General features: G+C 46.9%; 2 protein-coding genes and 1 long non-coding RNA gene across 8 annotated transcripts; all 3 read right to left on the bottom strand.

Annotated features, from left to right (window-relative positions):
* Positions 1–13,259: 13,259 nt before the first annotated feature.
* LOC131404425 (uncharacterized) lies at positions 13,260–33,355 on the bottom strand. Its single transcript, XR_009219793.1, has 3 exons — positions 33,165–33,355; positions 23,327–23,614; positions 13,260–13,378 (listed from the first exon to the last, which is right to left on the bottom strand). It is a non-coding gene; the product is annotated as an uncharacterized LOC131404425 (long non-coding RNA).
* Positions 33,356–34,569: 1,214 nt separating this feature from the next.
* On the bottom strand, positions 34,570–40,260 carry ECM1 (extracellular matrix protein 1). Its single transcript, XM_058539053.1, is given in 12 exon segments — positions 34,570–34,879; positions 34,882–35,065; positions 35,489–35,576; positions 35,745–35,965; positions 36,454–36,828; positions 37,102–37,424; positions 37,758–37,814; positions 38,073–38,153; positions 38,243–38,323; positions 38,476–38,577; positions 38,658–38,720; positions 39,960–40,260. Coding segments are annotated over 12 exon segments (1,689 nt in total). The 5' UTR covers positions 40,030–40,260; the 3' UTR covers positions 34,570–34,835.
* A 380-nt stretch (positions 40,261–40,640) lies between these two features.
* TARS2 (threonyl-tRNA synthetase 2, mitochondrial) lies at positions 40,641–52,845 on the bottom strand. Of its 6 annotated transcripts, none has more exons than XM_058539049.1 (18): positions 52,737–52,845; positions 52,234–52,430; positions 51,793–51,916; positions 50,516–50,640; positions 48,964–49,081; positions 48,781–48,845; positions 48,434–48,512; positions 47,117–47,263; positions 46,839–46,937; positions 46,318–46,535; positions 45,665–45,827; positions 45,307–45,444; positions 45,046–45,123; positions 43,194–43,294; positions 42,876–42,977; positions 42,628–42,700; positions 41,890–42,004; positions 40,641–41,007 (listed from the first exon to the last, which is right to left on the bottom strand). In XM_058539049.1, exons 1-18 carry the CDS (start codon positions 52,806–52,808, stop codon positions 40,859–40,861), a joined length of 2,163 nt encoding a protein of 720 aa, XP_058395032.1. In that variant the 5' UTR covers positions 52,809–52,845; the 3' UTR covers positions 40,641–40,858. The 6 variants fall into 6 exon arrangements, 5 of the variants coding, with proteins under 5 accessions (XP_058395032.1, XP_058395031.1, XP_058395033.1 ...); XM_058539048.1 differs by having other exon boundaries at positions 52,728–52,823; XR_009219792.1 differs by having other exon boundaries at positions 40,921–41,007; positions 41,890–42,047; positions 52,728–52,823.
* Between the last annotated feature and the right edge of the window lie 724 nt (positions 52,846–53,569).

Below are 53,569 nucleotides of genomic sequence, written 5' to 3'. Positions count from 1 at the left end.
AGAATTTCCTATGCCACAGCAACTTATGAAAGACCAGATTAAATTTGTGGACACTCTCTCAAGGATAAAAAGAAGTTTCTTAAAAGATTATGTAATAAGTAGATGTTGACCCAAAAGTATCTCTAGGGCTAGGACAGATAAAGGACAAAGAGAAAGGACAGATTGAGTGATGGTCTGACTTTGGACTGGACAGAGTGATTTAATAATAATCATGTTGCTAACACGTATACAGCACTGCCTCTGTGCCCGGGGCTGTGATGAGAGCTTCACACATTACCTCAGGCAGTCCTCATCGTCACAGATTTGAAAACAAAGAGAAATTCAGTAATTTGCCCCAAATCTCACAGCTAGAAACTGTTATCTGCATATATCGTGTGCAAGTGAAATTTTTGAGAAATTTAGCTGAGTTCTCTTAATAATTTTTTCTTCTGGTAGTAGATTAAGACAGTTTTATTTGTTTTGAGCTAAATAACATTTTAAGCTAATGTTTCCTGTGAGACATTGTCCCTATTCCAAGATCATGCTGATGCGAATGCCGATGCGTACGGGGCGGGGAGGGGGCCAGAAATTAATGTGTAACTGTCTGTCTTTTGGTTTGTGGTCATAGCAACCATTTTCAGAAAGCCTGATGTTTGCCTTTCTGCCTCTCAGAATCATGGTTTGCTCAACTCCTTTGTTCCAGAAGAGCCACTCTCTTCCCAGTGGCTACACACCAGGCTGGTCTCCAGCCGTTGATTCCCAGTGTCCAGTCATGTCATTTCACACTGTTTTCTTTCACTGATGCCATTCTTCTGACCATTTGGCTTTGCTTTGGCCCGGTTAGCTCACACCCACAACAGTTATGAGAACAGCCTATTGTGACCTGTTCTCTACAAGGAACCTGGAGGGTGGGGACCACCTGGCCATGTTTACCTTTGTATTTACCACCTCGCCTTGCACATAGTAGGCATTTAATAAATGATTGTGGGATGAGCCCATGAATGAGAACTAGTGAGCACTGCCTCAGCTCTGGCCACATTCTAGCACTTCCTGGTTATTGTCTCACTCCATCATGGCTGAGCTGGCTCTGGGGTGATGAAATGATGCAGAAATAGGATGTGACCTGTCTGGTGAGACGAGGACCAAGATGTGGATGGGACATTCTGGTCTCCCAGTCACCGCTCTGGAGATGTTAAATTTCATCAGAAACTCCCAAAGCCAGAATTCTTCTTGGTTTGATTTCCATATTTCAATCTAACATTGCCTCTCGGGCAGGTCCTGGGGTTCTGGGTGACTTTGCCTCAGTATCGCCCTGAGCCATATGTCTGCTCATCAGCATTCGGAAAACAGGAAGTGCTCAGTAAATGTTTATGGAATTGAATGAATTGATCAGACATAACCTTGGCAGCCATTAGGTTTACAGACTCATCAGTACTTTGACAACTATGTCAAGTGGTTTGAACTCATGTGCACATCTTCTTACATAGATGTTTGGGAAACATGGCCGTAAGCTAAAGCTTCCGGATTAGGCCTCCAGAACATTTGAGGATATTCATTGTCTGCTAAGTTGGGAGGATTTCTCAGATGATATTTTTCCTCTATTATAGTCTCAACACAGCTGATTTACAGATTTAATAAAATGATCCCTATCCCAGGGAATGGGGCACAATTAGCCAGGACCCATCCCTCTGACACAAGCCTCCACTCAGCCAGCCCTGTCCTTAAGATCTTAGAGAACATTCCCAAGTAGCCACTCTCCTTCATGGCTACCAGTGCCTGGGGAGCCCACCTCGGTCCATGCTGCTGCTGCTGCTGCAATGTAGCGAGACTCAGCCCTGGGTCCTGAAGAGACTGAGTGTGGAGAACTAGCACTGATCCAGATTCCGGGTCCGGCTTTGCCCTTTGGGAGCTGCGTGAGCTTGGGAGTGCTAAGCTTCAGCTTTCTCATCTCTAAAATTGGAGTAACAATGGTACTCAGCTTATCTACTTCATAGGCTATCGTAAAAACCAAAATAAAGCTGATAGCATGTATGTGACAGCTGTAGAGTCCTATAGGAAGTAAGTCAGTGTTATGATTAACAATGCTGTTCAAATTTTGTTTTGGTTGATGTGCCATGTAGATCAAGACTCTGTGTTGTGTGAAGACTTAAAGCTGCCCTGTCATGGTGCCCCGAGTTCTTTGCTGAAGATGCCCTCTCAGTGCCCAGCAAGACTCATGAGGATTTGCCAGTGACAGAGAGCATGTATGAATGTGTTCTGACAGCAGATTGCCAATAGTGGCCTGGCCTCTGTGCAGGGACTGGGGAAGAACAATTATGTTGCTGTCTGGGCAGAACCTGTCTTCCTCGCTAAGATCTGGCAGATGTGCCACCAGGAATGAGTTCTGTGATGACTCCCTTGCTTGGCAGGCTCCTTTTGCCTTGGGGTTCCCGGACCAGAACGTGAGGTGCTGTGGGCTTGTTACCGGACCAAAGGGGCTTGCCTCCTAGTGAGTTAAATAAGACTCTACACTAGTGGAAGTTGTCTCAAAGTAAAGTGTATTTGCAGCAAATAGGAGGCCATGAGGAATCATTTCCAAAGTCATGGCGTCCCCAAACAAAGGCAAGCAGGAACTTTTATTTGGTTGGGGAATGAATATTCTAAAGGCAGAGGCGGGTATTCGTTTGCATAGGCTCATTTGGAGAACATGCTTCCACTGTAATGAAGCCTAAGCTCCTCCTGGAGAGATCTTTGCATTAAAAATAAGGCAAAGGTCATGGGCATAGCTCTTGTGGCCAGGCTTGGTCAGTTTCAGGATGGCTGGTGGTTACATCTCCTTAACATACAAAAGGAAAATAAATAACTTGGAAAAGCAGTTAATTGCTTCCAAACCCACCTTTGAGTTTCTCGAGGCACCTAGTTGGTGACAGGCTGGCACAGGTTCAGCAGCTGCTGAGGGCAAAGATGCTCTGGGAAGACTGGCCAGGTCAGAGAAGGAAGGGCCACGCTGCCTAGTTGTGGTGGGGACAAGGGTTGAGGACTCCAGGCCTTCCGAGAAAACAGAGCAACCTATTGTTTTGTTCTTGAGTCTGGAATTGCACTTGATGTCCTGGCCACACACAGTACTGTGACCAGTTCCAAGATCAATTGCAGATGTGAATTAAGAGCAGGAAATAGTGCATTTTGTCCCAAGTAATGAAGGTGACAGAAACTCGTCTTCCCTCCCCAAAGAAGCTCGTAGGAGAGACTAAAGGTCCATATGATAATTGGGCCCAGTTTTCAACCCCTTGCCTTATTCCAGAAGTAAATTAAGAATTTTTCCAAGCAGAGCAGAGGTACACAGAGAAGCAGGCTCTGGGTGTGGTGGGCCCCATTCGGGGTTTGAGGAGTGTCTGTCTCAGAGTTACAGGGCAGAGCAGGGAAGATGAGGTGGAGTGCTGGATTCCAGGACCCAGAATCTGGAATTATTTCCAGCAAGTTATTTCCACCACCTGAGGCTCAGGAAGTGGCTTCCTTCTCCACTGGGTTGTCAGTGGAGACAGAGGACTCTACCCTCAGACTGCCTTAAGGATGGGGCTGTGTAATTCTCCCCACGTGAATCTTGCTCTTGTGCCTAAAAGTCTCCCTGCCTTTCTAGAGAAAGCCAATTTGGTGTCAAATTAATCTTGACAGATTGTGCTGAAGGCTGAAGAAAGGCAGACATAAAAGGGTAGGAATAAGGGTACAAAACTGGAAACTACAGCCAGAGAGGTGGGCAGGGCAGCCGAAGGAGAGGCAAGAATTGCAAACATACCAGGGACTTGAAGTCAGAAACAGAAGAGTCAGGGCATGCTGTGAAGGAAACGTGAGCTGAGGCAGGAGGTAGTGCGGGCCTGCCCCTCTGACCATAGGCCCAGGCTCATCTCAGAGACCTCGAGGGCCCTCAGTGGACAAAGAAGGGGGTACGTCTGCCCTTAGTGCTGGAAAGGGTCTCCCTTCTCCCTTCACAGCCTCCTCTGCTACTGGCAGCTTCAGAATCTAGTTCTGGCTCTTAGCTTGGCATTCAAAGCCTTGCCCTCTGGCCACAGCCTGCCTCTCCAGCTTCACCCACTCCAAACAGGCCAAGCCCCGGAGCCAGGGCCTGTGTGCCTCCTTGCCTGGACCACCCTCCCCCTCCCTCTCATCTGAGCTTATAGCATCCATCCTCCCAGCCCCAGCTCAGTATCTCTGAGTGAGCTCCTCACTGCCCTTGACCACCTCTGTCCACCTCTCTCCCAGGCCCAAACCCCTGACAGAGGCAGCTGTCTAGGCCAGGGCGTCTCTCACTTAGGTATGCCTGACAATTGCCCGTGGGGATTACTAAAATACAGGTCCCCAGTCTGGGTGATCTTGTTCCTGAGCTCCACAGGGATTCTAGCACACCCAAGTGTGAGGCCCCCTGGTCGAAACCACTCATCGGGAAGTTTGCCTGTGACCCAGGTACTAATTTGGGTCCTTGGAGCACAGGTATGCAGGAGCACACTTCAATTTATTTCTCAATAACAGACTAATTTTGGTTTCAAGGGCCCCTACACCTGGGGCAATGAAACTTAACCGTCAATTTAGGGGGTTCTCACCCTCCCCTGCGGGCACTCAGCAGAGCTAGCTTGTAGCAAGATCATGCTGGTGATGAGAAGGTGTTTATTCACTGAGGGAGAGGCTCACAAATCTCCTGGAGTAAAGGCCAGTTCCTCTTCCTTGCTCTGTCCTGGGTGCAGCCAGGGTCACGCTCTCCTGGAGAAGGGAAGCAGCGAGGCCCTGGCAAGACGGAGAACAGATCAGCCTGTGGCAGTGGTGACCTAGAACCCAGTGGAAGGAAGGGTCACGAAAGAGTCCACTCAATTTATTTAAAACTAAAGTCTTTTTCCCAAACCTGCTTCCTCTCCTGACTTCTCCCCTCCTGTTGTTGGGACTGTTCTTGAAAATCCTAGAGTTGTCTTTACTCCTTTCTCTGCTTCTTCTAGAATAGTATGGGACTTGAGAGGTCATTTTGCCCAGTCCCTTCATTTTACAGGTGAAGAGATTGTGGCAATTTTTGGCAAACTCAGAATTAGATCCCAGATCACATCCCAGACATGAAGTCCAGTCCTCTTGCCCCAAAGACTCCCTGTCCTTCACATAGTTATGTCTCCTCGTCCATTCTGCAGCCACCTGATTAAGCTCTCCTCAGCTCATATGTGGATGACAGTGACAGTGATCAATGCAAACGTGTGACACTTCGCTCATGGCATCCATGAAAGGCCTTCTCTTCTTCTTCCCATCCCTCACATCCTACTCATCCTTCAAGGTCAGCTCAAATGCCACCTCCTCCAAGAAGCCTATGCTGGCCCGGCATGACCTCCCCTCCAGCTGCACTGGGCGCTCTGGTCCTCATGGCATGTGGGACTGTAGGCAGGCTGCATCTTGATGCTATTACGTTTTCAATAACTAGATTATAAATTCCTAAGAGCAGGACCTTGCCTTACACTTCTCGGTTTCCCCTGCAGGGCCTGGCATTGAGGACTACGTGATAAAATTTCAGTCCCCACTTGTGTGGTAAATGCTAAGAGGGGAACTTTAGCAAAATACTTAGAAATGTCCACTTTGGGGCCGGCCCCGTGGCTCAGCAGTTAAGTGTGCGCACTCTGCTGCTGGTGGCCCGGGTTTGGATCCCGGGTGTGCACAGACACACTGCTTCTCCGGCCATGCTGAGGCCGTGTCCCACATACAGCAACTAGAGGGGTGTGAAGCTATGACATACAACTATCTACTGGGGCTTTGGGGGGAAAAAATAAATAAATAAAATCTTTAAAAAAAAAAAAAAAAGAAAGAAAGAAATGTCCACTTTGGGGGCCGGCCCTGTGGCATAGCAGTTAAGTGCGTGCACTCCACTGCTGGTGGCCCGGGTTCGGACCCTGGGCGTGCACCGATGCACCACTTGTCAGGCCATGCTGTGGCGGCGTCCCATATAAAGTAGAGGAAGATGGGCATGGATGTTAGCCCAGGGCCAGTCTTCCTCAGCAAAAAGAGGAGGATTGGCATGGATGTTAGCTCAGGGCTGATCTTCCTCACCAAAAAAAAAAAAAGAAAAGAAAAAAGAAATGTCCCCTTTGGCCTGAGTGAAATGGGGACACAAACTGAGAAGGAAACATTGAATTTATGGAGCAGCAAGCTGCAAGAGTGGCTGAAGGGGAGGGAGAGAACTGGTGCATCAGCCCAGCAGGCATCTTGCTCCAGAACAAGAGAGAGACACACCGAGGACTGAAGTTGGATACGGGAGGTGGAGGTTTCCTGCGAAGGAGTTGAGACAGGAGGTGACCCAGCTCGCCCTCTGACCACAGGCCCAGGGTCATCCGCTCACAGATGCGTCTGGACTCTGGCTGTCTCCACTGGCCCCAGTGGGATTTCTGGGTCTCTAAGGTGACCACTGCTCTTCCTGGGGCTAAGTGTGTTGATCCCTGCTCAGCAGCCTCGTGTTCAGTCCGGGACTTCAGCCTGACTCCCCGGCTTCCCTGCCTCCTCCACCTGCCACTCCAGCTTGATTCTTTTCATGACCGTGTTCCCAAGTTTGCCCAGACCGGGCGGCAGGGAACTCCGGAACTCAGCAGCAGGGCTTCGACTGGCATTTTGGAGCTCGTGGTTTTCCAGGGTCTGGTACATGGTAGGTGCTGGATTACAAGGTTTAACAAACTCGTCGTCAGTGCTGGGTCAGCTCCCCGAGGCTGGTCCTCTGAAGCCCTGATGAGTCAGCCCGGGGCCTGCGTCAGAAGGAAAACCCCGTTTCTGAGCTCCTCCGTGTCTTCTCGCCCCACCTCAGCCACCCCAAGGCAGTTCAGTCAGCCGTTTCGCTTCCCTCCCACCTCCAGGAAAGGCCTGCTGCCACAGGAGGGCGGCCTGGACTGGTGGTGACTGTTTTGGAAGCGTGAGGAGGGGCTGTTATGCCCAAAACCACCTACCATTCTCTCACTCAGGTCCCGTCCTCACCTCAGAGACTGGGAAACATCGGTAGAAGAGGGTACGAGCGATGCCACGGCCCAGACTTCCCCACTGTGCAGAGCCTCACCGTCTCCAAGGGCTTTTTAGATTCATCAGCTCATTTGGTCTTCCCCCAAAATGTTATACAGTGGGGGTGGGCTGGTGGACATTACTTCCAATCATCGGATGAGAGAAATGAGACAGAAGATGCCAAGCAATTGACTTGGGAAGCAGAAGTAGAGCCAGAACCCAGGTCTCCCGACTCCGAGCTCAGCACCTTCCCAGCACCTTCCTGTGCCCGCTGGGTGGGGAGCAGAGCTGGCGGCTCGGCAAGGTTTCCAGAGAGCCAGCCTCCCAGCAGGAGGGGCTGATACTGTTATCTAAAGTAAGGTGCAGGCTTTTGGAGCTGGAACGACCAAGAAGTCCAGGGCTTCCGCTTATTTTACATAGAAAACGGCCCAGAAGGTTGTGAGCTGCCCTGGGCCACGAGGTCCAGGAGTGCTGGCCTGGGGGAGCCCAGGTCCCCCGACTCCAGGCTGGCAGGTGCCCACACTGTGTGCTCTGAGCCCAGAGCGCAGGACAGTCAGGACCTGCGCTGTGTTCTCTGGTTCCCGAGCTGCAGACTGGATCCCATTTGGGGCAAGATTGTGGGGCCCTTCCGCCAATCACTTTGTCTTTACTGATGAGCAGCTAAAGGCCCGGTGTTCCCAGACTGTCTGGGTTCATATCCCAGCTCCCTGACCAACTGGTTGTGTGAAAGGGGGACATCACCACACCACCGCCTCAGGGTCCTGTGGCGTTTATTTTTTATTTTTTATTTTTTTTTAAAGATTTTATTTATTTATTTTTTCCCCCCAAAGCCCCAGTAGATAGTTGTATGTCATAGCTGCACATCCTTCCAGTTGCTGCATGTGGGACGCGGCCCCAGCATGGCCGGAGAAGCGGTGCGTGCTCGGGATCCGAACCCGGGCTGCCAGCAGCGGAGCGTGTGCACTTAACCACCAAGCCACGGGGCCGGCCCATCCTGTGGGGTTTAAATGAGATGACACACGTGGTCTGTAACTGAACAGTGCCTGGCCCACAGTAGGTCCCCGCAAATATTGGCTGATATTATTATTTAATTTAGAGTTAGAAGACTGGCATTAAAATTCTATTCGTTGGGCCGGCCCCGTGGCTTAGGGGTTAAGTGCGCGCGCTCCGCTGCTGGCGGCCTGGTTCGGATCCCGGGCGCGCACTGACGCACCACTTCTCCAGCCATGCTGAGGCCGCGTCCCACATACAGCAACTAGAAGGATGTGCAACTATGACATACAACTATCTACTGGGGCTTTGGGGAAGAAAAAAAAAGGAGGAGGATTGGCAATAGATGTTAGCTCAGAGCCGGTCTTCCTCAGCAAAAAGAGGAGGATTAGAACGGATGTTAGCTCAGGGCTGATCTTCCTCACCAAAAAAAAAAAAAAATTCTATTCTTCTATGCAAGTATGAGTGGCTGTGCTGACACCCCAAAGGAGGCCCCAGGAGGAAGCTATTGAAAGGTCTGAATTGTTCCACAGCGGGAGAGCTGCTCTGTGGTTTAATTGGCCTGCACAGAGCCATCCTGGTACCTCCCCAAGTGTGACCAGGAGGTCCTTGCCTGCTCTGCACCCTGCCAGGGACCTGTCAGCAGCAGCTTACTCCACTCCCTAACTCACGGCCCTGGATTACTGGGGATCTGAACACCCCGAGGGAGGCTGGTCCTTGCCCACTGGCTGATCGCTGAGAACAGGTGGGTCCTGAAGGCCAGGCCAGAATTTGTGGGGAGGCAAAGCAAATCCAAGCCAAGATTCTGCAGAGAATTAGAGAAAACATCTCCATCTCAGCCTCCATCTGCCCCGCTAGGGCTGGGCAGAGATACCAGGCAGAGCGAGGGGAACTTTTACTCAAAGCAAAATGACCAACCAAGATGTTGGGAATGGACCCTTCACAAAAGCAGCTGAGAGGTGTGCTTAGATCTGAGCCAAAAGCTCCTGGTGGGGTTGGCAGGATGCTATGCTCTGGAGGCCCAGGCTTCTCTCCGGGAAGTGCAGGCTCAGAGGAGCCTGGGGCACGGGCAAAGGACAGTGGCTTCAGTGACCTGAGCAAAGGGCATCTCCAGGGGATCTGTTCCGGCTGCTCCCCCAGAGCAGTGCAGCCGGCACTCCCCGGGCAGCCGAGCCCTCTGCGGGCTCAGGGCGCAGCGCGGCCCTTCTGCTGCACCCGCCTCTCTGGGACAAGCTCTTGGGAGCTGAGGCGTGTGAGCACAGGTCAGGGGTGGGGTGGGGTGGGTTACGTTAGGACCAGCGGGTTGTCACCGCCCCACCCTGTCCCCACCAAGACTTTGCACCTTCCTCCCCACCCCATCCATTCTTCTTCAGTCCTTTACACTGAAGTGGATTTTTAAAAATAGGCAAAGCATGTGGTACACAGTGAAAAGTGTCACCCTCCCCTGCCAGCCACCCTTCCCCCTCCCCTGAGGCAACATCTGTGTGTCCTTACTAACATGGCAGGTGCATATGCAAGCATACAGGTCAATATTCTCCTTTTCTCTCTTCTTTTAGTCACAGAGACTCCTCAGAGAGTCGGAAAAAGCTCTGGGTTCTTCCCTAAAATAGGGTAGACACACACAAAAATTAGTGCACAGTTTCAGGGGTGTACACACACTCTGTGGCCCATTTTGTCTTACTCAACAAGGGATTCAGGTTGTGGCTTATAGCAACTAGGTCTGATCCGCGTTCCACCACCTTAATGCCGTCCCCCACATAAACACATCCCCTAACTGCCTGGTGACAAAATGGCTGAGTCAGGCCAGCCATTCAGTGCCTTCTTTCAATAGCTTGCTATTGTATTTAGAATAAAATAAACTCATACCATGGCCTAGAAGGCCCTTCATGCATGGTCTGACCTGAGCCTCCTTCCTGGTCTCATCCTACCACTATTACCCTCTGCTCATGCTGCTCTAGCCACACTCACCTTCTTTCTGTTCTTCATTGAATGTGTCAAACCTGGTGCTACCTCAGGGCCTTTGCATAAGCTGTTCCCTCTGCCCAGAAAACTATTTCCTCTGATAGTTGCATTGCTGGTTCCTTCTGGTGTCAGCTCAAATGTCATTCCTCCAAGAGGCCTTCCCCAACCACCCTCCCTAATGCTGTGCCCCCACCCCCAGCACCCCTTCTCTCTATCACATCATCCTATTTTATTTTCCTCAGGGCACTTACCACTTCTGAAATTATCTTATTTTTTTAGTCATTTACTGTCTGCCTTCCCCCACTAGGGTGTGAGCTCCACCAAGTCAGCGGCTTTGCCTGTCACATCTCCAGCACCTAGAACAGTGCCTGGCACACAGACGCACTCAGTGAATTCCTGTGAATTGAATAACGAGTCAAGGGAGGTGAGATAAGAATCTTGACGCAATTCTCCATCCCACCAAGGCAGCCTCAGGCAATCCCTGGCTCCGGTTCTAGGCGAAGTTTCTGCCTTTCCCTCAGGCCTCTATTCCCAGCTGTCCTACCCTTTCCCCAGATCTCTGGAGCCCCTCCCTCGCAATCAGCATCTAACAAAAACTCTTTTGTGATTTTATGCCTAGGGGATTTAATCTGAGTCAATTTGGCTTCTCCAGCTCTCACTCAGCTGAGTCCAAAGGTCTGATCAGTGTTTCCAGTGGAACAGCCAGCAGCTCTGCTGTGTGAGGGCTCAGAGCTCCACCCAGGGGGAATGAGGGAACTGACAGAGGACAGCCCTGGCCTCCGCTCCTGGAGCTTTCATTCCTGGGTCTTGTGGAAGTCAATGAAGATCAACCAAATGAGAAAAGCAAAGCCTCCTTATTCAGAGCTTGCTATAGTGAGGGAGTCAGCCATCGTGACTTATGTTTTAGCAGAGACAGAGGCAGTCGGAGGAGTGGGAAACCCTTCGAGTGGGAAAAAGGGAAGGGTTCAGGGTGTGCCCTGATTGGAGGCTATTGGCATGGGGAAGCTGGAGGCGGGCTAACTAGAAGCCCGGCATCCTGTATGACTGGTTGGGGGTGCATATTTGGCTTCCTCTGGTTGGTCCTCAGTTGTGATGGGGACAAAAATTAGGGAAGCTGTCAGTTATTAATCTAGTCCTGGCCATTTTGAGCCAATTGTTCTAGAAGTTATTATTTAGCTTCCTGGATTGTTACTAGAGATAGTCTAACTATCTAAAAATCTGACTTGTTGGGGCTGGCCTGGTGGCATAGTGGTTAAGTTCCCTCACTTCACTTCGGTGGCCTGTGGTTCACAGGTTCCCATCCTAGGCACGGACCTATTCACCACTCATCAAGCCATGTTGTGGCGGCATCCCACATACAAAATAGAGGGAGATGGGCACAGATGTTAGCTCAGAGCTAATCTTCCTCAGCAAAAAGAGGAAGATTGGCAATGGATGTTAGTCTTCCTCACAAAAATAAAAAATAAATAAAATATGGGACCAGCCCAGTACCGTGGGGGTTAAGTTCGCATGCTCTGCTTCGGCGGCCTGGGGTTCTCAGGTTCAGATCCCGGTCATGGACCTACACACCGCTCATCAAGCCATGCTGTGGTAGCATCCCATATACAAAGTAGAGGAAGATTGGTGCAGATGTTAGCTTAGGGCCAATCTTCCTCACCGAAAAAAAATATATAATAAAATAAATAAATAAATAAATAAATAATCTGATTCATAGGGGCCAGCCTGGTGGCATAATGGTTAAGTGCAGGTGCTCTGCTTCAGTGGCCCGGGGTTCGCGGGTTCAGATCCCAGGCGCGCACCCATGCACCGTTTGTCAAGCCATGCTGTGGCGGCGTCCCACATAAAGTAGAGGAAGATGGACACGGATGTTAGCCCAGGGCCAATCTTCCTCAGCAAAAAGAGGAGGATTGGCATGGGATGTTAGCTCAGGCTTAGTCTTCCTCAAAAAAAAAAAAAAATCTGATTTGTAGATTCCCCAGTTGGTTTATTGTAGATAAGGAGTTGGTCTCCTGGGCAGGTTTCTGCAGGATGTGGGTCAGAGTTCTATTTTTCCATCCAGTTTGGCCGTTGTGCGTTGTTCAGTCTCTGAGACTACGGAGCAGATCTTGGTGACTCTTCATCCCTCCCCTTAAACATGTGAAAGCCTTGGAATAGGAATATAATTTCCTTCATCCAGCAGCTCTCCAGAGAAGGCATTCTCTGTGCAAAGAATGGTGAGGGGTGCAGTAAAGGCACAGGACTGGGCCAGGCCCTGTCCCTGGAGGTCTGCAGTTCAGTTAGGGCGGTGAGACGCGCTGTTCCTGCAGGCTGCGCACTGCCTCACATAGCTGCTTCAGAACAGGGGATTCTGATTAGGGGAATGAGGAGGGCTTTATGGACGGTGTGGGATTTCATGAGAGGTATTGCTATAGAAGGAAACCAGGGAGAGGAAGCGGGCGACTCTTGGAAGGGGGTCCTATGAGGAAGGGGGCAGGTGGAGGGGCCCTAGCGTTGGTTACTTCCTCCGTCTGGGTCTCAATTCTTTCCCCCATAGAGCTGCTGTGAGGCAGACACAGTATATGTGAAGGTGCTTTGTGAGTTGTGAAGGTTTCAGTGTGAGGGAAGACCATGGGAACCAGCTGGAAAGGGCCTCTCTCACCGAAATGAGAAACCTGAATGTACCTAGACAGTGATAATAATAATACCAGCACTTAGTGAGTTTGAGTCACTGCTCTAAGCCTGCACAGAAACCCTCTAGCAATCCTAGAAGCTAGTTACTATCATTATCTCCATGTTACAGATGAGAAAACTGAGGCACAGAGCAGTTAAGGAACTTGCCCTGAATCACACAGTAAGTATCAGAGGGGAGAGAATGCTTAGATTGTGTGCTTTGCACAAGATTAGCTGCAACTGTGCTCTCCCAAATGCTGATTCAACATCTTTGTCCTTGAATGTGTGTCCTGATGCAACACTAACCATTATTTATAATAAAAATCAGCTGTTAGTGCCAGGCCTCGTCCTAAGCATTTGCATGTATTAATTCACTTAATTCTTACAACAGCCCTCTGAGATAAGGACTGTAATTATCATTCCCATTTTATGGAAGGGAAAATTGAGGAGCTAAGTGGCACAGCCCAGGCATCTGACCCTGGAGTCTGCATATCCACCACTGTGCCATGCCACCTCTTGTCAATAAGCAGGGCTGTGACTGTCCATCAATCAAGTCAGTGATTCGCACAGTGGATCCACACAGTAGCCCACAGCTAGGAGCCCACCCCAGGTCAGTGGTTCTTGCTTTTCTGGATCACAGACCCCCCTGAGGATCTGGTGGAAACTACAGATGCTCTACCGAGAAAAATGCGCACACACATGCCATTTTATACACACTTTAGAATATTCACAGATCCCTCTCATGCCTTTCCATGGCAAGTGGGTGATGAAGGAAGAGTTCTGGGGTGAGTGCTTCAGCCAAGGGATATTCTCCAATCTGGAACGAAAGGGCAAGGCTTTAAGTTCTATAAGGTTCCATTATTGAGAGAGCGGAGACAAAATTCCATATCTACTTTTATTTACTTCACAAGAGAACAGAACAGAAAGCAGCCTGTCCTGAGAGTCCCCATCTTTGGATTAATCTAATTACCCAACTTCTTTCCCACATTCAAACAGCTGAACGCTGCTGGAGGAAATCTCGATAATTCTGCCGATTTATGCCAGTGCACATTTATGGTTTCTAATCCCAGCAGGGTCTTTAACACTACTTGGCAACTCTTACTTGTACCAGAAAAACACTCACACCCAGTTCTCACGACGGCCATTCCAACCCTTTTTTAATGATTCTTTGAGCTTTAAAAGTTTCATGTGTTAGAAGAAGCACAATTGTACAGATTTTAATTTACATCCTCCAGGGTTTTTATCCAGTTTCTCTCCCCACTTGTCCTCTTGACTCTTTCACTTATTTGTTTATTTGCATATTTATTTAATTAGAGGCTACCATGCCTGGCACTGGGCTAGGCTCTGGGATACCTACCAAGGTCTCTGTTCCCACGGAGCTTATAGCCCAAAGAAGAAGACTATCATTCAACAAATCATTACAAATATGTCGAGGGATACTCAAGGGAAAGTAGAGAGTATTATTGAATGTGTTGATCTGGGAGTTTCAGGAAGGCCTCCCTGAGGAAGTTACATTAAAGCTGAGTCCCGATGGATGATATGTCAGTTAGGAATGCTTTGGGCTGGAGACAACAGAAAACCTGACTAACAGTGAAACCATAAGGATGTCTATTGTTTCTTTAAGAAGTCTGGAAGCAAGGGGTTCCAGGGTTTTTAAGTGGCTCAACATATCAAGAGCCATGAGCTGACATTTCTGCAATTCTCTTGGGTTTTCCCTCAGTCATAAGAGGAAGCCACAGATTCAAGTGTGACTTCCTTACATAACATCATCCCAAAGCAAAAAGAAGAGAAAGAGCTCCAGTTCCCAAACAGCTCTCTTGCAAAAGGGCACAAAAATTCATCCACAATTTCTCAGAAGTTTTCCTCCTGTGTCTTTTCACCCAAAAGTAGGTTATATACCCACCTCAGATGGGCAAAGAGGAAGAGTGTTACCATGATTGACTTAGACCAATCATGATTTATCCCACAGCACAGTGAGGACCCTACCTTCTCTGAAGATATTGCTCCCTATTGGACCCCTCAGTTCAGGGTGAAAGGGACCACCAATTCTGGATATGGAAGCCTAGATAATTCAAACCAACCCTTACACCAATAACGACTTAAAAAAAAAAAAACTTTAAAAAGTCATCTTAAAAGTATCAGAGAAGTAACCAGATTTGAGGAATTACTGACTTGAGATGCTGAGATACTGACGAGGATGGGAAACTAGAGAAGTGAAGCCTTCTCTGAAGGCTGCCTATGCCTTGAGGTTTTTCTTCTGGAAAAATCTGAGCTGTAATTCTGGCAGCCTTGAGGGGTGAGGGTGGAAATTTCAGAGTCAGAATCCTGCCAGGAATGGGGACCCTAGTGAACATCTCTCTGTACTGGCTGTGATGCTGAAGGGATGCATGCTGGGTGTAAGAGAGACCTAGAAAAAAGCAAGCCCTGAACTTGATTTAAGGTGGTCCAGATTGCTAGTGCCCTTAGGAGCTGGCAAAATAATAAGTTCTCTTTAGAGGAAGACAATATTATCTTGAGTCTCAAGGTATTTCTTTTTTTTTTTTTTAAACTTTTTAAATTTTATTTATTTATTTATTTTTCCCCCAAAGCCCCAGTAGATAGTTGTATGTCATAGCTGCACATTCTTCTAGTTGCTGTATGTGGGACACGGCCTCAGCATGGCCGGAGAAGCAGCGCGTCGGTGCGCGCCCGGGATCCGAACCCAGGCCACCAGCAGCAGAGCGCGTGCACTTAACCGCTAAGCCACGGGGCTGGCCCTCAAGGTATTTCTATAAATAATTTTTCAAAAACAATGTCCAGCACACAAAGATATCCCAAGGACATAAGACAGCATGAATAACGGTAGGTACAATAGATAATAGAAATAGACTTATTACAGGGCCTCCAGATATTGAAATTATCAGCATAGGTTACAAAACAATTATGCTTGTTATGTTCAAGGAATAAAAGCCAAGAATGAAAAATTTGGCTGAGAACTGGAAACTTAAAAAAATGACATAGCAAATTTAAACAGGAAAAAATGTAAATTCTGGGGCCAGTCCCGTGGCTTAGCGGTTAAGTGCGCGCGCTCCACTGCTGGCAGCCCTGGTTCGGATCCTGGGTGCGCACCCACGCACCGCTTCTCCGGCCATGCTGGGGCTGCGTCCCACATGCAGTGGCTGGAAGGATGTGCAGCTATGACATACAACTATCTACTGGGGCTTTGGGAGGAAAAAATAAATAAATTAAAAAATCTTAAAAAAAAAAAAAAGATATTTAAAAAAAAAAATGTAAATTCTGGAGCTTAAAACTACAATAACCAAAATTAAGAATGGAAACAGAGAGTTTTAGCAGCAGATTAGAAACAGCAGAAGGGAAAATTAATGAACTGGAATATAGGTTGGAAGAAAATATCTAGAAGACCCATAATGGAGTAAAAAGATAGAAAATGCAGAGGAGTGGGTTAGAGACACGGATGTCAAGATGAAAAGGTCTAAATAGAGTCCCATAACGGAAAGAATGGACATAGGCAATATTTGAAGGAAAAATGGCTCAAGTTTTTCCAGACATGATGAAACACATCTAATCATACATTTAAGAATCCAACAAATCCTAAGCAGGATAAATAAAAAAGAAACCCATTTGGGGCCGGCCTGGTGGCGTAGTGGTTAAGTTCGTGAGCTCCGATTCAGTGGCCTGGGGTTCGCAAGTTCGAAACCTGGATGTGACCTAAGCACTGCTCATCAGGCCATGCTGTGGCAGCATCCCACATACAAAATGGAGGAAGACTGGCACAGATGTTAGCTCAGGGACAATCTTCCTCAAGCAAAAAGAGGAAGATTGGCAATGGATGTTAGCTCAGAGCCAATCTTCCTCACCAAAATAAAATAAAATAAATAAAAATAAAAATAAAATAAATTACAGATTCCCTTGAAACAAATAAAAAATATAAAGTCTTAAAAAAAAATTAAAAACAAAGCAACCCACCGCCTTACACATACTACAGAAAACTAAAGACAAAGAGAAAATAGTAAAAGCAGCCAGAGTGAAACAAATAAATTATCTTCAAAAGCCACAACATTTGAAGGACTCACACTTCTGAATGTCAAAGTTTACTACAAAGCTACAGTAATCAAGACAGTGTGGTGTTGGCATAAAGGTAGACATATAGGTCAATGGACTAGAATTCAGAGTCCAGAATGAATCCTCACATTCATGGTCAATTGATTTTCAGCATGGGTACCAAAAATTCAATGGGGAAAGAACAGTCTTTTCAACAAATGGTTATGGGACAACTGTATACCCACATACAAAGAAGGAAATTGGACCCCTACCTCATGTCATATGCAAAAATTAACTCAAAATGGGTCAAAGACCTAAGTGTAAGAGCTAAAACTATAAAATTCTTAGAAGAAAACAAACATAGGAGTAAATCTTCATGACCTTGGGTTAGGCAGTGATTTTCTAGATATGACACCAAAAGCATACAACTAAAGAAAAAATAGATTAAGTGGACTATATGAAAATTAAAAGCTTTTGTACTTTAAAGGATACCATTATAAAAGTGAGAAGACAATCCACCGAATGGGAGGAAATATTTGCAAATGATATATCTGATAAGGAAATTTAATCTACACTATATAAAGAACTCTTACAGGGGGCCAACCTGGTGGTGTAGCGGTTAAGTGCGCGCGCTCTGCTTCAGTGGCCCAAGGTTCGCCAGTTCGGATCCCGGGCGAGCACCGACATGCTGCTTGTCAAGCCATACTGTGGTGGCATCCCATATAAAGTGGAGGAAGATGGGCATAGATGTTAGCCCAGGGCCAGTCTTCCTCAGCAAAAAAAAGAGGAGGATTGGCAGATGTCAGCTCAGGGCTGATCTTCCTCACACACACACAAAAAAAACCACAATGAAATAGCACTTCACACCCACCAGGATGTCAAACTTAAAAAGACAGATAGCGGCCAGCCCAGTGGCACAAGCGGTTAAGTCGAGCACTCTGGTTTGGCAGCCCGGGGTTCACAGGTTCAGATCCTGAGCGCACACCAACGCACCACTTGTCAAGCCATGCTATGGCGGCATCCCATATAAAGTAGAGGAAGATGGGCATGGATGTTAGCTCAGGGACAATATTCCTCAGCAAAAAAAGAGGAGGATTGGCATCGGATGTTAGCTCAGGGCTGATCTTCCTCACAAAAAAAAAAAAAAGACAGATAATAACAAATGTTGATGAGGTTGTAGAGAATTTGGAACGCTCTTATACTGCTGCTGGGAATGTAAAATAGTGCGGCCACTTTGGAAAACAATCTGGTAGTTCCTCAAAAGGTTAAACATAGGATTACCAGGTGACCCAACAATTCTACTCCTAGGTATATACCCAAAAGAAATAAAAACATTTGTCCACACAAAAATTTGTATATGAATATTCATAGCAGAATTATTAACAGCCAAAAAGCGGAAACAACCCAAATGCCCATCAGCTGATGAATGGATAAATAAAATGTGCTATATCCATACAATGGAATATTATTCAGCCATAAAGAGGAACAAAGTCATGATACATGCTACAGCATGGATGAACCTTGAAAATATTATGCTAAGTAAAAGAAGGCAGACTCAAAAGGCCACATATTAAATGATTCCCTTTATATGAAATTTATAGAATAGGCAAAAATCTATAGGGACAGAAAGTAGATTAGGGGTTGCTTAGGGCTGGCTGGGGGGGTTAATTGTGGATACGGGGAATGAAGATAACTGCTAAAAGGTACAGGGTCTCTTTTTGGGGTGATAAAAGTGTTCTAAAATGGACTGTGGCATGGTTACCCAACTTTTGTGACTATACTAAAAACCATTGAATTGTATACTTGAAGTAAATGGGTGAGTTATATGGTAAGTGAATTATATCTCAGTGAAGCTGTTACAAAAAAAAAGAACATAGAACAGTTGGGACAAACTGAAACTAAGAGATTTAAATCCAAAAATACCACTCATTATATTAAATGTAAATGGACCAAATGCTCCAGTAAAAAGACATGGTTGTCTGACCGGATTTTTTTTTAAATCCAACTATATGCTCTTTACTAGAGATAAAGAGGGATACTTCATAATTATAAAAAGGTTCAATTCACCAGGAAGATACAAAAATTCTAAATTTGTTATACTAATAACATGACCTCAATGTATTTAAAGCAAAAATTAAAAGAAACAAATATCCAATCATAGTAGAAATTTTCACATACTCTTTCAGCAGACAAAAAAAAAAAAATTCGTAAAGATATAGATTTGAATAACACTATTAACCAACTTTACCAAATAAATATATAGAACCTCATACCTGAAAAATTGCAAAATACACATTCCTTTCAAACACACATACAGTATTTACAATAATTGACCATATACTAAGCCATAAAGCTAGTTTCAACAAATCTGAATGATTGAAATGATTCAGAGTTTATTCTTTAGCCACAATGCAATTATGCTAGAAATAAAAAAACAAAAGGATAGCTAGAAAACCCCATATGTTTGGAAATAAAACAATATACTTCTAAATAATCCATGGATCAAAGAAGAAATTATAATGAAATTTAGAAGTCTGAACATAATAATTAAAAAATATTGCATATCAAAAGTTTTTGGAGATGGCCAATAGGCACATGAAAAGATGCTCAACATCACTAGTCATCAGGGAAATGCAAATCAAAACTACACTAAGATATCACCTTACACCCCTTAGAATGGCGATAATCACCAAGACAAAAAGCAACAAATGCTGGAGAGGCTGTGGAGAAACGGGAACCCTAATCCACTGCTGGTGGGAATGCAAACTGGTGCAGCCTCTATGGAAAACAGTATGGAGATTCCTCCAAAAATTAAAAATAGAGGGCCGGCCCCGTGGCTTAGCGGTTGAGTGCGCGTGCTCCGCTGCTGGCGGCCGGGGTTCGGATCCCGGGCGCGCACCTACGCACCACTTTTCCGGCCATGTTGAGGCCACGTCCCACATACAGCAACTAGAAGGATGTGCAGCTATGACATACAACTATCTACTGGGGCTTTGGGGGAAAAAATAAACAAATAAAAAATTATTAAAAATTAAAAATAGAAATACCTTATGATCCAGCTATCCCACTACTGGGTACCTACCCAACGAACCTGAAATCAACAATCCAAAGAGGCTTATGCACCCCTATGTTCATTGCAGCATTATTCACTATAGCCAAGACATGGAAGCAACCCAAGTGTCCCTCGATTGATGACTGGATAAAGAAGATGTGGTATATATATACCATGGAATACTACTCAGCCATAAAAAAAGACAAAATCGTCCCATTTGCAACATGGATGGACCTGGAGGGTATTATGTTTTATTTTTTTATTTATTTTTTATTTTTTGTGAGGAAGATCAGCCCTGAGCTAACATCCATGCTAATCCTCCTCTTTTTGCTGAGGAAGACCGGCTCTGAGCTAACATCTATTGCCAATCCTCCTCCTTTATTTCCCCAAAGCCCCAGTAGATAGTTGTATGTCATAGTTGCACATCCTTCTAGTTGCTGTATGTGGGACGCGGCCTCAGCATGGCCGGAGAAGCGGTGCATCGGTGCGCGCCCAGGATCCGAACCCAGGCCGCCAGCAGCGGAGCACGCGCACTCAACCGCTAAGCCATGGGGCCGGCCCTGGAGGGTATTATGTTAAGTGAAATAAGCCAGAAAGAGAAAGACAAACAGTGCATGATTTCACTCAAATGTGGAAGATAAACCAACACATGCACAGACAGAACTGTTTGGTGGTTACCAGGGGCTAGGGGAGTGGGGAGTGGGCACAAGGGGTGGAGGGATGCACTTAGATGGCAACTGATAAACAATAATGTACAACAAAAATTTCACAATAAAAAAAAAAAAGTTGTTGGAGGGGCTGGCCCCATGGCATAGTGGTTAAGTGTGCGCACTCCACTGCTGGCAGCCCGGGTTTGGATCCTGGGCGCGCACCAACGCACCGCTTGTCAGGCCATGCTGTGGTGGCATCCCATATAAAGTAGAGGAAGACAGGCACAGATGTTAGCCCAGGGCCAGTCTTCCTCAGCAAAAAGAGGAGGATTGGGATGAATGTTAGCTCAGGGCTGATCTTCCTCACAAAAAAAAAAAAAGTTTTGGATACAAGCTATTCGTTTTCCGTTTACGTAGTTACATTAGAAACTATGTTTCTAATAGTTACACAGTTACATTAGAAAAGAAGAGGGCCGGCCCCATGGCTTAGCGGTTAAGGGCTTGCGTTCTGCTACTGGTGGCCCAGGTTCGGATCCTGAGCACACACCGACGCACGGCATGTCGGGCCATGCTGAGGCCGCGTCCCACATACAGCAACTAGAAGGCTGTGCAACTATGAAATACAACTATCTACTGGGGCTTTGGGGAAAAACAAAAAAAAAAAGAAGGAGGATTGGCAATAGGTGTTAGCTCAGAGCCGGTCTTCCTCAGCAAAAAGAGGAGGATTAGCATGGATGTTAGCTCAGGGCTGATCTTCCTCACAAAAAAAAAAAAAAAGAAAAAAGAAAAGAAGAAAAGGGGTCGGCCCAGTGGCGCAGCAGTTAAGTGCGTGCACTCTGCTTCGGTGGCCAATGGCTCGCAGATTTGGATCCCAGGCATGCACCGATGCACCGCTGGTCAAGCCATGCTGTGGCGGCACCCCATATAAAGTAGAGGAAGATGGGCACGGATGTTAGCCCAGGGCCAATCTTCCTCAGCAAAAAGAGGAGGATTGGCATTGGATGTTAGCTCAGGGCTGATATTCCTCACACACACAAAAAAAGAAAAGCTGAAAATTAATGAACTAAACACGCATCAGAAAAGTAGAAAAAGAATAGCAAATTAAACTTGATGAAATTAGCAAGAAGGACATAATAAAGATAATTGAAAACATACACAAAATAGAATAAAAATAAAACAGATGTTGGTACTTTGAGAAGACTAATGAAATTGATAAACCTTTGGTGAGAAGAAAAAGAAAAAAAAGAGAGAAGGCATAAATGAACCCTATAAGGAATGAAAAGCAGGGCATTACCATAGTTCCTGCAGAACTTAAAAAGAAACCAAGAGGACAATATGAACTTTAGGCTAAAGCATTTGAAAACTTTTTTGAAATGGGTAAATACCCAAGGGGGAAAATGACACTTCCCAAAATTTTACCCCAAAAGAAACAGGAATTCTGAATAGACCAATACCTTAACAGAATTGAAAAACTAGTCAAACATTTTCCCACAAAGCATGTTCCAGGCCCACATGGCTTCATTAGTGACTTCTACCAAACATTTACAGAAGAAATGAGGTCTCTACTAAAGAAACTCTTTTAGAAAATAGAAGTAATTATACTTACCAACTCATTCTGAGGCTAGTATTTTACTATGTATACAATGCATTGTATATTGTAAAATGTACTGTGAATATATAAAATTTTTTCTATATATTACGTTGTCTTCACATCCTAAAAAAAAAACTTGGGGCCAGCCCCATGGCCTAGTGGTTAAGTTCGGTGCACTCCCCTTCAATGGCTGGGGTTTGGTTCCCAGGCATGGACCTACACCACTTGGTGGCCATGCTGTGGTGGCGACCCACATACAAAATAGAGGAAGATTGGCATGGATGTTAGCTCAGGGGAATCTTCCTCAAGCCAAAAAGAGGGAGATTGGCAACAGATGTTAGCTCAGGGTGAAACTTTCTCAGCAAAAAATAAAAAAAACAAAAAACTTTCTGGCTGGAGAGAGACAATTCTTAGAGATAGTCGGGAGCATAATCCAGAGCCACACCTCCTCTATCTGGCCCTTGTACCCCAGGAGGCAATATTCCTCTCCCCTAATCATCCCAGGGCCAGGTGCCAGGCAACTAGGGACCACCCCAATAGTCCAGAGCTGCCTGAAATTATTCAAATTAGCCAGTCCTAAATTGTTCACCCTGCCCGGTCTTGCCTTTCCCACAGAAACCCCAATAAAGGCTGTGGCCTAAACCTTCCCCCACTCCACTGTCTTCTGCTCTAGGACCAGTAAGCATAATGAACTTTTTTTTTCCTGAGCCTCTCTTCTGTCTCCTTTTGTGGCCACACATAGGACTGACTATCTCATAAAAACAACAAAACACATAATCTTGATACCAAAGCCTGATAAAGACAGTATGAGGAAGAAAAATTACAGGTAAATCTCAGTCATGAACAATGACACAAAAATTCTAAACAAAATATTAGGAAGTTGAATCTAGCAATATATAAAAAAGAACGCTACATCATGTCCAAGTTGTGTTGATTATTATTTTAATAATGCAAGCTAAGTTTAACTTAAAAAAAAAAATCAATTGGGGCCAGCCCCAAGGCGTAGCAGTTAAGTGCGTGCGCTCCGCTGTCAGGCCATGCTGTGGCAGCGTCCCATATAAAGTGGAGGAGGATGGGCACGGATGTTAGCCCAGGGCCAGTGTTCCTCAGCAAAAAGAGGAAGATTGGCATGGATGTTAGCTCAGGGCTGATCTTTCTCACACACACAAAAAAATCAATTAATGAATTTACCACATTAACAAACCTAACAAGAAAAACCATAGATCATCTCAATAGCTGCAGGAGAAATATTCAACAAGATTCAACACCCGTTTATGATATACTAAACTCTTAGCAAACTAGGAATAAAAAGAACTTTCTTAATATGATGAAGCATAGCTACAAAGCATTAACAGCAAACATCCTGTTAGTGGTGAAATGTTGAAAACTTTTCCCTTGAGATCAGTGATTTATTGCTATGTAGCAAATTACCTTAACACTTAGTGGATTAAAACAACAAGCATGTATTATCTCATGGATTCTGTGCATTAGGAATTTGGAAGTGCTTAACTGGGTGGCTCTGGGTCTTTCATGAGGTTGCAGTCCAGAAGTCAGCTGGCATTACAGTCGTCTGAAGGCTTGCCTGGGGCTAGAGGATCCTTCAAAGTCACTCAGGTGGTTGTTAGCAGGTGGCCTCAGGTCTTTACTTGTTGGCTGGAGTCCTCAGTTTCTCACCACGTGGACCTCTCCTCACAAGACGGCAGCTGGCTTACCCTAGAACTAGTTTCCAAGAGAGAGAGGCAGATGCCACTATGTCTTTTATGTCCTAGCTTTATGTCCTTTTAAGTGACATATCATCACTTCTGCCAGGCTCCATTGGTCACACAAACAATATGAGAGGGGACTATACAAGGGTGTGAATACTAGTAGGAAAGGATCATTGGGGGCCATCTTGGAGGCTGTCTACCACAATTAGGAACAAAACAAGGTCAGGATGCCCTCTATCTCCACTTCCCATCAAGATTACTTGGAGGTTGGGCCAGCCCAGTGGCTTAGCGGTTAAGTGCACACGCTCCGCTGCTGGCGGCCCGGGTTCGGATCCGGGGCATGCACTGACACACCGCTTCTCTGGCCATGCTGAAGCCGCATCCCACATACAGCAACTAGAAGGATGTGCAGCTATGACATACAATTATCTACTGGGGCTTTGGGGGGAAAACAAATAAATAAAATCTTTAAAAAAAAAAAGATTACTTGGAGCTTTATCCAGGGCGGTAAAAAAGAAAAAGAAATAAAAGGCAAAAGACTAGAATGAAGAAACAAAAGTACTGATATTCACAGTGGATGTGACTATCTGCATAGAAAATCTTAAAGACTCTACAGCTAAGAGGCATCTTCTTTCCCTCCCACAGCCACCTCCAGAGGCCTGAGCCTACACCCTCGCCTTGCAGTTCTTCACAGGCCAGCTCCACTGAATGGGAGTTAGAGGTCCTCGGGGATAGGCAAGGTTGCCCTGAAAAAAACTGAAGCTAAGTAAAAAAAGACAGGAAAGGCGAAATCTTCAGAGCAAAGAAAAAGTCTAAACAACATAAAAAGGAAGCAAAAGAGAGCATTAAATTAGAAGAAAAACAAAACAAAACGAGAATGTTATGTGAAGAACGCCTCAAAGAAAAGGGAGGAGGAGGAAGAAAGGAAGAAAATTTACTAGAGAAAACAAGAGAGTGAAAACTGGGAGGGGCCGCCTCGGGCGCACAGGAGATAGGGAAGCCGAATCTGGGCCACTTTACACCAGGGCTTATCAGAGGTCCTTGGACTGCCCTTCACAATAGTTGAACAACTACTTTGTAGATGCTTGTTTTTAGTAGCCCTAGAAACAAATTTTTTAGGTTTTTTTTAGCAGATAAAAACAAATTTTCAAGAAGGAAGAAGTTCTACTTTACCTGTTTATTTTTTACAAACTTAGATAAAATGCGTTTTTTTATGAGGCTGTTGATTTTTCTACACCACCATAAATTAGTGGCATTTTGAATAAAGAAGATTTTTATTGTCTTGAGTATAAACTTAACATTTCACAGGCAGGGAAGGGGGCTAGTTTTCATAATGGATAAACAAATTTTGGTGAAATACAAAGCATAAATCAATGGCAATTGGAATCATAATCATGCATTTAACATGTTCTAAACACTTTAAATGGTCTATCTTCTATGCCCATGTTTTAAAAAATAATTTTATTGGAAGCATATTCTGTGTATGATATAATTCACTCCTTTCAGGTGTACAATTCAGTGTTTTTAGTAAATTTGCCAAGTTGTGTAACTGTCAACATATATCAATTTTAAAACATTTTCATCACTCTAATAAGATCCCTCATGCACATTTATTCTTAATCCTGTTCCCCCTCTCCTACCCCAGGCAACCACTAATCTACTCTCTGTCTCTATAGCTTTGCCTATTCTGGATATTTCATATACATAAAATCACACAGTGTGAGGCCTCTTGTGTCTGACTTATTTCATTGAGCATAATGTTTTTTTTAATTGGTCATAATAGTTTATAACATTGTGAAATTTTGGTTGTACATTATTGTTTGTCAGTCACCATATACATGCCTCCCTTCACCCCTTGTGCCCACCCCCAACCCCCTTGCCCTTGGTAACCATCATACAGTTCTCTCTGTGTGGTGGTTTACATTCCACATGTGAGTGAAATCATGCAGTGTTGAACATGTTTTTGATGTTCATCCATGCCATAGCATGTATCTGTTCTTTGTCCCTTTTAATTGCTGAATTATATTCCATTGTATGAATATATCACATTTTGTCTGTCCATTCTCCAGCTGATGGACATTTAGGAGGTTTCCATTTTGGTTATTATGAATAATGCTGCTAAGATCATTTGTGTGCACGTCTCTATGTGGATATATGTTTTTATTTCTCTTGGGTAGATACCAGAGTGGAATTGCTGGGTCATATGGCAAATGTATGTTTAACCTTCTGAGAAACTGCCAGTTTTCCAAAGTGACTGTACCATTTTTTTTTCCCACCAGCAATGTTAGAGGCTTCCCATTTCTCCACAACCTTAGCAACACTTGTTATTGTTTTTTTGATTATAACCATTATAGTGGGTGTAAAATGGGACTTCGTTGTCGTTTTGATTTGCATGTCCCTAATCACAAATGATATTGAGCATCTTGTCATGTGCTTATTAACAATTTTTATATCGTCTTATGTGAAACGTCTGTGCAAATCTTTTGCCCATTTTTTGATTACGTTTTTTTTCTTATTATTGAGGTGTAAGTGTTCTGGATATTCTCTTCTGGATATACACCATGTTGTTTTTCAGTAGAATTGTCTCTCACACACAACTATACTCTGGTCCTGGATCTCCCTCTCTGAATGTATGCTATCCTTGACATCTTTGGTAGTGGTAGTCTAGTTTTTCCTAATAACTTTGATAATGTGCTATGAAAGCCTAGAAATTTTTATTGAGTATATGGTGTTTATAATATTAAAATTAAAAAAAATTTTAGATTAACACTGTCTGTATCAGTTTCTTATGGCTGCTAGTAACAAATTACCACAAATTTAGGGCTTAAAACAACAGAAGTTTATTCTCTTACAGTTCTGGAGGCCAGAACTCTGGAGGCCAGAGTCTTACAGAGCTAAAATCAAGGTGTCAGCAGGACTAGTTTCTTCTGGAGGTCCCAGGGAAAAATCTTTTGCTTGTTTCTTCCAGTTTCTGGTAGCTGCCCACATCAATCATTCTAATCTCTGCTGCCATAGTAAAATTCCTTCTCCTGTTTTGTTGTCACATCTCACTCTGCCTCCTTTTTTTTTTTTTTTTGTGAGGAAGATCAGCCCTGAGCTAACATCCATGCTAATCCTCCTCTTTTTGCTGAGGAAGACTGGCTCTGAGCTAACATCTATTGCCAATCCTCTTCCTTTTTTTTCCCCAAAGCCCCAGTAGATAGTTGTATGTCATAGTTGCACATCCTTCTAGTTGCTGTATGTGGGACGCGGCCTCAGCGTGGCTGGAGAAGTGGTGCGCTGGTGCACGCCCGGGATCTGAACCCGGGCCGCCAGTAGTGGAGCGCGCACACTTAACCACCAAGCCACAGGGCCGGCCCACTCTGCCTCCTTCTTATGAGGACCTTTGTGATTACATTTAGGGTCCACCCAGATAATCCAGGATAATCGCCCCATCTCAAGGTCCATACCCTCAGTCACATCTGCAAAGTCCCTTTTGCCAAGTAAGGCAATATTCACGGTTCCAGAGATTAGGACCTGGATATCTTTGGGGGCCACTGTTCAGCTTACCACACAGTCCAATAGAAATATAATATAAAGTGAGCCACAAATACATGCCACATATGTAATTTTAAATTTTTTGTAGTTACATTTAAAAAAAGTAAAATAAGACAGGTGAAATTAATTTTAATAAAATATTTCATTTAAAATAAAATATTTCATGATACCCAAAATATCATGTCAATATGTAATCAACACAAAAATCATTAATGAGATATCTTGCATCCTTTTTTTCATGCTAAGTCTTTGAAATCCAGTGTTGTTTACACTTACAGTACATTGCAGTTCAAACCAGCCACATTTCAAGTCCTCAACACCCACAAGTGACTGGAGGGTACTGTATTGGACAGTATGACCGACTACCAAACTGGAAAGTCACTGGAATAACTATTCAGAAAAGGATGACAATGACACGGCTTTTCTATTTTTAATACTTACATAAAGGAATTTGTATAAACTATTCCTAATGTTTATGTCTGATCATTAAACAAACACCAAGACACTCTTGAAAAAGAACAAAGTGAGAGATATCAGAACTTGTTATAAAGCTATAGACTGTGTAGTACTGTGCAAGGATGAAGAAATAGTAGAGGGGCCGGCCCTATGGTGTAGCGGTTAAGTGTGCGCGCTCCGCTGCTGATGGCCTGGGTTCGGATCCTGGGCGCGCACCGGTGCTCCACTTGTCAGGCCATGCTGTAGCAGCGTCCCATATAAAGTGGAGGAAGATGGGCACAGATGTTAGCCCAGGGCCAGTCTTCCTCAGCAAAAAGAGGAGGACTGGCATGGATGTTAGCTCAGGGCTGATCTTCCTCGCCAAAAAAAGAAAAAATAATACTAGAGCGGGGGTTCAGAAATAAGCCCATGCAAATATGGACACTTGATTTATGACAAATGTGGCTCTGCAGAGCAGTGGGGAAATGACAGTCTTTTCAACAAATGGTGCTGGGATAACTGAATCTCCAAATGAAATAAAAAAATGAATCCTGACCCCTACCTCCCAGTATAAATAATAATCAACTCCAGGTGGATACTAGTCTTAAATAAGATAGGCAAAACAATAATACATCTCAGCAGATAGAATAGGAGAGGATCTTTGTGACCTGGGGGTAGGAGAAGATTTTTTAAAACAGATGGAAAAAGCACTAAACATAATAACAATTACATTAAATTTAAGAACATCTTTTTATCAAAGACACTATCAGGAGAGTGAACAGTCAAGCCACAGAGTAAATAAATAAAGAATGAACTACAAATCAATAAGGAAGTCTGAGAAAAGATGCAAGAGACTTGAGCAGGCATCTTAACAGAGGATATCGAAATGGCTAATCAACATATGAAAATGTGCTCAACCTCATTTATAGTCAGGGAAATGCAAATTAAACCCACACTGAGATACCAACACAAATACACCAGAATGGCTAAACAGACAGACAACCTCATGAGTTGGTAAGGCTGTGGAACAAGGGAACTCGTATACACTCAGCAGGAGTGAAAATTAGTACAACCAATTTGGCATTATCGAGTTAGGTTGAAGGGATTCTATAACCCAGCAATTCAACTCCCAGCTGTATACCCAACAGAAATGAATGCAATACATACCATTTTTATATTAGCATATCTAAAATAGCCTAAAAATGGAAACAACTCAAATATCCATCAACAATAGAATAAATTGTGGTATATTTCTAAAATGGAATTTTATCTGAAAATGAGGGAACTACAGGTATATGGAATAATATGAATGTATGTTTAAAAAGCCAGACACACAAAAAATACAATCTGTCTGATTCCATTCTTATAAAGTTTTAAAATGGGCAAAACTAGGGCTGGCCCCGTGGCTTAGCGGTTGAGTGTGCGTGCTCCGCTGCTGGCGACCTGGGTTCGGATCCCGGGCACGCACCGATGCACCGCTTCTCTGGCCATGCTGAGGCTGCGTCCCACATACAGCAACTAGAAAGATGTGCAGCTATGACATACAACTATCTACTGGGGCTTTGGGGGAAAATAAATAAATAAATAAAATTATGAAAAAAAAATGGGCAAAACTAAATGTGCATTATTCACAATAGCCAAAAGACGGAAACATCCCAAGTATCCGTCAACAGATAAATGGATAAACAAAATGTGGTATATCCACACAATGGAGTATTATTCAGCTATAAAAAGGAATGAAGTTCTGATACATGCTACAACACAGATGAACCTTAACAACATTATGCTAAGTGAAATGAGCAAGACACAGAAATACCTACAAATATTGAAGGTACTTACACAAGTTTCCTAGAATAGGCAAATTCACAGAGACAGAAAGTGGACTAGAGGTTACCAGAGGCTGGGGGGAGGTGGGAATGGGGAGTTATTGCTTAATGATTATAGAGTTTGTGGTGATGAAAAAGTTTTAGAAATAGAGAGTAGTGATGGCTGCACAACATTATGAATGTAATTAATGCCAATGAATTGTACACTTAAAAATGGTTAAAATGGCAAATTCATGTTATATGTATTTTACCACAATATTAAAAAATTAATAATGTAGTATACCAAAAACCATTTAATTGTACACTTTAAAAGGGTGAATTATGGGGCCGGCCCCATGGCTTAGCGGTTAAGTGCGCGTGCTCTGCTACTGGCGGCCCGGGTTCAGATGCCGGGCGCGCACCGACGCACCACTTCTCCAGTCATGCTGAGGCTGCGTCCCACATACAGCAACTAGAAGGCTGTGCAACTATGACATACAACTATCTACTGGGGCTTTGGGGAAAAAATAAATAAATAAATAAATAAAATAAAAGAGTGAATTATATGGTATGTGAATTATACCTCAATAAAGCTTTTTAAAAAAAACCTAAATGATTGTTTTTAGGATTCATATTTACGTGGTAAAACTATACAGAAAAAGCAAGTAAATGATCACTATAAATATCAGGACAGCAGGACAGTGGTTACTTTACAGGTGTGGGACGAGTCTAAACCAGAGAGCAGCAGCATGGGGGCCTCTGGGGTGCTGGCCATGTCCTTTTCCTTGACCTGGGTGGTTGTTGCCAGGAGTCTCATTTTATAATAATCTATTGAACTACACATTTATGTTTAGCACACTTTTTAAATGTGTATTATTTTTCACAATGCTTTTTTAAAAAAGTATAAATTCAGCAAGAACAAAGCATTGGGGGGTTGGGGGAGGGTGGCTTGTTGAGTAGACAAGAAGTGTCTGCCACAGGAGAACAGAGCTGCCCCATCTGAGCAGAGGAGGAAGAGAGTTCTACGTGGGAGAGCAGCGTGTGCAAGTCCCCAAAGCACAAAAGAATGTGGTGAACCTGAGGAACTGAAAGGTGACCAGGCCAGTTCCAACCACGCTGAGAGAACAAGAGGGAACAGTGTGTATGACGAAGCCCGAGGACTGGGCAGAGGCCAGATGGTGGAAGGCCAGGCAGGCATACGCGGGTGTTTTAGACATCTAGACTCACTAAGGGAACAGTGAGACGTCACGAAGGGTTTTAAAGCAGCGAAGTGAGCTGATCAAATCAGTTAGCAGGTCATTCTGCCTGGAGCATGGGGCATGGACTGGACAGGGCCAGGAGTAGGAGCCAGGAGACCAGTTAGGAATTCGTTTCCATAACCTGAGGGTTAGTGGAAACTTGGACTAGGGTGGAAGCAGTGGAAAGGTGAGGAATGCAGTGTCCTCTGCCCTGTGAGCATTTCACAACTCTGTTCAACTATATGCAGCGCTATCTCATTTTTTTATGTAGTTAAAAATACTTTTTTTATATTATGTACCCTATTATATTAGATACGACACTTGTACCCTGCTATATACAGTACACGATTACACATACATACTTGTACATATGTTTTGTATACAGAGTTGTGCACACAAAACCATGATGACTAGATTTTATGAGTAATTTAAGGGATTTCTAGAGGTTATGTTGACTATATAACTTTTGCCTTATCTTTATTTATTTTTTCCCCCAAAGCACCAGTAGATAGTTGTATGTCATAGCTGCACATCCTTCTAATTGCTGTATGTGGGATGTGGCCTCAGCATGGCCAGAGAAGCGGTGTGTCGGTGCGCGCCCGGGATCTGAACCCGGGCCGACCAGCAGCGGAGCGCGAGCACTTAACCACTAAGCGATGGGGCCGGCCCTGCTTTTGCCTTATCTACTGACTTTAAAACCTAACCTTAGTGTAAGGTGGACTCCACTGCTGATGGATTTAAGAGATATTTATGGGATTTGGTGACTGACTGGAATAGAAGGGAGAAGGAGAGGGATTAATTGAAGAATGATATTCCCAGGTCTCTTGCCTAAACAACTGAGTAGATGGTGGTTCTATTTATTGAGATGGAGCCCACCGGTATAGGAATAGTTGGAGGGTAGAGATTATAGATCATTTTCTCAATATTTTATGAAAAATTTCAAAAATGCAGAAAAGTTGAGAGATTGTATAGTGAACACCCATATACTCACTACCTAGACTCTACAACTCACTTGTTATATTTTCTTTTTCACATCCTCCCATATTCCCAGAAGACTTCATCTTTGAACAAGCTGAGTTTGTGGTATCTAAGGGACTTCCACGTGTCGTATCTAATAGGCCGCTGATCTAGAGTACAGAAGTACATTTAAGAGCAGGCTGCACATGCCACGTCCCCTTCTTTGCCTCCCATTCACACTCAATTCCCTAGAATTTGGTTTCTGACATCTTCTTCTGAAGGTGCTTTCACTAAGACCACCAACTACCGAGGACTCCAAAATGGAACTTATTACCATCCTCCTGTAAACCCCGCTCCTCCTCCCGTATATCCTACCTTACAGTGACCCAAACCTCAAACTTGGGAGTCATCCTAAACACTTCCTGGAGCAAACAGGTGCGGTCAATTCTGTCTCCTAAGTATTTTTAAAAGATGTCCCCTCTTTCTTCAATCCCTGTACCATTCACAAAGTTCTAGATCTCGGAATTTCTCATAGTTTTATTAACATCGAAGAATTAGTTTCAGCCTCTGAACTGGTCCCTGTCTCTATCCTCTCTCCAGCTCATCTATTCCTACCCACCTGTCTGTCCACCTAATTGAGCTTTTTTTTTTTTTTTTTTTAAATCTGTTCACATCACTTTTACAATCCTTTACAGGTGCTTATCCCCAGGTTGGCATGACATCTATAGTCCTTCAAGAACTTCCAGAAAGCATGACTAAGCCTAAATTTCCAACCTCATGCCTAGCTACTCTCCCACACCAGTTACTACTTAGTGGCTCTTCAAATATACGAACCACACTTTCTGCTTTATTGCCTCCTCCAAGACCTCCTTGAAAGCCAGGCTAGTGGCTCCCACAGAATCCTGAGACTACGTCTATCATTAGATATTCAAGTCTCTACAGAACTAAAAACCCTTGAGGGCGGTGTTTTAGTCTTCTTTATAGCCAGAACACTTAGCACTCTGCCTAACACAGAACAGACACTGTTTAGTCTAGCTGAACTTGGCTAACAACAAGTGCTTTGTACATCCTCCCCTTCCAGCAAAATCCTACTCAAGCTTGAATTCCTCCATGAAGCTTTCCTGGGCCCCTCCACGTATTTAGGGGCTCTGACTCATTTATCCACCGCCCCTGATCTTAACAAATTGTATTTTAATAGTTTATCTATTAAACTAATTGCCGTAAATGTTAACGCTCTCACCTTTTCTTGAGAACAGCAATCCTATCCATGCTTCTGAGCCCTATTCAAAGCCAGGTCCTCCATTCACTAGTTGGAGGAAGCGAGAATTATTTCTAACTCTGAGCTCCTGATGCTTATACCTATTTAGCACTTGATTTCTTTCGCTGTAGCTGCTTATTGCTTTTCTGGTTCCCCTCCTCTCCTCCCCGATAGACTGTAAACTCCTAGGGCCTGGGACCCACTCGTCTCTGACTGCCCCTGAAGCACTTGGCGCGGCGCTTTGCAAATGCGGCCCTAAAGCATCTCCGGGAAGGTCCTGGAGGGACAGAGCCCTTTCGAGAACTCTCTGCCGGCGGCTCCGCTAGCCCGTACCTGCACGACCGGAGCTCCGCCCACGCCACGAGCTCATTCCAACCCGGGCACAGAGGGAAAACATGCCGGTCGGAGCCGGGGAAGAGCAGGCCCTGGCCTCTCCCCGCCCAGTCCCTGGGTCCTGGCGGCAGCCGGAGGCACGTCGGTCGACTGCGCAAGCTCGGTGACGCTCTCCAAGCGCCTGTCGCGAGCGCGAGGCCCGGGTCGCCCAGGCTCGGGTGGGCGGGGTTGCCGGTGCAGGGGCGGGGCCCAGTGCAGCCCTCGCCCGCCCATTGGCCCCCGTGCTGACGGACAGGCGAAGGAGCTGCTAAGACGCTGCTTGGTTAGAAACGGCCATCAGGGCAAAATATAACTAAGGAAATAAATAAAAGGCTGTGGAGGAGGGGAGGAGAGAATGGTGGGTGTCGACTTGAGAGCGGCTGGGACATGACGGCGGTCCTCGGTTCACCCTCTTCCGCCATAACCGGGACCCGGGAAGTCCCGCTTTCTGGAAAGTTGTCCTGGGAGCAGTCACGGAGGACTCGTCCCCACAGGACCCGAGTCTTCATTCCAGTTCTTTCAGCTCCAGTTTTGTGGCTCCGGTTTCCTGCGGGCAGCCTCCAAGGGCTGGAGGGAGTCCTGCCACCCTGTGGTCCAGCTCAGGTGTAGGGGCTACAGCCCCCACCCCTCGGGCACTGGCAGATACTGTGCGAACTGGCTTCCCAGGTTCCTGCCTGCCTGCCTGCAGATTTTGTAAAAGGCAAATCTAAACATGTCCTTTGCTTGAAACCGCCAGTGCCCTCGCGGGCAGAGGCGTCAGGATCCACTTTCAACCCTGGCGTATCAAGCAGTTGTGATGAGCTCGGGCTTATCTTTCCAGCCACATCTCGGAGGAAGACCACCAGAGTTAGGCCCTTTCAGCCTTTGTGCTTCTGCATGAGCTGCTCCTTCTGCCTTGGGCCATACCTGCCCCTTGCACCCTCTACCTCTCTCCTGAAGCGCAGACCTCACGGCCGCAGAGGTCTCCTCAGTGCACCAGTATTGTCCCCGGCCCTACTCCCACCTCTGGGCTTGGTGATCTCGTGCTCCAAGCATACTGGCACTCTGGTAGTCCTGTATCACAACTTATCACACCTGCTAGGTTCCTGGATTGTGAGCAACTTGACAGAAGGGACTGCATTTTCCAGATGTGTATCCTCCAGTCTAGCACAGTGCACAGCGATAAGAGTTCAAAAAATGGATATTGAATGAATCAATGCATCACTTTTGATCTGGATCAAAAAGTGAAGATTAAAAAATGTCAGGCTGGGCTGTGGCATTTTGGGGACTCACTAAAGACATGAACCATATCTTTTTCACCTCTGAATCCTGCTAGCTAGCTAACAAGGTGACACTCCTTTTTAAATATGTGAATAAATTCAAGATAACAAATTGTGAAGTTAAGTAGTTTAGTTCTGGTCCCACCACAGCCTGTGGTAGGACTTCTGCTCAGTCAGTGCAGGGCAGGGCAGTGGGCCTCAGGGCCCAGTCACTAAAGAAAATCCAAGCAAGCTTAGGAGGGTATGTTTGTATGTGAGATGTTACAGACAATGAGGATGCCAAATCCAAGAGGTGTTTACTGTAATGAGTGTTCGGGGAGGGTGGGGTGGGGTGGGGTTCCCTCAGTCTGATCCTCCAAGGCTCTGGGGTGACTCACTCTTCTTTGGGTCCAGGGGTGGGGCTGACATTTGTTCCTGAGTTGGGCCCTGCTCCCCCTGGCCCTTGGCATCCCTAGTGTCTCCAGCCACTAGAGCCACATTCCTCAGATAATTAGTGTTGAAGCAGTTGGTCTGTTCATCTCCAGGGCTCAGGTTACAGCAGAAGGCAGAGTCTCGCCAGAAGTTACGTCGGGGACCACACAGTTCGTTGATGAAGGCTGATTTCTGATGAAGAAGAGTAAAGCAGAGATGATGGGGGAGGGGGTTGTCAGAGGTCAGGCACACATATTTGGGTGCCCAAAGTTCCCCTTCCCTCAGCTTCTACTGCTCTCTGCCTGGGTCCCTTCTTGGAGCCCAGAGACAGTGCAAGGCTGCCTTGCACAGCTAGATTCCTTGTGACAGACAGATGTACACATCTGGAAATGCCTGTAGCTTGAGGCCCAGAGAAGGTATAATAGGAACTTAGAAGTGGGGAGAGGTCAGGCCAGGAATGAAGACTTCTGGAACCAAGAAAAAAGATCTTCTCCACTAGTCCTCATTATTTCTGTGGGCTGTTTTGAGGTACTAAGGAGAAGGGGTAGCCTGTTCTTCTAGCTCCTCCCTCCCCTCCCCTGCATTCCTCTGGAGAGTATGACCCCTACCCCTCACCTCCTCCTCGGCACAGCAGGCCTGCTCTGGAAACAGCAGTTCACAGCAGCGGGTGGTCATGTTCCGGATCAGCCCAGGAATCTGTTTACTATGTTGGTGGAAAGGAGCAGAGGTCAGAGTCCTTGGACATCCCCAGGCATCAAAATGGTGCCTGGAGACCATGATTTTGCTCCTCCCAAGAGTACCCCAGAGGATGCCCCAGAAGGGAGGTTTCTGGGAAAGGAAGAGAGTTGGGGAAGAACTGGGCAAAACTCACTGTTTGGTGAGAACTCTTGTATTTCCACAGAGATGGCCCATGAGGTTGGGGGTGACTCGGCTGAGGTCAAGGGTCAAGATATCCCGGTCATAGTTGGGGTAGGGAGCCTGACTGGCAAAGCACTCATCGCGGGCAGGGCTAGGAGGGTAGTGGCAACACGAGTGGTGGTGGGTCTTTACAGCCTGTTCCCGATCACAGTATCTATCAAGGGCATCCTCCCACTGTGGGCCAGAGAGAGGGAAGTCAGAGGCCTGGACACTTGGCCCCTTCTCTCCTGACCCTCTGCGAGGGACTCCCAGCCCCAGGTGCCAAAAGAGAAGGGCAAAGAACCCTGAGGGCAAGGAGGCGGCTGTGGATTTATGGGGTTGGGAAGGTGAAAGCGTGGAAGCACAAATGAGGTTTGGAGCTGCCCACAGGAGATGTGCTGGAACGGTAGACGGAGAGGGTCAGGTGAGGCCACAGCTGGATGGATGGATGGTGGACAGGCGCACATGTGGGATCATGGGTGGACGAGGCCAGGAGTGCAGGATGAAGGCTCAAGATGAACAGACTCAGATGATGAACATAATGGATGGATGGAGAGTCACAAGCAGATGAACGGGTAGACGTGCTCACAGTGGGGAAGTACATGGATGAATGGACCGGCGGGATCAGAGGTCGGAGATGGGCGGGCAGGCAGGCTCTTGGGGGGGCTGGGATGCCCACTTACGGCCTTCCATGTACAGGTGTGGTTATTCCCCTGCCGGCAGCAGCGCTGGAACTCCCCCTCCAGCCGGATCAAAGCCTGCAGCTGCCTTTGGATGGGATCAGTAGCTGGGAGGTTTCGTGGCACAGAGTGGAAGCGTCTTAGGTGGCAGATGTTCTTGACATTGTCCAGAGTGGGTACCCCAGGGGGAAAAGGTAGCTCGGGGCCCGAGGAAATACCAGGCTGGTGTCTGGGGCAGGCCAGGAGCTGGTAGTGTGGCCGGGGAGCTTCCTCCTGGAAGCAGGAGAATCGAGCCTCCCCCTGCCGTTTGCAGCACCAGTGGGCTCGGGTCTTGACCGAGAACTCGGCCTCACAGAACCGGGTCATTGCATCCTCCCACTAGAGCAAGAAGGGTAGATCAGCCCAGCAGCCCATTGTCCACATTCCTGTCTTCCTCCCAGCTCCAGAAAGGGACCCTGGGCAGGTAGATAAGAAAGAAGCAGAGGCTGCCCTCTGCCCTCCTGGCACCGAGGGGAGGCCCCAAGATAGGGCCAACAAAAGGGACCTGAGGTTCCTGCAGACCCAGGCCTAGGCCTCTAGTCCTTAAAACACACACATACATATTGTCTGGGGGTAAAGGGATACCCCCAGGATCAAGAGCCCAACCCTTACCACGAGTTTTGCACAGTCCAAGCGGTTCGTGTAGCTGTGGCAACGGCAGCAGCGAGAATATCCAGTCTCCAGCAAATTGAGGGTCTCACCTTGGCGACTAAGGTGGGAGTGGCCAGACTGTGGCAGGTTCCAAGGGCCGTACACCACATGCTGACGATTAGGAAGGCAGATCTGGTCCAGATTGTCGGGAGAAGGCCGCCCAGGGGGGAAGCCATCCAGTCGGTGGCCCCAGCCCCCTCGGGATCGGCCCTGTTGGCAGTGCTGGGCTAGATTCCATGACTCAGGCTCTGGGGGGCCATGGCTTATGAAGGGAGCTGGTTTTCCTAGAATGGGGAAAACAGAGTGGGAAGGGGAAACATGTGGAGGAATAGACAAAGGCTGGATGAGTTGGTAGGATTGAAAGAATGTGGAGTTGAGGAGAAATGGTTGGGAAAATATAGGGGGAAAGAGAAAGAAATGAATTTGCAGCTCTTACCTTCAGAATGACTGACTGAAAGGAAAAGAGAACTGAGGCATGAAGGGTGTCCCCCTTACAGCCTGTACTCTCAATCAGGCCTGCTCCCTGTGCTGCTTCCCAAGGCTCAGGCTCCCTGCTCCCCTCCCCAGGGTCCTGAGCACTAAAGCAGTGGGCCAGACTGACCAGAGCTGTCACTCACCCTCTCTCTGCCTAGGTCGGAAGGTCGTCTCCTTCTGATGTGGGAAAGGTGGGTCTACTGGGGTAGAAGGAGATTGGTAAGCAAAACTCATGTTGGGATGGGCACCTCTAGAAGAGGGGACCTGGCCAGTTCCCCTTCATAAAGAGGAACTCAAGAGAGAAGTAAAAGTCAATGCTCTTTTTATGCCATTTAATCTCATATATTTATAAAATAGGCATTATTTCCCCAATTTTACAGATGAAGAAACTAAAGCTTGGAGAGGTAACTTATGTGTGTGTGTGGGGGAGTGGGTAAAGAGGAGAGGGAGTCACTTACATTCCTTTTGTTCCACAGGGAGCTGGGAAGGGGGCAGCTCTTCTTGGAGGGGGGTGGCTTCCTGAGGGAGAGGGGGATCCACTGCAAGACAGAGGTGACAAGGATCAGACTGATGTCAGCAAGATCATAGTGGGCTGGAGGCTGAGGTGAGGGAATAGGTGAGCACTCACCTTTCTTTTGCACAGGGATGTGGGGAGGAGGCAGCTCCTCCTTTTGGATAGGGATGCCTTCCTGAGAGGGAGGGGGCTGCACTACAGAAGGGAGAGTATGTGAGTAGCCCACCCCTTCTAGCCAGGGCAAGGAGAGCAGGCAGGGCTGCTGTCCCCTCCCCATCTGAAGAATGGAAAGGAGGTCAGATCAGAAACCTGGAGGGGTAACTGAGAAGGGTGTGTGGTGGACTTACCTTCACTCTGTCCCTCAAATTGAGGGCCATGCTGAGAAGTGTCAGGGTGATCCATGGGGAGGGCTTGGGTTAGGGGTGGGGAAGGGGGTGCTGCATAGCCAACTAGAGGCAAGAGGGGAGATGGTCAGAGCCTACAGTTCCTCCTAGACCCCCAATCCCATGCCACTCCCCCAAACTCTTACCTTCTTGAAGGTGGTAGGGGAGGTGCTCTGGCCCCAGCTCCCTCTGCTCTGGAAGTTTCAAGCCTGGATGAGGAAGAGTGAGTCAGGGGTGGTTTTGAGGAGCCCCTTCTGAGCACAGGATGGAGAGACAGTAGAGATCAACAGTGTAGGAAAAATGACCAAGACACTAGAAGCCCCTCTGTTTTGTACCCATCCGATGTCCTCTAACCCACCCCCCCAAAACACACCTAGACATGACCCCTGGGTTCTGAAAAAGCCTGTGATATTCTGACAGCCTCACTTCTACCAGGCTCAAAGCTTTGGGTCTCCAGAGTCCAGGCCTAAAGGGAATGTGACATTCGGTGCTGGGGAGGAAGGGTCTAATCTCCTGTCAGTGTCTTTCCCTCAGGGCTTCTGGGCTCTCCTCCCACAGCCATTCTGCTGGGTTGCTTCTCTAGTTTTCAGAGGAGAAAGTCCAGACCTTGAACTGGTTGGAGCCTCACCTGTCCACCTCCTCTACCCTCCTTCCTAGTCCAGGCCCTTTAAACATCTTTGGGCCTTCTGATAAGGAGCCCACGCAGAAGTTTAAGTGCCTCCCTTTCAGCTAGTCCCAGATCCTCCTTAGTTTAGGTCTCAATTTAGGACCTAGGGAACTGGGATGGTTTAGGACTCCTGAGGCAAATCACCCACAGCCACAGGGAAAGGAATTGCTTGCAGCTGATCTGCAGTCACAAAAGACTAGGACCTAGGAGGGACAAGACAGGGCATTACAGAGATACAGACTAGATCTACGACACTCTCTCAATAGTTTCCCTCAGTAGTGTTTTGTTCAGCATCCCAGGAGATAACGTGTGTGTGCTAGAGGGTGGTTGTGTCTGGTCCCCTGTGGATGGATGACACCCTCTCAACTCCTCTCCTAACCAGGCAGGGAGTCAGTCACGGCTCTCTGGGTCAGCAAACTGGTTTTGAGCAGCCTGGCGGTCCCTTCTTCTTCTCTCCTCTGCTTAATAGGACCACATATACATCCTCCTCATGCAGAGCCCCTCACTTGGTGAATCCACCCACCCCTTCAGGAGTTGTCCATTTGACTCCAATTTTGTGTTTGCTGGCAGCAGTCTCTAGGAACCCTTTTCCTCCTGTGTCGCTGTTCCCCTTCCCTGGTTAAAGGCACCAGTGCCCAGGCCCACCTAGAGCCTGCTCAGAAACAAGAGGCCAAATGAGAATCACCCTGCTGGTGATGAGCCATCTAGGATGGCTGGACCCAGGTCCCAGGCCCATGCCAGTCGGGACCCCTTCCCAAGTGTTTACTCCAACCCCACTCACCTCCCTCAGAGGCTACAGAAGCAACAGCCAAACAGGCCAAGACCAAGGCTGCTCTGGACATGGTCCCCATCCTGGGGCAAGGACTGGTCAGTGGCCACCCAGGAGGTAGGTCTTCAGGCAGATTTGGATTTGAAGGGCTGGGCTGCTGGGAGCTTGCTCCTCCGGTTGCTGTTACTGCTGTTGTTAACTTCAGGGCCGGTTCCTTCTCCTTTTTATACGGCTATCTGAGATAGCACCCGCCCTCAGCTTCCTGCCATGACTCAGTCCCAGCTGCTCCTCCTCTGGTAGCCACTCCTCCCAAATTCACCCTGAAGCCTCCTGAGAAGATTGACAAGAATGGGGGTGATGAGAGGAGAGCATTCTTATGACCCCAAGAGAAACTAATTCTGAGAATCACAGAGCAAGAGATGTCTGAGACCTTATTCTATGCCTTGGTTTCTCCATTGGCATGCTGCCTTCTGTGGAGAAGGGATCTGACAACCTGCTGAATTGGGATAGGGGAAACAGGGCACTAAGGAGTTTAGAGTGGGGAACAGAACAGCTGTCCCAGGGACGTCTGCTCCCAGTGAGAGGCCTGGGCTGCCCCTCTTCAATTTCCCCAACACCCTGGGAACGAAAGGGAGGAGACAGAGTCAAACTCCCTTCTATCTCCTCCTTGGGAGTCAAAGATGAAGACACATACTCAGTAGCTTCAAGTTTATTATTTTTAGTTTTACTCTCCTCACATCCAAACAGCTGTAGCTTCCCCCAGACCAAATCTCTTTCCAAGAGAGCAGATTCATGCCTCCACACAAGTTCTGAGGGGTCTGGGGGACTCCAGACTCTGTTAGGTGTGGCTCTCCTGTGTTCAGGGAGGTTGGTGGCTCCTGCAGGTCTCCGCCACATCTATATACAAAAGCTCAGAAAATTTCTTCAGCATTTGGGACCCTGGTGTTCTGTAGCTCCAGCAGCCGCTTCACAGCTTCAGTCAAGTCCCGTTCCCCAAGTCGACGATTATCTCGAGTCCGAATGTTCACTGTCCTCTTACTCTGCTCTTTCTGGCCAACCACTGCAGGAAGAGGGGAGGTTTGGGAATCTCAGGCCAAATTTATCCACATGGGATATTTCCTTTGCTATGCAGAAATTTAAGAGACCTAAATCTTCAGGAAGGGTGAGAGAAGAGGCCAGAAAAAGTTCAGGAAAACGATATATTTAGCTGTCTCTTGCTCTCCAGTTCCCCAGGGGCTCATCCTGAGGAGATAAACATTCTCCTACATGCCTTATCACTTCCAGTCAGGAGCCCAGGGGTCAGAGATAGTAGGGTTAGCCAGAGAAAGACAAACAGGTCAAGCAGCAGACAGAGAGAGACACTGTGTGTGTATGTACATTAGAGAAGGGGAGCGTGGCAGGGGTGGAAGACACATGTGCAGGTAGAGGGGCAGCTTGCTCTAAGTGCTGGCAGGGCGAGCGGGTGTGTAAACCTCGAGAACAGGTAATCTGGCTGAGGAGTTTCTGCTCCTTGCCTTCCAGACACAGCTTTGAACCTTGGAAAACGAAAAAAGGAGCAAGGTAGGGCTAGAATTTTCTCCTTAAGGCCTTTCTCCTCACCCTTAGGGCCAACTCCATCTAAGTCTAGAATAAACAAAGCTAACTAATTAACACCTCATTAACCCTTCCTGTCCCTTTCTCTCTGATGCTCCCTTGGTTAATTAACAGACACCAAGGGTTAGGGCGGGAGTCAGAAGAAAACTGTTTTGAGGGTCACAGGTAGTTGTCACGGGGTGAAGGAACCTAGGGCCCAAATGTTTCCTGAATCCTGGCTCCTGCCCAGTCAGGTAATGAGCCCCAATTAACCCAAATATGCAGATGAATAAACTGAATAGATAGAAAAGAATAGTGTAGAGGGCAGTGTTGTCAGGTTCCAAGGGCCTGTGCTGACCTGGTCACTTACCAAACTGAAAATTGTAGTGGGCGAGCTGAGCCCGGCGGACTCTCCGGCTAAGGGTCAGTCCAGAGTCGGCATCCAGGTCAGCGACCAGCCCTGCAGCCTGCAGGCTCTGCTGGGCCTGGGGCAGAGGTTTGGTGACAGGAACTTAATTTAATAGAAGCCTGAGGAGGTAGAACAGTCTGATACTATTCTTCCCCAAGCTCCCACCTGTTCCTCCTTCCTCTGCTCAAAGCTCTCCAGTTCCAAGGACAATCCCTCCTCACACAACCCCTCTTCATTCGTCTCTACACTGAGGCCCCTCCTCAGGCCCCACAGCTTCTTTGTCTGCCTCCTACTGCAGCCAAGCCCGCCAATAATTCCCTGGAATCTTCCTGCTTCTAGCCACTGCTCTACTCAACCAGCTGCACAACTCTGGTACCTCCCATATCCTTACTTCTCTCTAGAAAGGAAAAATAAAACCAACATTTATCCAAGCCCCTTTCTGTGCCAAATGCTCTTGTCGTCAGTGTTTAACATTAGTTAATTTGTTTAATTTTCACACATCTCCACAAGGCAGCGATTAGTCTCATTTCTCAAATGTGGAATTTCCAGCATACAGGCCAGCGGCCACTTGAGTCCAGTCTTGTGGCTCTAAGTGCTGTGCCCCTTCTACTACCCAGTGTGGCCTCTATTACCCATTACTCAGCCCCCGACTCCCTATTAGTCCTGCTCTGGCCCCTGTCCTTACCGCCAACTCCTTACCTCCCTGGCATATTCCTCTTGCTCGGTCCCCACAGGGATGACCACTACCTGGAATGGGGACAACCACAGTGGCCTGGTTGAAAGAACAGAAGAGGGAAAATTATTTATTCTGGCTCTGACCGTAAGAGTGGCTGCAGGGAGCAGATTCTAGAAGGAAACAGACGCTGGAGGCTGAAGGGGGCCAGGATCTGGAGCATGCACTACCTGGCTTGAGGGCCAGAACAGAAATCTGTGGTCAGAGGTCTCACCATTTTCCCCCACAGCTTTCTGCCAGCACTCCCAACATCCTTTCCACAGAACCTAGCACCGCTCGGTGAATGAGGACTGGACGCTCCAGGGCCCCCGCCTGCCTTGGAGAGAAAAAGGAGGGTAGGTGGAAGGCAGGAAGTGGCACAAAATGTGCACCGAAGATCACCACCTTCCAGTTTTCAAGAAATATTCAGTCCTGGCAGGGGAAGGTGTAGAGGATTTGGTTTAATTTTTAGGGTCCACGGTGGAAGGGGAAGTCATTCTCCACCTATTCCATGCGCAGCCAAGAAAAAAGGAGATGAGGCAAGCCTCTGTACCCCTTGTACTGGAGGTCAAATCTCAGGGGCAGTTGGAAGTCAAGCTGGATTGTCCCACACTGATGGGGCCGACCCAAGGCATCGTGGAGGTGCACGTCAATCTGGAGGAGACGGATGAGAGGGCATGAGAAAAACCAGAACAGGTATATCCTCCATTATCCATGTCCCCCACCCCCCACCTACCTATCTATGTTCAAGGTTGTTTTGAGAGACATGTCACCCAGCTGTATTATACTCTACTTCACTCACTGGGGACTCTGGCAGTGGCTCTTTCCACTTAATGGTGTTATAATATTAGGGGACATCAACATTCACATGAATGACCCATCCACATCCTAGCTTCTGAGTTCCTTGACCCATCCACATCCTAGCTTCTGAGTTCCTTGAGCTCCTCACCTCAGGGACCTTCACCCACACCCACAGTATGGCTATATCCTTCATCCTATCATCGTCCAGAATGGCTGCACTTCTGAAACAGTCCTTGACACCCTTCTCTGATTACTATCTCTTGGTCTTCCAGCTCTGACAACTATTCCTATTAACGGCTCTTCAATCTCTAGGTTCCTTAACTCTTTTTCCTTCCCATTCACAGGCCCCTCCCACCTTTGTTTCTTCCTCCCATGCAGCCATAACCACTCTTCCTGGTTTCCTGCTATCATTGTTCTCCTCTCACAACCACGAGGCAAAACTCCACCCTGGCGGCACCCTCACCTCCCATCCTCTTGGGCCTGCAACAGATCTGCTCAGTGCTGCCCAACGTGTCACATAATACACAGATGCAAAAATAGGGATTGATGCCACCATGCAGGTCGCTGTTTCACACCTTAACTGGGTCCTTGCTGCTGCTAGCAATCCTCTGGCTGCCCTAATCAGCTCTGTGTCCTATTTTCCTCAAGGATTTTCAAGCTTTCTCCTCTCTTCGTATCTTTAGGCCCCTTGCTGACAACTCTCCTCTCCCCAACTCCTATCCCAGCAAATGACCCTGCCTTCTATTTGATGAAGAACTCAGATAACCGATATCATGAGATGGGAAAATGTTTCAACTTCCTGTCACCACACCTATAAACTTCCTTGCATCTACCCCCAGCCTTTCCTCCTGCCCCCCAAAACAATGGCAAAGGTGGTACCTTCTGTGGAGGGTTCTCGATCCCATCACTCAAGCCTGCCCAGGAACTTTCCTCCACTGAAATACCTTCTACAACTTCAACTTCTCCTTGACCCAAACATGCTCCCTCCCATTGCAGTGTTTAAACCTTCTCAAGTCTCTCCCTTCATAAACATCTCTTTTGACTACCCAGGCCCTTCAGCTCCTTCTGCCTTGAGAAGAGCCAAAGTTCTTGAAAGAGTTATACCCATTCATTTACTTCTGACTCCACCACCAATCCCCACTTTACCAAAAATGGTCCTTCAAAACCTAACAGCCGTTTTTGCTAAAACCAGCAGACACTTTTCAGTCCTTTTTATCCCCTGACTTCTTTCACTTCTTCCAGCTTGCCATGTGAGTTTTCACCCTTCCCCCCAGCCTCTGCCTCCACTGTTCCCTCCTGAAACACCTCTTTATTTGGCCAACAATTACCTTTCAGATTGGAAAGAGGTTCCTGTAGGAAACCTTTCCAGACCCCTCTGAGTAACATGCTCCCTTAGTACCTACACAGCACTGAGCCCACGGTGCTGAAACGGCTGATTTACCTCCCACAGCCCTCATTAGACCATAAGTTCCATAGGGGCAGAAAATGTATTGCTCTTCTCTATAGCCTACACAAGTTTAAAAACAGCCCTTTGTCTGTTAAGTATTTAGTAAAACAAAACAAAAAATGAATAAATAAAACCCTAACCAGGATCCCCAGCTTACCTTAGGCCCATAGAAGGCACCATCTCCAGGGTTGAGGTCCCAGGGTTCTCCAAATTCTTCCAGGGCCTGTTGAAGGAACTTTAGAGGGAATGAGACAAGAGAGAAATATGTCATCTTAGACTTTATAAGCAATACATCCCTCCAGTCCCCAACAAATGACCCTCTCAACTTATGCCTCTACTGAGGGTCCTGATTCCCATCTTCTGTCCCCTTCCATCAGAGAGTGGTCTGTCTGCCTCTGCTTCCCTACCACCTGCTCACCTGCTCAGCCTGGTCCCAAAGGCAAGGCTCTCCCAGGAAGCCAGAAGGCCGGGTGGACAGTGCCAGGCGGAAGGAGAAGCCAAGGACAGCATAGACAGAGCGGAGGAAATCAAGACAGCCACGGATCTCTGCTTCCAGCTGGGGGCAGGAAGTAAGGGTGTGTGAGCTGTGTGCTAGCTAGAGTTCTGGGGTGATGGTAGTTTGGGGGAAACAGAGGGTAAAAACAGAGGAAAGTTGGGGATAGACGTAGCTGAATTGTAGTATATAAAGAGGGCAACTGAGGGTTAGGAATGTTGGCAGTTCACAGGGAGAATGGAAGGTGGTTAGAAATGCTTTGGTGGAGCTGGGGAAGGGCTACCTGATCTGGTGCACAGAAGATGTGGGCGTCATCCTGCTGGAAGCGCCGCAGCCGGGTCAGCCCTCCCAGACTGCCAGAAGCCTCTGCCCGGTGCAGGGCCCCAAAGTCTGCCAGTCGCAGGGGCAGCTCTCGCCAGGATCTGGGCCGGTGGGCGAACATCAGGCTGAGGTTGGGGTGGGGAGGGGTCAGGGCCACAAGGAAAACTAGCCCCTGAAGACTGCTCTTCTGCCCAATCTGCTTGCTTCCTTTCTCTGCACCCTCAGCTAATTCCCTCACCAGCCTTGGCATGCCCTCCCGCTGAGTCCTATCAATCTCGCTCGTCACAATCTGAGCCCTGCCTGGTTCAAAAGTGAATTTCTCAGTAACAATAACAAATATCATTTACTGTGCCCCTGCTCTGTGACAGGCACTGAGCTGAAAGAGAAACCTTAGACAGCAACTCCAAACCTTTGATGTTACACATTAAGGAGACTCAGGCTTAGAGAGGCACAGTGATTTTACCTAAATTCACATGGTTGGCTAGAGGGCAGATTCAAAACTCAAAACAGGTATCCCAATACTCGTCCAAGGTGCTCTCTATTACTTGCTATTTAGCAACCCTGATGCCTAGCCCTAGCCCTGGGAGGACCCAGGCCTCCTGGCTCCCAGCTCACCAGTGTGCAGGGCAGTTCATGGGCTTGAGGGCGAGTGTGTCTGTGGGATGGCGGATAGAGTGGTCACTCTGGGAGCTGGTGGGTCTGTCAGAGCCTGGGGGCTGCAGGGCAAACATGTCTTCCTGATAATGCTCCCAGTGCCCAGATAGCTCCCAGAGTTTCGTAGAAAACAGTGTAGGGGTTTTCACTTCTGAGAAACCACGGCGGGTGTACTCGGCCTGGAGATGAGGGTACAGATATGGAAGGTCAGCATGACTAGGGGGAAAGGAGGCAGGGTGAGAGCTGTGTGATTCTCCTGGGCCCTCAGGTCATGCTAATCATAGCCACAACCTGTTAAGTACCATGTTCCCTCTCTTTGCTCCCCCTACTGTAGACCACACATTTTTAGTACCTTGATAAAGGTCACCAGCACTTTCTAATATTTATGTTTATGCTTCTAACACCCCTCTTTTAATATTTGGCCTCTTCTAGGCCCTTAGTCCCTCTCTGGTCTTCTTTCCCTGGACTGGGGTCCTCCTTACCCTGATAAAAGCCACTAGTGCATTATACACCCTTGTCCCTCGAGGCAGGAAGAAGCAGCTCCCGGGACTCAGTTCATGGAAGAAGAAGAGCTCCTGTTCCTGGGGTCAGGAATAGTAATGGTCACTTCAAGGGGGAAGGGAGGGTTTGGAACCCAGAAGAAATAATTGACAGAGTTGCTCAATCTCTTGGATTCCGAATCTGCTCCAACTTCACAATCAGCTTCCTTTATCCCTCTCCAACCCTTCTCATCATGCCCCCATTTCCCCAATCTCTGTACCTTCCCAATACGCCGGTGGTCCCGTAACACTGCTTCCTCCCTCCATTCTTCCCAGGCCCTCAGCTCCTCTGCTGTGGGGAAGGAGATCCCTGACACTCTCTGCAGTATCTCTGGGGGGCCTGAAGACCTCCATAAGGACGATGAGTTCTGTGGAAGGCCATAGGGAGTCAAATGGAAGATGGAGAGGACCGAAGCCACCCAACCTCTCTTTCAACCTTATATGATACTCTCAGTATAAGCATCACAGGTATGCCACTTGACAATGATCCCATGTCATCTCTCTCACTACTTTTCCCACCATCACCACCAGGAGGATGGCCACTGCTATCCTCCAGACCCCCTATGCCATGGTTACAGCCTTGGAGGTGCCTGACTCTTGATCATCCTGCTCAAGCCTAACCTTACTTTGCCACCTCTTTTTCTCCCCATTCTCACTACCACTGCCATACCAGAACCTCTGTACTTAGCTCCCTCCCTTTCTAATCAATGACTGCCCAGGGGAGTAACCCAAGGCTCTGGTCAAATGTCACTTTGTCTATCCCCCTATCAGTCTCCCATAACAACTGCTAGAAAACTCAGTCTCCCACACTATATACCTATTCCTGGCCACATGAAATTCAAATGCTTCTGCTTGCTCTTTCCTTGAACAATAGTACTAATAAGAAACGGCCTGCACTTTACAGCACTTTTAACTTTTCCTCAAGCACTTTCCCCTGCATTAGTTGGTTTTGTCTCTATGACGTGGACTTACTGGTAGGACAGGAATTAACAGCCTCATTTTATAGATGGGGGAAATGGGTAAGGAGATTTACCCAAGGTTACATACTTCATAGTGGCAGAGCCAGGACTAAACACAGATGGCTAGGTTTTCAGTTCAGGGCTTTTTGCTCTACTATGTATCTGCCTCTCCCCTCGCTCCCTGCTCCCATTCCATCTAATGACTCACCCTGCCCAGAACAGTATTTTCATAAAACCATGACCTTGACTTAAGAGTATTCTCCCTGTCCCTGTCAAATGGTGTTCCACACTCCCCCTCTCCACAGGAGCCTTCCCTACGAGACCCTGTCCAGCCTGCTCATGCTCTCCCTCTCCGTGTCTGACTAAGGAATTTGAATTGGCTTCCGGGCCCTGGCAAGGCGTCCAGTATCTGCCATCAGACTGGGAATTTCTAGAAGGCAAGGACTAAGTATCTTTCTCCTGGATTCCCCCCTTCGCTATCAGAGGAGAGAAAGGGCTGACAGAGGGGCTCATCGTCCCATTTTCCTGCTCATTCCAGTGAAAACAGGAGTCTCACCTAACCCCGCCCTTCCAACTGACCGTTAACAGCTTCAGTCCTCCAATCTGTCCAGTATGCCGAAGGTGGGGGCCCTGGCAAAGATCAACCAACATGCCACACCTGAGAGAAAGAAGGGGCCAGTCAGTGGTTTCCAAATCCTTGAGCTTCTAGTTTTCTCTCTCTCATGGCCTTTAGCTGACAGAAAAAGGAAGGCTTTGAAAAGAACTATTGTACAGAGAGAGCAATGGGAGATAAAACTCAATTCCTGTTCCCATTTCTTTTTCTGGAGCAACAGATTACCTTCTATCTTCTTTTCCTTATCCCATTTCCGGCCTTCTTCGGTGCATCCCTACCTCTCCCTGTTCCCCTCAATCTTGACAATTCTTACCCATAGACTGTTGCTGTTGGACCTGTCACTTTCTCCTCGATCAGGCGAAGCTTAAAGGGGTTATCCTGGAAGGAGGAAAGAGTGAAGACAAGTCTTTATTCCCACAAAGATGTCCTGGGAGAGAGCCACCCCTTCCCTCATGGCTCTGGATCTTCCTCCTAAACCTGTGCATCTCCACCCCACCTTGAAGAGCTGGCGAAGCTGATCCTGGGAAACTTCTAGCCTCCGGAAGGGTTGAGCAGCAGCTGCAAGTTCCTGGCAAAACCGCTCCAAAACAGGCAGCTCTGAGCCCCGGACTGTCCTGGAAAGATGATGGTTGGTTTGCATCCTCTAAGGAGCATCACCTGGGTGACATACCTGTTGGCTAGGGGGTGAAATCCTGCCCTCCAGAAATATCTAGAATTATTGGCAAAGACAGAAAAACTAAAAAAAAAAACATAAATAGGAAATCAGGTACAAATTTTACAGCTGGTGGGGCCAGCCTGGTGGCATAGCAGTTAAATGTGCACTCTCCACTGCAGCGCCCTGGGGTTTGGATCCTGGGCACGCAGTGACGCATCGCTTGTCAAGCCATGCTGTGGCGGCATCCCATATAAAGTGGAGGAAGATGGGCACAGATGAGAGCCCGGGGCCAATCTTCCTCAGCAAAAATAGGAGGATTGGCGACAGATGTTAGCTCAGGGTTACTCTTCCTCACAAAAAAAAAAAAGAAAGAAATTTTACAGCTGGAGCAAAAGTTCTATGTATGCAATTAAAAGCTGAGTGCAGGCAATCTGGACAGACAAATTAGAGCAATAGTAATGAGGGATGAAGTGTAAGTTGAAGACTTCATAAAGGCTAGAGAAGGTAAGTTTCAAGCAGAATTAGACAGAAAAGGAATGACATGGACTAGTTGGGAAGGTGGTACCAATGTCACAGTTGAGGCTTGAAGAGGCCCTCCCCGGAACTTTCTCCTCCAAGTTGAACAGACCCCCAGAAAAGGGCCTCAGAAATCACCCCAGTAAAAGGGTACACACTTTCAGTTATAAGATGAATAAGGTCTGGGCCGGCCCCGTGGCTTAGCAGTTGAGTGCACGCGCTCTGCTGCTGGCGGCCTGGGTTCGGATCCCCGGGCGCGCACTGACGCACCGCTTCTCCGGCCTTGCTGAGGCCGCGTCCCACATACAGCAACTAGAAGGATGTGCAGCTATGACATACAACTATCTACTGGGGCTTTGGGGGAAAAAAATAAATAAATAAAATTAAAAAAAAAAAGATGAATAAGGTCTGAGGAACTAATGTATAGCATGGTGACAACAGTCGATAATTTCCTATTGCATAATGGAAAATTTCTGAGAGTAGATCTTAAGCGTTCTCACCACGACAAAAAAAAAGCATGTGAGGTGATAGATGTGTTAACTAACTTGCATGTGGGACTCCTTTCACAATGTATATCGAATTATCAGGAGTACACTTTAACTATATTACAATTTTATTTGACAATTATACTTCAAAAAAGCTGAAAAGTAAAATAAAACAAAACACGGTGAAATCTCTAAAAAAGAAACCACCCCAGTCTGACAACTGTGAAGCTGGAGAGATCCCGGCCAGGTCAAGGACATCAGATCTCACTGTCCTCACAGCCCTTCTACCCTCCCCTGAGGCCCCTCAATAAAATGGTTTGAAGTCCCCAAAAATAATAATAATAACAAAAGAAACAAACCCCAGAATCATTCTCCTCCTTCGCAATACTCACCGTTCCTTTCCCAGGAAGAAATCATGGTAGAACCCACATTCTGTACTTGGACCTCGGCAGAGGACAGCACCAAGGAGTTGCTCAGCTGCTGCCCCCAGGACATGGGTGCTGGAGTGCCAGAACACCTGGGTTCACAAGAAAGGACTCATAACCTCCTTTAATCCCTAACTCTCCGATCCTTTCCTCAGAGAAGCTGGTGTGAAACCAGTATCGCTCTTCTAGGATTAACTACCACAAAACGGGAAACCTGACCTTGAGGGTGCCCACTAAACAGTAAAAGTTAAAAAATGAACGAGAGGGGCTGGCCCAGTGGCGTAGTGGTTAAGTTTGCATGTTTGCTTCGGCGGCCTGGGGTTCGCTGGTTTGGATCCTGGGCATGGACCTACTCATCGCTCATCAAGCCATGCTAAGGTGGGTGTCCCACATAGAAGAGCTACAACTCTACAACTATGATATACAATTATCTACTGGGACTTCGGAGAGAAGAAAGAAAAAGAGGAAGATCGCCAACAGGTGTTAGCACAGGGCCCACCTTCCTCAAAAAGAAAAAAAAAAAGAGAAAAGAAAGCATAAGGCCAGTAGAAGCAGTGCAGAGAGAGAGTACACCCCAGCCCCACTCCTTGGTGCTTCCCGGTCCTAGAGCATAGAAGTGGAAGGCCAGTCAGTTTTCTTTTCCTATAACATCTCCTTTTAGGGCTTCAGAGTAAACTACCTTCTTAAGGCAGTGGTTCCTAAGGACTCTGTTAGATCTTTTAGTCCTATTTTTTTTCCATCCCAGGATCTAGTGGGATGTAACCATTCCTCTAGGATTTAGTCACCATTTACACATAGGTGACATGAGAACTCCATTTTCCTGGATCCTAATAGATAAGGTCTGCATTACCCAAGCTGACATGAAAAAGACAAAGTGGGGAGGAGGCCAGGTTGTGTGCTCAGTTGTGGAAGTCATATTAGAATTAAATATATGCTACAGATGATCTATACTGTGTGTCTCAAGTATTGTGGGGGGGCTGACTGGCATGTTATCCTTCTGTTTTCAACTTATTATCTCTCCCTTTCACTAGCATAAATAATATCTGCTTAATAGACCTAGGCTAAGTAAAAACTTTCATCCTAAGTTTCCAGCTTAGACAGGAATAGTCAAGACAAGCAATCTGTAGTAGGTCTCCTCCCAATTGCAAATGGAGAAACTGAGGCAAAAGAAATAAATGCTAGAATCACCCACTTAAATATCTTACTTTAGTAGTCACTATATTCCCTACAAGGAAGAAACTTACTGTTTTCCCCTCTGCGGAATCGAACGTCAGAAATCTGAGGTCAGAATCTTTCTCCAAGGGCCGCTCCAGATCATAAGGTTCTCCATTCACTTGAGCAGCCACTGCAGTATCTGCCAGTGTTGAACTTCAACAGTGGGGGGTGGGGATAAAGAAAAAGACACAGCTACAACACACAGGGGAAAAGAGGGACTAATCTCTTAGCAACCCCAAACTTGTAAAGGGGAAATGTGTTATCAGAGCAATAGAACCTATCATTGTTTTCCCGGACCTGTAATAGAGGAAGGGCAGAGACTCTGAAACAAACGTAGATAAAAATCCATCCTCAGAAAGGGCTATCTTGATGGGGATGAAATAAAAAACATGGTTTCTTTCCCTGCTCAGGTCCAGAGAAAGTACAGAAGGAGAAGAATAATCCTGGTACGTGTAGAATGGGCCTGGTACCTGATCCGCTGGGCTAGTTGGTACGGGGTTGTGTTCCGCGCCACAGCATCCACTTTCTGGCCTCCAGGAAGCGATATCTTAATAATCCGGTGTTCCTTCTGTGCCATGCTTGCTAACCTCTTTACCTGAGCAGCCCATAGCTCCTCAAAAAAGCCAAGCCGCTCTGCCAACCAGTGTGGAGGAGTCGGGACAGCTGCCTGGAGGGAAAGATGTTAGAAGGTAACACAGGTCCCATCATTCCTTCTTGGGATTGGGGATGGTGGGAGATGAGGATATTTAAGTGACTATGATCCTAATCCCTAGTCTTTAGGAGGACTGGGTGATACAGGGCCCTAAGCTGGGAGTCCTATGCTCCCCAGGCCGTTGACTCTAGAAAAGAAATGGCGCATCTAAGGACTAGGGTAGCCGGGTCTGGGGACGCAGGGCGGGAGTAGGGGGTGTCAGGCTGGGTCGAGAGCCTACACCCTGGGCTTCGGCTCGGAACTTTTGAATACCTCACGCACCGTACGTAGCCCGCAAGTTTGTAACCCCGGGGGCCGGAGCCGGAGCCGTCGCCACCTCTGAAACACCCCCATGTTCCTTCAGACCCGTGCCTACATCTTCAAACAAATTATCGCCACTTCTCCTTCACCGGATTCCTCATTGGGTTCTGGCCCAACAATACCCATGCCTATTGGTTTGTGCAGCTGCCACTCTAGCCCGGGGCCACCTCCAGGAACTCCGAAGACTTACACCCCACACAGCACGAGCAGCGGTGTGGGTGGTTCCGGCTGACCGGAAGACCAAGACTGTTACACACACCCGCAATCCTGAGACCTGCAGTTTCAGCCCAAAGTAGCAATAAGGTATCCTGTGGCTTTGAGAGCACGGGCAGGAAAACTCTTGCGAGTGGGAGTGGGAGAAAAACGGCCTGGAAAGGGTAGTCATTTCCTTTTAACTATAAGTTTTCTTTTACACAGTCTTTACTGGCAGGTAGAAAACAGGTAAGAGCATAGACTTTGAAACCAGGCAGACCTAGTGTAAATCCTGCATCTGCCATTCACTATGTAATTTTGGACAAATTATTTAATTTCTTCTAAGCTTCAATTCTCATCTATAAAATAGGAATAATAATAGTATCACTCCCAATTGTTGAGGTTAATTTTATGTAAATCATCTAATATACTGCGTAGCATATGGTAATGGGCAACAATAGCAGACAAACTATTAGAATAAATGAATATAACAGCTTTAGGGCTGGAGCAAACAATCTGCAAAGGGCACTTCCTGGAGTCCCTCCACACTCATGGTGCTTAAGACGGACCTTAGATACCTTTTAATCTTACAGGTGAGGAAT

Source organism: Diceros bicornis, chromosome 4, assembly GCF_020826845.1.
Source record: "Diceros bicornis minor isolate mBicDic1 chromosome 4, mDicBic1.mat.cur, whole genome shotgun sequence".
NCBI lineage: Eukaryota > Metazoa > Chordata > Mammalia > Perissodactyla > Rhinocerotidae > Diceros > Diceros bicornis.
The sequence above is the reverse complement of the archived record's forward strand: the minus strand, read 5'-3'. Positions and strand labels throughout refer to the sequence as shown.

Bases quoted from the DNA above. Each gene is read 5' to 3' on its own strand.
- TARS2 (XM_058539048.1), bottom strand. From the start codon at position 52,808: ATGGGGGTGTTTCAGAGGTGGCGACGGCTCCGGCTCCGGCCCCCGGGG. The intron at 51,917-52,233 runs GTACCAGGCCCA...CCACTGTTGAAG, and splicing joins CAACTAGCCCAGCGGATCAG to TTCAACACTGGCAGATACTG. The intron at 45,828-46,317 runs GTGAGCTGGGAG...CCCCAACCTCAG, and splicing joins ATGAACTGCCCTGCACACTG to CCTGATGTTCGCCCACCGGC.